This window comes from Lissotriton helveticus, chromosome 12 (genome assembly GCF_964261635.1).
Source record: "Lissotriton helveticus chromosome 12, aLisHel1.1, whole genome shotgun sequence".
NCBI lineage: Eukaryota > Metazoa > Chordata > Amphibia > Caudata > Salamandridae > Lissotriton > Lissotriton helveticus.
The window spans coordinates 914,366,223-914,425,004 of record NC_136073.1 but is presented as its reverse complement, the minus strand read 5'-3'; the positions used below and the strand labels follow the sequence as shown (position 1 = coordinate 914,425,004).

General features: G+C 44.8%; 1 protein-coding gene across 1 annotated transcript; it reads left to right on the top strand.

The window, feature by feature from the left end:
- Positions 1 to 3,383: 3,383 nt before the first annotated feature.
- Positions 3,384 to 29,614, top strand: LOC144798226 (olfactory receptor 10AG1-like). The gene is made up of 5 exons (XM_078668975.1): positions 3,384 to 3,926; positions 22,455 to 23,384; positions 23,950 to 23,965; positions 28,365 to 28,482; positions 29,548 to 29,614. The coding sequence occupies exons 1-5, from the start codon at positions 3,384 to 3,386 to the stop codon at positions 29,612 to 29,614; spliced, it is 1,674 nt and encodes a 557-aa protein (XP_078525101.1).
- The last annotated feature ends 29,168 nt before the right edge of the window (positions 29,615 to 58,782 follow it).

The window sequence follows — 58,782 nt, the reverse complement described above, 5'->3', positions numbered from 1 at the left end:
ACTTCCAAGTCCACTTATATCCAACCTTGTGCACGGGTACCCAGCCTTTACCATTCATCTTTTTCCATGCAGGATGTTACCAAGCATACATACTTTACCACTAAGTACTTTACCAAACAGGTGTTTTTTTCCTGAAATATCCTAATGTTTAATGTTATTTGATAAAAGGGGCTAAAGGTGAGGGTCGCGGTAAAGGGATGTAAGGGTAATTTTAGAGTTTCAGAATGGGTAGTGTTAACAGGAGGTAAGGGTAATTTTAGAGTTTCAGGATGGGTAGTGTTAACAGGAGGTAAGGGCAATTTTAGAGTGTCGTGGTAGGTAGAGATAAAGGGAGGTATAGGTAAATGTTGGGTTTAGGGATGGGTAGTGGTAGAGGGAGCTGTGCATAATTATATGGTTTAAGAGTGGTTAGAGGTAAAGGGTGTTATAGGTAATTGTAGGGTTTTGGGTGGTTGGAGGTAAAGGGAGGTATAGGTAATTAGGCTGAGGCTGTGGGTAGATGTAAATGGGGCTATGGGTATTTTTAGGGCTTACAGGAGGGTATGGATAATTTTAAGGAATGGGTGGGCTGAGGTACATGAAGGTAAGTGCAATTTTAGGGTTAAGTGGAGGGCAGAGGTAAAGGAAGATTGGCTACATTTATTAATAATGGGTGGGTAGAGGAAACATGTGATAAGTGTACATCTAGGGTTTAGAGGTGGGTAGAAGTAAAGGGGGTGTTAGTAAGTCTTGTGTTTAGTGGTGGGTAGAGGTAAACTGTGGTAAGGGTACATTTCGGGTTTGCAGAGTGGCAGAGAAAGGGGCATGGCCTGTAACCACTCCACAGCAATCCCACTGTGTGAGGCTTACTGGAGGTAATAGGTAGACTAGTTGGCCCCTAAGGACCCTCAACAGTGAAGGGGACTTCATCCCCCAACCAAGAGTAAGCCAAGAGGCATATTTGCAGAGTGGTGGAGAAAGGGGATATGGCTCACTAGTAGAACTCAGCAATCCTGCTGTATGTGACTTACTGCAGGTAATAGGAGGGGTAGTTGGCCCCCAAGGAGGTCCTTGGGGGACAACTACCTCTCCTGTTACCTTCAGAAGTTCCACACAGCAGGATTGCTGAGAAGTTGTCAGAGGCCATGCCCCCTTTCTCCACCACTTTGCACATGTGCCTCCGAGTGCACTACTAGCTGGGGGATACAATCCCCTTGGCTCCAGAGGGACCTTGGGGGCCAAGAAGCCCTCCTGGTACAGCCTGTATGTCCTACGTAGTAGAATTCCTAGAAGCTGGTTGGAGGCCGAGCCCCCTTTCTCCACCACTCTGCACATGTAACTGCTAGTTAAAAAACTCACACAAAAAAAAGGTTGCAGGGACATTGTAGTTGGCAAATAGAATTTAAAAAACCTTAGACATTCACAAAAAAAACAAAGGTTTCAGAGACGTTATAGTTAGTAAATATAATTTAAAAAACCTTAGAAATTCACTTAAAAAACATTGGTTTACAGGAATGTTATAGTTAGCAAATATGCAGCGCGCTGGTTTTTTGCATAATTTTAAAATCCCTTCACTTTCATTCCGAGTTTTAATTTGCGCCGCTCACTACCCCTGCGCCGTGTACCTTGTGCCTAAGACAGCGCTAGCTTCTTACCCGCATTTAAAGGTGTTTTCACCCTGCAGTTGCAGGAATTAGGGCAGCCAGGGACTCATACCGGGGACTCTCGCGGACACCATCTTGGAGAGGGCATCTGGGGCAGCCGATTGACGGGCGCCATCTCTGAGTGGGGAATAGTTTCCTCCCCTCACACTCCTCCCACGTCTGGAAAGGGCGTGTTGAAGTGCATTTAAACGCCAGGCTGATCGCGCTCAGGTAGATTGCTGCGTGCAGCGCGCTGGTTTTTTGCATAATTTTAAAATCCCTTCACTTTCATTCCGAGTTTTAATTTGCGCCGCTCACTACCCCTGCGCCGTGTACCTTGTGCCTAAGACAGCGCTAGCTTCTTACCCGCATTTAAAGGTGTTTTCACCCTGCAGTTGCAGGAATTAGGGCAGCCAGGGACTCATACCGGGGACTCTCGCGGACACCATCTTGGAGAGGGCATCTGGGGCAGCCGATTGACGGGCGCCATCTCTGAGTGGGGAATAGTTTCCTCCCCTCACACTCCTCCCACGTCTGGAAAGGGCGTGTTGAAGTGCATTTAAACGCCAGGCTGATCGCGCTCAGGTAGATTGCTGCGTGCAGCGCGCTGGTTTTTTGCATAATTTTAAAATCCCTTCACTTTCATTCCGAGTTTTAATTTGCGCCGCTCACTACCCCTGCGCCGTGTACCTTGTGCCTAAGACAGCGCTAGCCTCTTACCCGCATTTAAAGGTGTTTTCACCCTGCAGTTGCAGGAATTAGGGCAGCCAGGGACTCATACCGGGGACTCTCGCGGACACCATCTTGGAGAGGGCATCTGGGGCAGCCGATTGACGGGCGCCATCTCTGAGTGGGGAATAGTTTCCTCCCCTCACACTCCTCCCACGTATAGGGTTATATAAGATGGGTAGGCGGTCAGAGCGCAGCGATGACGCGCAGCGGGTGCGCGCCGGAGGTGCGCCAGAGGTAAGCCCGTTTGCGCCCGTTCGCGCCTCGGGCGCGTCTGGTGCAGCCTCTATGGACATACTAGGCGATTCGGATCCATTGTTACAGTCTTGGGACCCCGCTAGAGGCCGCTTCATGGCTCGCCCTTCCGCCACCCCCCTCATCTGTGGTCTACTTAATGTCCGCTCGCTTGTAAAACATCATGCAGAAATTGCATTGTTGATAGACTCCTTACATCTGGATGTCCTCTTTGTAACAGAGACCTGGACCAATACGAGCTGTGAAGTAGAGCTGGGATGGGCCTGCCCGTCAGGGTACCTCATTAAACATCTACCTAGAACAACTGGCAGAGGTGGTGGGGTAGGATATATCTTCAGAGATTCCATCGCGCTCACACAGTTGGAGGTGAAGGAGGTATCAGGGTTTGAGCTTATGGGCTTTTCCATCACGGCCCAAGGCGGTTCCTTGCTGGCGGGTCTTCTTTGTTATAGACCTCCCTCCCCAACCTCCACGGATGTTCAGCCTCTGATTGACCTGATCTATGACCTCTCAAACTCCCACTCTAGATTAGTGGTGTTAGGTGACTTTAACCTTTGGCCTTCTGGCCCTCAAGATATGGCGTATAGAGAGCTATGCCAAGCGTGTAACAATGTTCAACTTACACAGCTGGTTGAGGCTCCTACTCATACTAGAGGACACACTCTAGATTTGGTTTTTGCCAACAGTGACCTTGTCTCGGTGGGGGAAGTCATGGCTCAATGCTGGACCGACCATTCATTGGTTCTGCTATCTGTCCTTTTGCCTGGTACTCGGAGGATGGGTGGCACTGGTGCTGCTAGGACTGGCAGGCGGTGGTCACGTCTTTTGAAATCTGTAACTAGACCTACCTTGCTGTCCAAACCCTTCGTGGCAGAGGATGATGTGGGTAAAAGTTATCAGACTTTATGTCAGCAGATTGGAACATCTCTGGATAAATTGATCCCTCTAAGAAATGTAGGGGACAGGCCTAGAAGAACCAATGCTTGGTTTACGGAGGATCTGGGCCAGCAAAAGCTCCGCTGCAAGCAGGCGGAACGACTTTGGAGAGGAGATTATAGGGAAGTAGACAAGGTGGCATATAAAGCGACCTTGCAGGAATACAAGATCCAGCTGAGGAAAGCCAAGGCTCAGTTCTTGGCGGACACTCTGACTAGGGCCGCTAATAAAGCGCAGGCGTTGTTCAAATTGGTGAACAACTTAGCCCATCCGCCTTGTGCTGCCTCGAGCGTCCCCATCTCCCAGGACTTGTGTGATTCTGTGGCTGACGCATTTGAGGAAAAAATTAGGAAAATCCTAAGTGGACTTCAGAGCTCGGAGCAGGTAACAGCTTCCTTGCTCCCCCCGATAGAACCATCTGCTACGGGGGTTCAGCTGTCCTGTTTCCCGTGCCCCTCCTTGGAAGATTTCTGCCTTCTTGCTAATGGTGTGTCATCAGGATCACCACTTGATCCCATGCCCCAGAAGTTCTGGAAGGCGTTCCAAAATGAACTGTTCCCGCCGCTCCACACCATCTGCTGTCAATCTCTAAGCACAGCAGTGGTCCCGGAAGGCTGGAAAATGGCAATAATCACACCATTGCTGAAAAAGGCCTCCCTGGACCCCTCAAATCCGGCCAACTATAGACCTATCTCGCTCTTGCCTTTTATAGTAAAGGTCGTAGAGAAGTGGGTCACAAGAACTTTATCCAGCTTTCTGGAAAATAACTCTTGCCTGGATGTATCTCAGTTCGGCTTTAGGCCGGCTCACGGCACGGAAACTGCATTGGTCGCCGTGTTGGACGATCTAAGGGCGCGGGTCGACATGGGCAAATCAGCATTTTTAGTGCTGCTTGACATGTCGGCCGCGTTCGACACGGTGGACCATGCAGTATTGCTGAGCCGCCTACAGAGGGCAGGAGTCACTGGCCTGGCCTTGAGTTGGATTACATCTTATCTTAGTGACAGACAGCAAGCAGTGGCGTTTCCACCTTACCGATCTGCCACGCATCGCGTGGAACAAGGTGTCCCCCAGGGATCGGCGATCAGCCCTATCCTATTTAACTTGTACCTTCAACCTCTGGTCGCCTTGATAAAGTCATTCGGCATATCGGTCATCAACTATGCCGATGACACTCAGTTGATCTTTTCATTCGAGGGCACTAAGGCAGTATCAATGGACACATTTCATCGCTGTATGTCGGCTACGGCCGAGTGGTTGGGTGCGAACTCGCTACAATTTAATAGCCTAAAAACGGAAGTGGTCCACTGCTCCTTAGATCGTACACCGCGCCCGCTCCCGGACGACTTCTGGCCTGCATCTATTCCTGGCACGGTGGAGGCAGCAAAGTCGGTCCGGAATTTGGGAGTTCTATTTGAACCCAACCTGCAGCTTGATGCGTCGGTGAACAGAACAGTAGCGACTTGCATGGGCCTACTTCGGGCCTTACGCAAGATTTTACCTCTTCTCCCTGAAAATGCTAGAACAGAAGTAGTGCGCAGTTCTATCCTTAGCCGGTTAGATTACTGCAACGCACTGCTCCTGGGGGCCCCAAAACTTCTAATTTTAAAACTACAGAGGATACAAAATATGGCGGCTAAGCTGGCTCTAGCGCGTCCTCGATCTGCCTCTGCCACGGGAGCACTGGCTGATCTCCACTGGCTACCTGTCCAGCAGAGAATATTGTTCAAGTCAGCTTGTCTTGTTTTCAAGGCCCTGCATGGACAGGGGCCAACGCCGATCCAAAACCTGTTTTCCTGGTACTGCGCTACTAGATCATTAAGATCTTCCTCGGCGTTCTTAGTGACGGTCCCGAGGATAAATAGAGTGAGGATGGGCGGCCGGGCGTTTGGCTTTACGGCCGCTACACTTTGGAACTCACTCCCGTTGACATTGAGGAGTACACAGGATCTCCCCTCTTTTAAAAAGGACCTGAAAACGTTCTTGTTCCCTAGGAAAATGTAATGATAGACCTGTTGCAGCACGGACGCAGTCTCAGCGCCAGGGTACCCTTTGGGTGGCAGTTGCGCTTAATCAAGTAAATAAATACATACAAATAGAATTTGAAAAACCTTAGAAACTCACTAAAAAAAACAAAGTTTACTGGGACGTTATAGTTAGGGTCAGATTTTACTCATACAAAACCAGAGGAATTCAGCTATTAAAGTTAGCTGAGTTAATTATAACTCGTGCCTCCTCAATGCACTGCTTATGATATCACCTATTACATCACTAATTACATGGTTAGTGATATAACTGATGACATGTCAAATTACATCACTGATGACATCTGTGATGACTTCATCCACAGCCTCTCTGATGCACCCACTCACACCCCATAGAATATTTTATAAACCCACTGCCACTCCCATACAACCATTCACAAACCCATTCACAGAGCCATACCAGTATTTACACACCCAGTCACTGATTCATTTATCTACACACACTTACACTCGCTCACCCATGCTGCTACTCATAGGCCCACTCACTCATTAATACAGCCATTGACATATCCACTCATACACCCATGCAGCTACTGAGTCACTGAGTCAGTCATCCATAGAGCTACTCAAACACCTTCTCACTCACCCATATAGTCAATCACACAGCCATTTACTCACCGAAAGATTTACACACACTCACTCAAGTACTCATACTGATACTAACATACTAACATACTCACTCACCTATACAGTCACTGACACAGACACTCACCCATACATTCACCCTTGCATTCACTCACTCACCTATACAGTCACTCACATACCCAATCACTAACATATACTGGGTTAGACCTGGCACCATTGGTGTGGGTCTCCCTTCCATTTTTTACTGTTGCCTCCTGTGTTTTTGCTATGTTTTTGCTTATCTAGTTGCTTTGGGCACTTTGCCACTGCTGTTCAGTGCCAAAGTGCAAGTGTTCCCTGTTCTAAATTTATGTAATGAATTAGTGATTCCATGGTTGGCTGATTTGATTTACTTGTCAGACCCCACTATAGTGCATCATGTGTACCCAGGGCCTGTAGCTCAAATGCTGCTGGTGGGCTTGCAGCACTGATTGTGCCACCCACAGAAGTGGCTGTAAAATATGTCTCAGGCCTGCCTTTGCAGCGCCTGTGTGCAGTCTGGGACGGCCATGTCGACTTGGCGAGTGCACATACTTGCCAGTCCCTAAACCATCCCTTTTCTGCATGTTAGTTACCCCTAAGGTAGGCCCAATGTACCCCTGTGCGCAGGGTGCATTGTATGTGAAAGGAAGGACATGCCCTGATGTGTGTGGCATGCCCTGATAGTTAAATATTGCCAATTTAGTTTTTCCCTATTGCAAGGCTGTCTGTTCCCATAGGTCAGAATGGACAGTTAGATTATAACATCTTATAAACATAACTGGCCCTAGGAACAAGATAGAAAAATGAAGTTTAGCATGCCTGAACTCAGAACGTTAAAGTGCATCTTTTGGTGAGATTGATTTTGACATTCTGTGTTGGAAAATACCACTTTTAGAAAGTGGGTATTTTCTTGCCTAACCATCCAGGATGCCTCTGCTAGGTTTGTGTATGTCATGTGTGCCTTGTGATTGACAGAAGCCGGGAGAGGGCAGTATCTCCAGAAGCCTGATGGGTCAGGGCTGGGCTGAATGGGACCTAGGTTGAATTTAGAGTAGAGAGAGGAGATCTCCTTTCACCTGAATGGACCTGGTCTGCCTTCAACAATGCTATCTCCACCTCCTGCCAGGCAGCTGCACCAGTGAGGACAGAACTGGTTTTGGCTGGGTACAGACACTCTCTGCCTTTAGGTAACAAAGAATGTGTGTGTATAAAAAGAGGGACCCAGACACCAGACTTTTAGATCACTTCTGGGAAATCAAGAGGAACCTTTGCCAAGGAGAAGAGACGGATAAACTGAGGAAGAATACTGCTCCTGTGCTGTTTGCTGTCTGGGGTTGGCCTGCAGTGGCTGCTTGCTGCCAAGGAAAGGAATAGAAGGACTTAGCTGATTGCTTGGTCACCTGCTTGAAGAAAAGATCTCCAAGGGCTTGAAAACTGAGCTTCCCTCCTGACCTGAAGTCACAGGGACCCAAAGACGTCACCACCAGCTCTCCTGAATTACCTTGTTGGAAATTCTATCCTACAAAGAGGTGCCTGCTGCTGTTTAGGACCTAGAGAGAATGTTTGTAGCTGGGAGCTGTAAAATAGACGTAATTAGAAAAGCGTTTCGCATCCGCACCGATTCCCGGTGCATCACCAAGTCACAGAGAAGTGCCGCATCCGAACTTGGTTCCGCCGCCTCGTCCACACTGGGTCCCGATGCATCACCGAGAAGACCATGGCAGTACCTGCTGTGCGGCTGCAAATGTAAACGCATCAGACCAGATTGTCGCACCGCATCAAGTCGCCATTTTGTCGCTTTGTACCGGATCGTCGCATCACATCGAGGGGCCATCTTGTTGCATCGTAAACGGAACGCAGTAAGAAACAGACTTATCGCCTCCTTTCCAGTAAGGAATCGGCACATCACCACCCCTGCGCCCTGCGCTACAGTAAAGAATGGACGCATCACCTCCCCCGAAGCAAGGAACAAACGCATCACCTTCTCCGCAAACCTTTTTTTTTTTTTGCCTGACGCATCTGAATTACTATGTAGGAAAAGTGTTGCATTTACAACTTGCTTTGAACTGAACTAGTTCTACCATCTGAAAGTCTTATTTTTTATTCTGTGTTGTGGATTTTTGTTGTTTGGTCTTGTTTAGATGAAGATTACTTATTTTTATAAACTGGTGTGGTATCGATTTGTAGTGTTTTCACTGTGTTACTGTATGTCTTCACAAATGCTTTACACACTGCTTCTGAGATAAGCCTGTCTGCTCATGCCAAGCTACTAAGAGAATAAGCAGTGGTTATTTTAGGAGTGTATCCCCCTTACCCTGACTGGAAGCAAGGGTCCCTATTTGGACAAAGGTACCTACCTCTGCCAACTAAAGACCCCTATTTCTAACATTCTACCTTTCACAGACGTAGTTACCCATATACCTCTCACACATGCACTGACTCACCAACAAAGTCATACACACACTCAACCGTACAGCCCCTCACACATGCAAACACTAACCCATACAGCAATGACTCACTCATCCATATAGGCAGTCACGCACTCTTTCGTCCACCCACACACACACTCATACACGCACACAGGTACTCAGACAACCAACCCTTCACCCATACAGAAATTCACTTACCTGTTGTGCTTTTAATTTGGCACACTCGGACACTCCAAAACTTTTCACTCTCGAGAGAAGGCAAATGCACTGCTGCATCTTTAAATGGAAAGTATGTCTTTTGTCCAGCCGCACAAGAATTTATTTTCATAATAGTTTTCAATTAGTAGCGTTTAAGAAACAGTCAATGACAAGTGGGCACAGCCGTGACCCACAAAACACAAGACAAAACCACGAAAAGGATTGGCCAAAACGCAAGCCAAAATGGGTCTGTATACTTGTACTCAGTTTACACAGACATAGATTAACGTATCAACACCATTGCACACTCTAATACAGCTCAATCTTAGTGCATAAGGTGTATTGGTGTCGACGACGTTTCGATGCCACTATTAAATACAAGTCATCATCTTCAGGACAATAGAATTGTACATTGTAGTCTTGACAGTAATATGCTGCGCCTTTTTACATTTACTTTACATTTAAAATGACCAGGGACAAGGTAAGATACACACAGGAAAAAAGGGGGGAGAAAAAGGTCTAAATCATATTTAGAAAAATAAGCTAGGCATGCTTTCAGCATAGAAACGGTGACATTTGTGAATAAAACGGCGATTTGTATGGTTATTGCTGTGCGAATTTCGTGCTCGGGTGATATAGATATGAGAATCATGTCAGAATCACGTTAGGACTATATAGGTGGTTGTTCATAGTTTTCTCAAGCATAAAGCGCGTGACCCAGTCCTGTAGGTTAAAATTGGCGTGTTTAGCGGGTTGGTCCGAACTTGGCTCGTGAGGACGGGTTCCATCGTGGGTACATACTGATACAAAAATTTAAAAATGGCGCAGTACATAGTGGTGAAGGGTGATTGGAAAACGGGTAGTCATTTATGCCGCGTGTGGTTTAAAATCTGCGCAGTGCGTACTATTAAACAAAAGTGCATAGTAAACGGGGATTTACCTATGGCAGGAGTTATAATTGAGTCTCACGTAATTCTGTGAGGCGTGCGGGCCTTCACAATTTAATTATTAATGGTTGCTTGGCCAACAGCCAGGGTACCTGTGAGGGCGAAATTCCAAGATTACAAGGAGTCTATGTGGGAATACAATGGTGTGTGGAATAAAACCAAAACACATATTTACAAGTTCACTTAATAAGTCTCAGAGCGTCCCTGCGCAATAGCGTGTGTTTGGACGTCAGCCGGTGGAAAATGCACAATCGCATTTATCTGAGAACAGAATTGTAAGCAGGTATTAGGCGGGAACGCCAGGCTGTGATAGCGGGTGGCAGGGGAGGGCAGAGTTTGGGCGTGAGCACTTACTGTGGGAGTGGTGAGCCCAATTGCTTCATCTACTTCCGTGTTTTCTGAGAGACTCGTGATTGCCGGTTCAGGGCCCGGTATATAGATCAAAGCTGCACTATCACCAGAAAGTGATGTAGGACAAAGCAGCTCTATCACCAGAAAGCGATGAAGGACTAAGGAATCTCAGGTGAAGGGATTAAGATAGAAAGGCGGCAGCCATCTTAAGGTGGTGTGGGATTGCTAGTGTCGGTGCAGATGGAGTGAGATAATATTACAGGGGTGAAAGCATGCAAGGTGACACAGCATGAGACTTAAATACATGTTATAGTACAAAGCACAGAAGGCATTTTATAAGAGGGATGTCCAGTCCTCAAGGCGGTTGAGGCCACTGTGAATGCTGTTGGTCCTTAAAATCCAGTGTAGTTCCTCTTTGGTGAGTAATTGCGATATGTCAGCCCCTCGTGGAGGCGGTTTGATCAATGTTATTATTGTCCATTTGAGGTCATTCTCAGTGTGTCCTTTGTCTGTAAAGTGATCCACAAGGGGGGCATTAGCAGTTTTGCAGCGAATCCTGCAGCGATGCTGTCCGATCCTGAGTTTGATTTTCTGGCTTGTTTGACCTACGTAGATCATCATGCATGGGCACAAAATAACGTACACTACATTTGCTGAGTTACAATTTGAAAAGTACTTTCTCTCAAATTTGATGGTTCCATACTCAAAGGTTTTTCCTTCAACAGTGTAATGCCCCCCTTGTGGATCACTTTACAGACAAAGGACATACGGAGAATGACCTCAAATTGACAATTTGACCGAGCAACCTTTAACAATTAAATTGTGAAGGCCCGCGCGCCTCACAGAATTACGTGAGACTCAATTATAACTCCTGCCATAGGTAAATCCCCGTTCACTATGCACTTTTGTTTAATAGTACGCACTGCGCCGATTTTAAACCACACGCGGCTTAAATGACTACCCATTTTCCAATCACCCTTCACCATTATGTACTGCGCCGTTTTTACATTTGTGTATCAGTATGTACCCACGATGGAACCCGTCCTCACGAGCCAAGTTCTGACCAACCCGCTAAACATGCCAATTTTAACCTACAGGACTGGGTCACGCGCTTTATGCTTGAGAAAACTATGAACAACCACCTATATAGTCCTAACGTGGTTCTGACATGATTCTAATATCTATATCACCCGAGCACGAAATTCGCACAGCAATAACCATACAAATCGCCGTTTTATTCACAAATGTCACCGTTTCTATGCTGAAAACATGCCTAGCTTATTTTTCTAAATATGATGTACACCTTTTTCTCCCCCCTTTTTTCCTGTGTGTATCTTACCTTGTCCCTGGTCATTTTAAATGTAAAGTAAATGTAAAAAGGCGCAGCATATTACTGTCAAGACTACAATGTATAATTCTATTGTCCTGAAGATGATGCCTTGTATTTAATAGTGGCATTGAAACGTCGTCGACACCAATGCACCTTATGCACTAAGATTGAGCTGTATTAGAATGTGCAATGGTGTTTATAAGTTAATCTATGTCTGTGTAAACTGAGTACAAGTATACAGACCCATTTAGGCTTGCCTTTTGGCCAATCCTTTTCGTTGTTTTGTCTTGTGTTTTGTGGGTCACGGCTGTGCCCACTTGTTATTGACTGTTTCTTAAACGCTACTAATTGAAAACTATTATGAAAATAAATTCTCGTCCGGCTGGACAAAATACATACTTTCTATCTAGTGTATGATTATCTCCCCTTGTTTATTCTTCTAGAATAGGGACCACTGTTCTCTATAACATGATACTACCCAAGGTCCCTACCGAATTACCTTTGGGTTCCCTTGTCCTTGTATAATAGCACCTTTAAATAACACACGTAAAACAGCACTCCTAAAAGACGAGGCAATAAAATAAGACCCAGCACTCTCTTCAGGCCAAGCAAGAAAACAAATTCAGGTGCATTTAAAGTTACACACACATGTTTATTAATTTAATATTTTGGAAAGGATGGCAACAAATATTAGTTTATGCAGACTCCCAAATATCAAGTAACTTAAGAACAAATCCCGAATAACATATAGCATATACACATGTAGCAAAGAGCAAAAAAACTTTACAATTATATACACAACATAAGTAACACCTCACTCTTCGATTCTGCAACATCCTTGCCAATTCAAGCTGGAGGAGCCCTTTGACAGCCCAGGTAGGAGTTCGATCAGGACTCCAAAAAGTTCTGCTCTTTTGTGATGACACGTCTTCCCCACAAGTTCCCAGCTTTCCACGAAGACTCCCCATCTTCAATACCTTTACTCAATGTGAGAAAAAAGTTCTAGAAACTTCTCCCCCTTTTTTCTGTTATGAAAAACCGAGTTGGCCCTACTGGTCTGTGTCAAAGTCAAGACAGAAGCTGGCCAGACCCCTGTATTTTGACTCTGAGATAGATCTGTACATTCCACACAATTCCTGAAAGGTAACCAAGCATGCATCCCACACAACATGTTCTAGTTCACTCTGATCAGTGAGGAGCGAAAATAAGTGAAGAGCAAAAACATCCACTCCCCACTTTGCAGCTACGTGCGTGCACAGAAAATGTAGTATGTTACACAAGATGGAGTCAGTGCAGAAAATGAAGTCAATTATGCAAAATGAAGCCAATGGTCAATATATTATTCTTAATATTGTTACAGTACCGACTCACACACCCATACCGTCACTTAGACACCAACTGACAGACTGATACAGACATTCACACAACCTGGTCACTCACCCATACATTCACTTATACAACTAATCACTCACTTATAAGGTCAGTTACACACCCCCAGCATCAAACATACAGGCACTCATACACAAACTCATTCACTAATACACCTTGGTATATATTTAAGACTCATAAATGTTTTTAAAACACAAACAGTCACTGGATGTTGTCATCAGTGATGTCATTTGAGATGTCATCATTGATGTCATCAGTGATGTCACTGACCATGTCATCAGTGTTGAAAGGTGTGAGGTCAGAAACAGTGTATTGCGTGAGTATGAGTTATAGTTAGCTCAGCTATATAACTGCTGAATTTCTCTGGTTTCTCTGCCCCTAACTATAACGTATTTGTAACCTTTTTCAGTTAATAAATGCATATATTTATGTGTATATATGCTACTGGGCAGTTATAGTTAGGACCTAGTTATTGTAAGAAATGTATTCGGTTTGCTAATAACTTTTGTGCCATTTGATGAATTTTCACAAACCTTCAAAAAAAAAAATCATCCACTCTAGCTTCTTCCTTGAAAGTTTCAGGGTGATCTATCAAGTGGGGGCCCCAAAAAAGTGCAGGGTTCCAAAACGTAATACTCATGCAATTTCTGTAGGGATTTCTAAATAGTGCTGCAGTCAAAATGACTGAATGGAATTATGCCAACCTTGCCAGAGAGCTAGTTCTTTATATAGAAAGCACATGTTTTTGTGACTTGGTGTAAATCTGTTCAGTAGTTTTTGAGAAATTAAGGTTAAAAATATTTGTATATCTGGACAGTTGGGTTTGTGGGACAATCGTGAGAGTCCTTTGGACATGCGACTTCAAATAATAGAGCAATCCGATTGTCCAAGGGGGCTTATTTCCTATCGGCCGTCGTGCTCCCAACAGTTTAGCTGAAACTTATGCTTTGAATGGTTGGTCAGAACATGAGGAGAAATGTTGTGCCCACCATTTTTTGGACACAGAAACTCAAGAAGAACATGACCGGTGGAGTGGAAATAGGAATGTGGTGTGATTGTGTTCTTGGGTCTGTACATAGTACAAGGGTTTTAAAAAATTGTCCATCTAAAGGAGACAAATTAACATCCAAAGTTAATGTCCGATCCAGAAATCATATTTACAAATGAGCTGAAACTTATGCTATGATTGGTTGGTCGCAACATGAGGAGAAATGTTGCGCCCACCATTTTTGGGACACAGAAACTCAAGAAGAACCTGACCGGTGGAGTGGAAATAGGAATGTGGTGTGATTGTGTTCTTGGGTCTGTACATAGTACATGGGTAGACTAATGAACATCCAAAGTTAATTTCCGATCCAGAAATCATATTTAAAAATGGGAAACCCTAAACTAAATGTATTTTCCTAATAAAAGCAGATTTTAAGAAAAATAGAGTCACTCCTCGAGCCTGGACAATTTTCTTTCCTGGCTGTCCTGGGTTGAGGGAATTAGTTCCTGGCCAGACTTATCAAGGTCTGACTGTACGGTGACCAAAACTACATCCTGCCGCATAAACATGTGAGAGGACAGGGTGTCTGCCCTAGCAAGGTCTCCAGATATGTATGAATATAGCATGTGTACAATGCAAACCTTCCCAAAAGGCAGTGGATCAACATCAAAGATATAGTGTCATTGGCAGGAAGCTGTGTTTCGAGAGTTTAGTTCTACAGCACTTTATTCTGGTGTAGTGTTCTTTAAAGAGGCATGTCTTCTATTTTTTCTTAAATTGGCGAGGGTTGGGTGATCCTCTCGGATTCAAGAATGTTGCTCTACATGATTGAGTATTAGTCTAAGGTCTGGTGGTGTATTTCAGGCTCTTAATGACAGGAGGAGCAGAGGCTGTGGTGTGCCTGAGGCATGGCCATTTCACAGAATGCTATTTAAAAACGGTATTTTCGAGGTGGATGTCTCCAATAGGCATGTCTGAAGGGCATAATTCAAATATGATACCCTCACTCTGGCACAATCCATTTTATTTAGCAAACATAGTGAGTATGCTTCAGACAGCACAGTATATCTCCTAACATGGGTCTGCACGGCACACATTAATGCATTCGTTTGTGGACAAAATGAGGCCACAAAGAGCATCAGGGTTAGGATCTCATAGCCCATCCTTACTTTCATTAGGGCTGTACTTTCAGACACAGCACAAGGTGGTAATGGGCATTAATTATGTACCTATTGTGCCTTATGTCTCCTCTGATTAGCACTTGATTGCTGTCCTGTTGCTTCTATGGTGGAGTTGCCATTAGGAGATTCACGGCAAGTAAAAAACTAACCCTGGACAAAGCACTACGCTACGCTCGCGTAGTTTGCGAAGTTTGAGCTACTTTGCACAACGCCAACTGCACTTAGCACAGTGCCAACATGCGTAGTGTAGAGTAGCGTAGTGCAGCGGTCATTGTTTGCTTGCTCACAGTCCTCAACGTTAAGTTGGCGACCACGAGCAAGCAACATGATATCCCGGGGAGACTTTTTCCTCGTTCGCGATCAGCAACATCAAGTTGCTGATCGCGAGCGTGGAAAATAAACCTCCCGGCGAGATTCTCAGCGCGCGGAGGTCAGGTTTCTCATTGCGCGTGGTTGCGTATGCTCGCAACCGCTCGCGATGAGAAACTACCAGTCCGCGTTGAGAAAGCTGCCGCTCGAGAAAAAATCTACTTGAGCGGCAGAAAACGACACCTCGCATTGTGCAAGATGCCGTTTTCAATGATTGCACAGTGCCGGATGCTTGTCCGCAGTTTGCAATCATTGAAAATGGCATCTTGCACAGTGCAAACTGGGTACTACGCAGTTCGTGTAGTGCTATGCGTAGATTGCGTAGTGCGAAGTGCACTTTGAGTAGCTTCGCGTAGCGCTACTTCGCAAACTACACCAAGCCCTATAAAAAACAAATGTGTTGCTTCTTTGTTTATGTATGAGTAAGAGTGAGTGAAGAAGTCTTCTGTAAAAGGTAAGTCTTCAACTTCTTCCAAAATTAGAGCAGCATTGAGGCATTCCTGATGGATATAGAGATATTTTTCCAGATTGTGGTTGAATAAACGAAAATGGCCTGCTCTCACTCTTTTTTACACTACTTAGTCTGCTTGTGTCCTTGCTGTGGGTGTGCTGAGAACCACCAGAGACTGTGAGTTTGTCTGCAAGTTGAGTGAGGGTGTTGGTCAGGATAGGTTTGTAAATGATGCAGCTGGTTTTGAAGATGGTGCATGCCTGAAAAATAGAGTTCCATCAGGTTGGGGGGATGTCTTCATATTTCTTTAAGCCCTAGAAGAGACTAGTGTAGAATCTGGAAGACCATAGAGTATTCTGCACCATAGAAGCAACAGGACAGCAATCAAGTGCTAATCAGAGGAGCCATAAGTAAGGGTGGGCATAGTTCGCGAAGTAGCGCTACGCGAAGCTACGCGTAGTGCACTTCGCACTATGCGAACTTCACGTAGCCCTATGCGAGCTGCGTAGTGGTATGTTCGAAATGTGCAAGATGTGTTTTTCTATGATTGCACAGTGCGGACAAGCATCCGGCACTGTGCAATCATTGAAAACGGCATCTTGCACAGTGCGAGCTGTAGTTTTCTGCTGCTCGAGTAGATTTTTACTCGAGCTGCAGCTTTCTCAACGCGAACTGGTAGTTTCTCATCGCGAGCGGTCGCGAGCATGCGCAACCACTCGCAATGAGAAACCTGACCTCCCGGCGTTGAGCATCTCGCTGAGATGTCATTTTGCTTGCTCGCGAACATGACGTTGAGGACCACGAACAAGCAAAAAATGAAAGCTGCACTACGCTACGCTGCACTACCCGTGTTCGCACTGTGCTACAAAATGCGCAAACTTTGCAAACTACACGAACGTAGCGTAGTGCTTCACCCGGGGTTAGCCATAAGGCACAATCGGGACAGAATTAATGCACAGCACTATTGAAAGCAAGGATGGGCCATGAGATACTACCCCTGATGCTCTTTGTGGCCTCATTTTGTCCACAGAGGGATTCATTAATCTGTGCTGTGCAGACCCATGTTAGGAGATATGCTGTGCTGTCTGAAGCATACGCACTATGGGGCCCATTAGGATGGCGGGCGGATTGCCCCTGCCTATGGTCCCTCCCTGCATTTTAAAGTACAACACGGCCCACCGCAATGTTAAAAATGCGGGATGCACCTGCCACTGTGGCGGGTGCATCCTATTTCCACGCACGGGACCCCCGCCCTAATGGCGGACGGTCCCTTCCCGCGACAGGATGGCCATCCTAATGGGACCCTAGGTTTGCTAAATAAAAATGTTCTTTTTGCATTTGTCACCCCGAGTGGGACGGGTATGGCCAGACTAAATAAAATGGCCTAAATAAAAGAACAATTGATGGACAGAATGCAGTACAATGTCAAACATTCACCCCAGTACAGAAATCTATCCTGGCTGATAAATGCTGAAAGCCCCAAACCAGTCCTAGGATGCATGTTTCCAGTCCAGGGAGGACCTGGCCTTGCAGTTTGGGCTGGACTGTCCCCATTGGGGATGAATGGTAGGTGAGTGATGGTCCGGTAGATGACGAGATCATCAGGGTCTAGTGTAGGTTTGGTTTAATGATCAGAGTATCTGGTCTGTCTTGAGAGCTTCTGGGAGGATGCCTTGAGTGATGGAGGCAATGACAATGTTCACTAGGGGTAAGAGGGCATTTTCAGAAAGTGCTCTAATGAAGGATGATGGTAATACCTCTTCATAAAAAGTGACTTTGAGAGATTTGAGTATGTCAGTAGGATCTGGGACAGATAGGGCTTTAAAGGCTAAGCATTGCATCCTTTTTCTGTAAGGAATGAAGAGATTGATGGCATTGCACTTTTCCATGGAGTGAGGAATAGGTGTGTCCGGCAGGAGGCTGATGCAGTGCTTGATTGTCTTGTAAAGTGTTCTCTTTCTACTGGTGGGTTCATTGATTTTGTTGATAAAGAAGTTTGCAAGAGTAGGGCAGTTGGTTGCTGATGATACACCTATAAGCAAAAATAATGGGACCCCCTCTAGACTTCACCAAGCCAGGGAAGGAGGGGAATAAGACAATATAACAAAAAGAACAATTTCCCTTATCTAACAAATAATACTAATGTAACAACAAAGCAAAATGATTGAATCAATTGTCGGTGACAAAGGCTCATAGATAACCTACATTTATTTCAAAAAATAATTTATTTTATTTTTATAGATATAGATTCCATTAGTTTACATCCATACTTTTATTGTTAATTCCTAATGAAAGATACGAAAAAATCAATTTTTATAAAGACAGAGATATTTTTTTATACACATAATATGAATAATGAAAAACAGGTAAATCATGACTAAACATTATTTACAATTCCTACAAATCAGTACATTTATTAAGCCCGTGGAAAATTATTTTTAAACTTCAACCACACTCATACTCAGCAATCCAAGCATTCTCACTCTAGTTGCATACCCTGCCACACCAATTAAAATAAGGAAGTAAGCTCATGAATACAGGTCTCCAAGATCAATGTGAGATCCCGCACTTGGTCGACGCGCGTTTCGGCGGCAAAGGCCACCTTCTTCAGGACCACTTCTAATACAACAACCCAATTATCCAGGGGATCTACAATATACAAACAATATCAATGTCACCAAACAGAGAAAAAAAAAATATATATATATATACCAAATTAGCATTTACATTGTTGAGAGCAACAAAAGAACAAACTCCCAATTAAACGACCAAGAACAAGTTTAGAAAAAAAGGGGAGAACCAAGGTGATCCCCACAAAAGTCCATGACATTGCTTATTCACAAACTAAGACAGCAAAAAAGAGAGAATTGTGAGACAACTGTTAGCTACCTCAATCCTGTGGTGCAAGGTTCTGTTTTAACATTGTTATCGAGAACATGACTAAAACCTAAAGGTACAAACTACACTATACGAAAATATGATTTCAAAAATACTTACATGAAATAACTATCTAGTCTAGGATAGGGTATTCATGTAGTATACATCTTCCAATTAATGATCTAAAATTGGAAAGGATCAACTATGAATCTAAAACATTGTGATGTTTTTCAGTGAACAAGGAGGTGCAATGTAAAGAGAATGAACTCTTACCCCTTTGTAGATATATACCAAAATCTAATAAGATTATTGACGTTCCTTCAAGCGAAACGAATCTTGATCTTTCTTTTAAATAGCTACGGGCAGAAATAAGAAAACTAAGTGGAATAAGCAAAATAACTGTCTAACAGTATTAACAGTACGCTCCAATGATCCCATATTACCTACCTCCATTAAATAGTAGATTTGTCCACAGTGTGTAATAAATCCAGGTTGTAATTGCGATTACATAATTCTTTGAATGGGGGAATACGCCAACAAGAATTATTTTCCCAGAATCCTATTAGAATAAATAAGTTACAACTTAAATATAGTGGAGGGTACTAAATGTACAATGTCTGCAATTGTGTAGAACTGGAGCTCATTGGACATGATCTTATATTGCATGAAATCATAATGTGGACCTAAAAACGACACAAGAATGTAACCCACAGTAAGGCAAACATTCACTCGTTGCCAGTCGGGAAACAAATGCATACGTTCCCTCTCAGTATGATTCACATATATGGCGCATGCATGACACTACACTATTTTCACAGTGGGTGTTGGTAACTGGGATACTGTTTATCCAGTGCTGAACATGCACCTTTAATAACTAGTTGCTTAATCCAACATGGGATTCGAGCATGGCATGAGGTGATGAAAGACCGCTAATATCCCCACCCGTAATCTAACAAAACGCCGGGTTCTCCTCAGTTGCTATATATATGCATACGAAGCATCAAGCAGGACTACTTTAATGGTCACGAAAAACATAGTGCACAGCAGTTCTAGTACTTACTTAACTTCGTAAAGTTGTTAGGAGCGACGTGTCCCTCTCCCAGTTCGCTGCAAACAAAGGCGGAAAATGCCAAGCGTCCTAAGAATTTTTATAAGCAACCTCGCCCACGGTGATACGGACGAGGTATCGCGATACTTTGCAAGGACCCGGAAGATCGTGGATTGAAAGGAGTGAGATTAAAAATAGAAGATGCACTTTGCTGCCACCATATTGGAATAAGCTATGAGGGCGAGGAGCCATATCGTCTTTGACCATAGTAATTTTATGATATTCTTATCGCATAAATAAACCAAGTAAAGATTTTTCATAAAAAAGGAAACAACTAGCCCTATTTCTGAATGGTGAAAGGAAAGGAGGAGAATAGTGTAGAAATAATACCCCTATAATTTCAAAAAATGAATGAAACAAAATATATAGATGTGTATTATCAGAAAGATTCAGCTATCACACAAGATAATTAATATGTGATTATACAAGAGATTTTTATATAAGAAAAATTATTAATTACCCCTACTTCTAAATAATAAAGAGAGAAGGGAAAAATTGTATAAAGATAATTCCCCTAAAGTTTCAGAAAAAATGAATGGATGAATAAATCAGAGTATATACATGCGAATTATCAGAAAGATTCAGCTATCACATAAGATGATTAATATTTGACTCTACAGAAAGAAGTTTTCCTATGTCAATAAAGATTACGGAAGGGGGACAAAAAATTTAGTGACATACCAGTTTATTTCTTCGTTCAGACCAGGTTTAACGCAATACAGATGGAAGATCCAAAACGTTTCTCGTTTTTTGCGTGTGATTTCTACTGGTTGACCTATTTTTAATTGAACTTTTTCAAGAATAGACCATGTTAAATCTTGTTCACTGTGGTTCATGTCTATAGAATGCTGTACAAGCGGTGCTGACAACCTATTGGTTCTGATCGAAGACTTGTGCTTACTGAAATGTAAGCGGAACTCTCGACCAGTTTCTCCTATATAAGCTAGCCCACATTTACAAAACAGAATGTAGATAACATTGCTGCTCCGACAATTCGAAAGATGCCGTAATTTAATTTCCTTCCCATTGTGTGAGATGACATCAGATACGATGGCAGACTCACAGGCATGGCAGGAGCCACACCTGTGATTGCCCAAGATGATTGGTAGGCCCGTAATCGATCTTTGGTTCATATCTAATGGTTTCTTACTAGGACGTGTATGAACCAACATATCTTTTAAGTTCTTATTCCGTCTATATGCCAAAAGGGGTAGTGGTAACATTGGGGCATTCTCATCATAGTTTAAGATCTTCCAATTTTTGTTAATGACATTCCTTAACTTAAAGTTGAGCGTGGAATGATTAATTATACAAGTAATCCAATCTGATTTGGAACGTTTGGATCTCTGTAATAATGCTTGTCGGTCATAATATTTCGCTCTCTTGTAGGATTGTCTCACAAGCCTGTGAGGATAACCTCTTTTGAGTAGCCGTTCTTTCAGAGCGTCTCCATGTTTATGGAAAGAGGTCATATCTGTGCAATTCCTGTGATTCCGTAGGAATTTGCCGAAGGGAATAGATTCCCGTTGACAATTCGGATGGTAACTGTTAAATTCTAAGATAGTATTCTTAGCTGTGCTTTTCCTGAACAAGCTCACATTTAACTGTCCACTAGTGCCATCGATCTTAATATCTAAGAAATCCACATAGTCATGACTGTAATTTACCGTAAACTTCAGATTGGGGTCACTAGTGTTGAGTCAAAGGATAAACGCTTGTAACATCACAACTGGACCACTCCAAATAAAAAAAAATTCATCTATAAATCGTTTCCAGGTAGAGACATTTTCAAAAAATGGTGCCATCTCATTATAGATGTGTTGTATTTCCCACTCTCCCATGAATGTGTTGGCCACACATGGGGCACAAGATGCTCCCATTGAAGTACCCTTAATTTGTTTAAACAGCAATCCATTGTATTCGAAAAAATTATTCATCAGTACTGTCTCCAGACACTGAAGGATAAAACTATCTGGTCGGTTGTCTGGGAATCTTTGTAATAGGGCTGACACCGCAAGTAACGCTCGACACTGAGGAATGTTGGTGTACAATGCCTCAATGTCGAGCGTCACCAGGATGTCAGTCATATGGTTGAACGGGGTTCCCTCTATTTTGTTGATAATATCGCCAGTGTCGCGAATATACGAGGTGTATCTGTGAGTTAAAGGGCACAAAAAAGAATCCACATATTTGGATAAGGGTTCTGTACTAGAGCCAATAGTTGATATAATTGGTCTCATGGGGGGATCAGTTTCTGACTTGTGGGTCTCAGGAAGACCGTAAAGAGCAGAGGTAATTGGACAGGCTTTGTTGAGAAAAACATATTCGTCATTATTCATATTATGTGTATAAAAAAATGTCTCTGTCTTTATAAAAATTTATTTTTTCGTATCTTTCATTAGGAATTGACAAAAAAAGTATGGATGTAAACTAATGGAATCTATATCTATAAAAATAAAATAAATTATTTTTTTAAATAAATGTAAGTTATCTATGAGCCTTTGTCACCGACAATTGATTAAATCATTTTGCTATGTTGTTACATTAGTATTATTTGTTAGATAAGGGAAATTGTTATTTTTGTTATATTGCTGATAATACAACCTTAATAACATGTAATTGTATCTTCTATTTTCTCTGCAGAATGATCACAGTGCTCCAATGGATAGGTCAAACCTGACTCTTGGAAGTGGATTCCTTCTCTTGGGCTTCTCAGATGCATCACCCCAGCTGCAGGTTCTTCTCTCTGTCATGTTTATCCTTCTGTACCTGATGACTCTCCTCGGAAACCTTATAATCTATGTCATCCTTACCTTGGAACCAACCCTGCACTCACCCATGTACTTTTTCCTCAGACATCTGTCCCTGGTGGACATTTGCTACATCAGTACAACTGTTCCAAAAACACTGAGCGGGTTGCTGCTCAAGGACAGACATATTTCCTTCATTGGCTGTGTCACACAAATGTTCTGTTTTGTCATGTTTGCGACCACAGACAGTATTCTACTGACGGTCATGTCTTTTGATCGTTATGTAGCAATCTGCATCCCTCTCCGGTACACAACCATCATGAGAAGCTCAATGTGTGTTCAGCTGGCCTCGGGCTCCTGGATCATAGGGATAGCCTGTTCGATTAACTTGACCTCTGTGAGCTTTAGCTTACCCTTCTGCAGGTCTCATGAAATACCTCACTTGTTTTGTGATCTCCCATCACTCATGAAGCTGGCTTGTGGGGACACATTTATTGCAGAAGTTGTGAATGCTGCAATGAGTGTCTTGCTCATGATGGTGCCTTTAATGCTCATTGTAATCAGTTACACATTCATTATCTCAAAAATCTTAAAAATCAGGTCCACGGAAGGCCGAAAGACTGCTGCTTCCACGTGTGTCTCTCACATAGTCTCTGTTGTGCTGCTGTATGGCACAAGTATTCTTACATATTCTCAACCCAAGTCGAGCCAGTCTTTAGGTCGGGTATTTTCTGTCTTCTATGCTTGTTTAATCCCCATGTTGAACCCTCTGATCTATTGTTTGAGAAATAAGGAGGTGAAGGGAGCCCTAGAAAAGCACAAGGTGATGAATATATTTTTATTGATGATGTGAAGAACAAACTCATTATGCTTCGTGATGTGCTGCACTGTCATGGACTCTGTCATTCAGCAATAGCTAATTGATTCATTTCATGAATTGGCTGTGCATGTATTCTTTCATCTATTGATCTGTTTTCAGAATGCTAATACTGACTGTATTCACTTATAGCACAATTATTATATTTTGATGGTTAGTTTGATTCATGCATTTCATTACAGGTATTTGGGATAGAAGTTATCAAACGCATTTTAAGCCCATAATACTGCCATGCTGGGCATGATAGCTCAAGAATTATATTATTATAATGTGCTTTTTATCATCTTATAAATTCACATACTTGAAAACAGTACACCCTTACTTGCATATCATCGCATATGAACATGTAGGGCCATATTATCAAGACCTTCACACCAGAACCTGGGCTTCTATGGAAATTCACAAGGGCATATTATCAAGCCCCTTATCGCCGCTTTAGCAGCAGTTTCTTGCCGCAAAAGCGGCGATAATGTATCGCTGTTCTTGATAATATGGCCCTCATTTGTTGCAGCAGCTTGAGGTCTGCGGTATGCACTCTATATGAGCACCGTGGCATGCATCCGTGGACCTATGCACTCTTTTCTGTGAATCTGCTCTGCCGAATCAACTCTACCATCATTGCCGACTAAGGATTGGGGCCGCTGTCCGTGGACAGGCACATCTCCTTTAGTAGCTGTGCGTCACAAGTCTTCTTCTTCATCCTGTTTGAGATCGCATGTGGTAGACTAACGACAGTCATATCTCTCTGGGGGCATTTTTACCAGCCTCTATCACCCGAGGAATGTAACTTTTTGTGATGTTCCTGTGCCAAAAATCCCTTTACCTTATTTACAATAAATAAGGCCCCCCTTCACACTATACTCAGCATTAAAGGGGTAGGCAATGGGGGTTGCGGTGGGCGTTCTGCTGCACACACATTGATTTTGACACGGCCCCTTATTTACAGAGAAAACCTGGTCTTAACATGGTGAAACAAGGAGAAATGCTTTCTCGTTTTTGCTGTTCCTATGTGTGCTGCATTGTGCATGAATGATTGTGTATGTGACGGAAGGTGTCCCTTACTGCATATAAACAATCATTGAACAAATGGCGATTTTCAACTTCTATGTTTGCTGCACAATGCAGCACACATAGCTGTTTCAAATTGGCATTTGTATAATGATTGATAAACAATCCTTCCCCCAAAACAGACACTCTCGCACTATGGTGCAAAGGTTCCTGCATTGGTGCTAGGCAGCTGAATTTAGCAGGGCTGAGCTGTATTCCTGTGAATACAATGCATCCCTGCGTTTTCAGAATGGGGGAGCATGGGGTGATCATTGATTGCTTAACACCATGCTTCGCCATTCTGTTGTAAATATGCCCCTCAGTCTCTATGCAGTCACCTGTGGCCTTCTTTACTGTGCATGAGTAATTAGGGGTGGGTTGCATCTTTAATCTGTTTACTCTGCGACCCTTACTTAGATGGGTTTGAATATGGTTAAAACCAGGACTGGAGCTGAACAATGCAGTCAGGAATGATTGCATGCATATACCATTTTTAGCTTATATGAGATCAGCATTTAGGGATTTGGGTTGACCAGATTTATATGATTGCCCTGATAGGATTGTTCGGGGAGATCTCACCTCATATGGGTTAAAAAAAATTGCTGCAGTGCAAGCATCCAGGGAGAGCAGAGAGTTACCCACACAACTTGAGGAAACCCGGTAAAGATACTTGAACATGAACTTCCAAACCATGGCTGTTCATTTACATACGACGGTCCACCTCTACTGAATGCCTGATGATAATGTGCTAAACTGAAACACAATTATCTGATAAACGCTTCGACAGCCCTGAAGAAGCCACTGTTGTAGGGCGAAACATGTTGGCTGTGCCCACATGATAAAGAAGAATTTGGAATAAAGAATTTCCCATTAACATTGAAAAACATGGATTGAAATTATTGAAATTTAAACACTTTATTTATGATCATATTGCCTCTCATCTTGTTGTTAAATTTGTATTTGATTTATGGCCATGTGGCAGCTGGTCATTTGTGACTTAAGAGTGACTATACTGAGTGGTGCATAAGTTGTGCCCTGCTGTCATTCTTTGTTCTGAGTTATGCAAGCCCTCTGTGTGTGAACATGTTATCACAAAAACATGTGGGTATATAGAGCCTTATCTGACATTAGTCGCAAACCCTCATTCTTGTTTTCTGTTAACAAGATTAGGATGCTGCATTGGATTTTAGCTGGTGAGCTAGAACAAAGTTGAAAATCTGGTCCCCTGGAGTTGCAATTGTTTTTCTGAACAAGGCACAATGCACTTTGTTTTATTGTGAACATCATAGTATTGCTCATAACCAATTCATTTTTTCTTTATTTAGAGGTAAACAATTTATGCAAGCTAGACCTGCCCTCTTTTTCTTAAGACGCTGCATAATGAATATGTTTGTTTGAATGCAGTCAAATCTTTAATGGGCACAATTAGACACTTGGATTATAGGGCTAACCTGTTACCCCGCTTGACCCCTATGTCCTGCATCTAGCCCTTCTGCAAGTCTTGTGCAATACTTCACTTCTTTGGCATTGTCCCATCACTCATGATGTTAGCGTGTGAGAATACCTTATTCACACATGTTGTGACTACTGCAATATGTGTATTTGGCTTAATAGTGCCCTTAATGCTCATTATATTCACTTACAAGTTCATCATCTCAAAAATCATGGAGATCTGATCCACCGAGGGCAGGTGCACAGTGGCCTCCACCTGTGGATCTCTATTGTGTGCTCTGTGGCTCAACTATTCTTACAGAGGGGAGTGATGGGTGGGAGAGGGTCTCCACCTATGGCCTTCGCAGCTCACACACAAGGTGCTGGGGTCGCCTCACAGACTGCGCCCAGCTGGTCAGATTCTATTCGCAGGGACTCATGGAACGTTGAGCAAGGAAGTCATAGCCCAATCCCAGTCATGGCCACATCAAAGTCATGGGGCCACAGAACAGATTCCCAGAGACTACACGACCAGAGTCCACAGTGAAAAATCTATTAACTCCATTTGTGTTACCTACATCAGGTTGAACACAAAATTCCAATGTGACACTTGGCTCTCATTGGAAAAGACAGCAAACAAACACAATTCAAGCTATTTCCCTGCAGGGCCTTAAGGTGTTCTAGGAACGACCCTCTGACCACCTCCAGCATCACTTGTTATAATTAGCAATTTGCAAAGCACAGGTAAAATCCAACTGAAACCTGCACAAAGCAGCCTGAAAACAGCCCAAAATTGTAATCCCTTCAGAAGAAGGGTGTAACCCAGCAAATAAACCCAATTAGAGTAAACCTTGTTCTACGCCACGTGCAGAGACGCCCAAGGTGCACAAATGTGTCAATTGACACAATAGCCTAAAAATCAAATATCCACTTCTCCTTACAATTGCATGCAGTACATGCAGGTCAAAAGGACACCTCGACACTGATAAAAACATCACTCCTTTAATGGAGCAGCCAACAGAAGAAGAGTATTGCCCCCACCATAGCAAGGAGAGGGGGGACCAAAATACAAACAGGACTAAATCAGCTTAAAACTCACTATTCCCCAAAAGTCCTAGCACCTCCTTAATCAACTTAAAGCTCACCATTCCCCCCAAAAAAGAAAATCCTAGCACCTCCTTCCAGTACCCCACTAGGTAAAATTTGCCCACAGTAAAACCACTGAGCGCATTGGTAAAATGTAAACACAGGAATTTTCCAAACAACTGCCTGACTATGTTTTTTTCCAAGCTAACCTGCAACACACAGCTCGTATCCTACAGGTCTGTGATTGAGCTGCAAGTGCACCATCATTGTCACGGTCCGCCACCCCTTCAATCAAAGCTATCAAAAGGACTTTTGCAAGGCCAACCCCTCAAGAAACACTGACTACAAATTGACTTTACAACCATTTTTGTTAAAGAAATACATTTTTGTACTGCACCAAGACAAGACGCCTCTGGGTTCCTAATTGGCAGACATATCCCCTGAAGATGATCCTACAGCCTACAATTTTTTTCTAAGTAATGTATTTCTGTATTTTTGTCCATGCTTTATTTAGTCGAGGTGCTCTTGAGGCCCTCCAGAGTTAGACATACGCCTAACCTCATAAACTCTACTTCTCCATTCTTGTAACCCATGAGCAGGGACCTCTTTCGCCTCATGTACACCTATACTGAACCAAATGCTAGCATTCCTCATACACTACACAGCAAACTGCTACACAACACCTGGTACTAACGTATGACTGCCGTAGGCACTCAAACCATGAGCAGGTCATGATTCATATGCTCACTGATACCCCACACCATTGGCGCAGACAAGCTTTACTTATCCCAGGAGATAGTACCTGAAAAAGTTAAATGCTGCGTCCATCTGTACCTATGTAGGATCATGGCCAGGATTCAACCCAATAGATTAGAACTCAGTAGGGCATTAGTAAACGTCACCTGGTTTGACCAGAACACCACAGCACTGTATCTTTTTACAGAACATAGCAAAATCCAAACCAAGGTAGACTGGAATCACAGAAGGGGCACGAAGGGGTACTATAGGGGAGGACACTGTCCAGAACCGGGTCTTCGTAGAAAAGAGGTTCTTGGATGTAGCAAGACCACTGCACCAGTACACAAATACATCTGCTCCTGCCTCCGTCTGCAATCCCAGGGTGGCCCTTAACATCTTTGGGGACACCTTCCTTAAGTGGACCACGGGCTTAGAATTCCAGTGCAGTGTTTCTCAGCTCAATCACGATAGGGAAGAAGAGCCTCATGGGAGGGGGCACAGCGATGGCATAGATGCCCCAGGCCAGGAAATCTGAGATACTAAGATTAATAGATACACATGGTTGGAGGGGAAGAAGCAGCTCCTACTTGTATGGAAACTTCCACTGTTTTCTCTGTGCTTCAGATGCAACAGAACCATACTGCTTGGCAGCAACAAAAGCTTTGATCAATGATACTGAGCTTGACCTCAATGCTATCAAGGAAGAACTGAGAGCTATCCACCTAATGCTGATGCAACATCGGTATGTGTTGGACTTGATGACCGCGATGGAGGGTGGGGTGTGTGCCAAGACTGGTGCTACCTGTAGTACTTTTATCCCTGTAAACATCATGGACAATGGGACATTAGCTTTTGCCATCCACAAACTGCATAATCTATAGGCTGTCATGAAGAAGGAGGGAGGTGCCCCTGTGGAGGACTGGTAGAGTAGTATCTTTTCTTGGATCCTCCTATGTGTATCCAAACTATTCACATCACTAATCCCAGTTTTCACTATTGTACTTGTGTGTGTGGTTTCCTACAAGTGGGGATTTCCTACTGTAAAAATGCATTCCTCATATTAGGTAGTATGCATAACAACGTCAATATCGGTAAAGTCAATTTCCATGTACTCTATGACAAATATTGAGAATGTCAGTAAAAATTATTATATCAAGGACCGCCAGATTATTTCTAGAAGTTCTAATAGACGTGCATCATTGCTGTCGAATACATGCAAGGTGACCTCCCCATCAAACTTGAGTCAGAGATACGTGGTTCGACAGGCCCTTAGACCTCAACTCACCTCTATTGAGTGGCAGGTCACAGGTGGGGTCTCACTTAACCCAAAGACAAACCGACACCCAGGGAAAACCACAAATAGGTCAGAGGAAATTGGCCTCAATGAAACACGTTTGGACAGGGGTGCACATTCCCAAACAATTACAACAAAGCTAGATGCTACATGTAGATAGAAAATCTGAGCCAATCAGGACATTCCATGCACACCACACATTGTAATCACTTGCTACCTTCACTAGACATCTGGACACATTCGCGTTGACCCACACTAGCCCTCCACAAGATCAAGAACCATCTTTGACCCTTATCCAATGCAAACACTTGATATTTACCATTATGATGCTTTTTCAAGAAAGCAGAATTGCTTTATTGTACCCCAAAAGATGAATCTATTGTTGCCCCAAACTTTGTACAGCGAGAGACTTTCTTCGGATGCACTTTGTCAATAGTCTCCCGGCCGCTGAGTTTAATTAAACCAACTTGTTTCTTTTTTGCCAAATGCCTCTTGTCTTTTCATTTCTTTCAGATACATTCATATCCAAGCAACAGGTGATCAGATTTCTGAAAAGTTTTCTGAGTCTTGGGAAGAATAAAAGGCAGATGGGGCTGACCGGTCATCACAATTAAAATAATGGATCCTTCTCTGGAAGTTTCTGAGACTAATTATGGTTAAGGCCCTATAATGCTTTTGCTGTGTTTAATTATATATTTCTCTGGCTTTTAAACAGGGATCTTCCTTATCTAATGTAGCACAAGAACTGAGGTCAGACAGCAATTGTTTTACAGTATTGTTCTCATGGATTGGCAAAGGGGCCAGGAATTCTATTTTCATATAAGGATATTTTAGAGAATTTTGAACCTTTTCCTAAACAACACTGTCCAGCACAGGATACATGGTGATGTTCATAGCATGACAATTTGGACCTCATCTAGGAGAAGAAGAATGCAAGTCATGAATCACAGGAATCAGTAATGCCATATGAGGAACATAAACATTTTGTACTAGAATCAACATTATAATCAACATTACAATCGATTTTAAAATGGAAAAAGCTCAAGTAGCATTCCAGATGTATGACCACAGGCTAAGAAGATATCTATCATAAAGCTTGTAGCAAGTGAGAAGCAATCTTTATCGTTTATTGATTCAACAGGGGCTTATTATTTTTCTTCCTTCAAAACATGCATCAGAATTATTTCTTGCAGAGGAATCATCTCAATTGATGTTGGTTCTGTCAGTGGCTCATAATAAACCACAGTAGTAGTTTCAATAGTTGAAATCACAGCATCAGGTTCACTTGTGGACACTGGTATTTGGTGTAAAGCTGGAAACATAACAGGCTCTGTAGTCCATGGATTGCATCTCAGGACTTCAGTCTGGCTTTACTCTTCTTGCAGAGCAGGATGAAGATATTCTGATCTACTCAGGAGGTACCTTGGTGATAGTAGTGTTCTGCGGACAGACTCAGCCACAAAATGTTTCTTGATGTGATCGATTGACATTTTCCTGTTTTTCTTTCAACTAGACAACAATGCCAAAATACCTGTTAGAGTGCCTGCTACCCCAAGAACCGGACAAGGTGGTCTGCACGATGGCCCAAAGGCTTGTTTATCAGTGAATATTCCTGTACAAACTCATTCACTGTGAGCAGCCACCCATCAGCAGCTTTAGTACTCTTTTGTCAGAGGGAAGTCAAACATTTTCACATTTGATAATTTGCTTCTAGGTTCATTGGATGGTCCATAGCAGAGCACATCCTATCAAAGTTCCAGGTGTTTTTGCTTCTGCTTTCTTTCGAGGTACATCAAGATCATAACATAATGTGTATTTGTAAAGCACACATTCACCCCTGACAGGGGATCTTGGCACTCAATAACAGATGTTTATTGTTACTAACCTCAACGGTACTCATTTTATTGACCTCAAATTGATGAAAGGCTGAGTGGACTCACGGGGAATTGAACCTGTGACTATGAGGTCGAACACAGGCCCCTGCAGTGGATGCATTAGTCCACTGAAACACCACACCTGGCTACATTGATACTCCAATGAGTATTGGATGTAACTACCTAATACTTTTCCAGACAAGTTACTCAGTGCACCATAAAACCCATAGGGGCAAATATAGCAATTGTATTTCAAAAGCAGACAGAGCACCTATAAACACCTCAATGGTGCACACAGGACTGTTGTCTGATTGAGAAGTACAAACTGTTCCCATCGCTGCTAGTCAGCCAGTGGCAGTCTTTTGTGGCCAAACCCAAAGGAATGAGGAGTATGAATGGACAGTAAAAAAGATATATTTATACCAGTGAACACTCTGGATTGTCCTGAAGAGGGTAAGACAAATTACCCCGATGGATTTATCAGAAATCGTAAGGGGAGTCTTCCGTAGCTGTGCATCAGTTTAATATTTTACCCGTTGACAAATGGTGCACGACTGCACATACCTTTTGTAAGCTTTGGTCAATATAGCCAACAGTATTGTTGCTGTAGCATTGATCAGGGGTGGACTGTAAACTTAATTTGTCCGGTGGAGTTTTTGTCACTCTTCACTCCCCTTAGAGGATAGAGTTTGACAAAAACTCTGCTTACGCCGTGTAGCGGAGTTTACTGGCACCCAACACTAATTTGGAGCTCCCTAAAACCCAAATTAGAGATGATTGTACAATCTGTTTTGCTATTATAATGCGGTAGAATCAAGAGTATTTCTTTACCTCATACATTATTAGCTTCTATTGTAGTGTTATAGCTTTTTCAACAACTTGGCAAACATATATCATTACGCTAATGGTCAGGCCTTCTAACTCACGCTGTTAGTGAGGAGGAAAGTGGAGGATTGTGCCCTCACGATCTGTCAAAGGTGGTCCAAAAAGAAAATTCAAGCGTTCCCTAATGGTATTGCGTACGTGTTTTTCATTGATTATTGCATAAGCGAAAAAAGAAAAGAAGCACCAGCCGACACGTGCTCCAGGACCGCAGAAACAGAATATCGGATATTTAGAGAATCACGATCCTTACCTGACTACACACCTGAATTCTGCCTTGAAAAAGCCCACGGCAAATAGGTCATTAGGGTGAAACACGTGTCGGCTGTGCTTCTTTTCTTTTTTCGTATATGCAATAATCAATAAAAACCACGTACGCAATACCATTAAGGAACGCTTGAATTTTCTTTTTGGACCACCTTTGACCCACCTCCACAGTTAGTTCACACTGTTGACTCAGTAAACCTAGTACGCCAGGCCAGAACTGGGGGTTGCTCCTTTTTTCCTAATATTTTTTTTTGTTTTATTTAGGACGAACTAGACTCGAAGATATCAGTTTTCAGAGAGCTTTACATGAGCATCAGTTTGGTTACAGATGGACACATTCATTTTTGTTAGGCATGGGGAGATTTAGTGATTTGCCCTGAATCACAGGATGTTGAGCGTCATTGCTGAGACTTGAACCCGGTTCCCCAAATTTGTGGTCGACCGCTCTAGCAGTAAGACTACATCCCCTCCCCTTACCTGCTGGTGCTGCGGTGGGCAGGTGTGCAGGGGCTCGGCTGCATGCTGCTGCTGTCTGCAGAGGTGATGCGTGGGGAGGAAGGGCTCCCACTCCACAGCTGCCACTCTGCCCGCATCGCCTATCTGTGCCACCTGCCCACAAGAGGCAGTGTAGGGACAGGAGGCTGACGCACCTCATGGCACAGGAGGAGGCCCGTTAAAGACTCGCTGGCAGTAAAACAGTGGCTTGAGGTGCACTGTGGAACAGAACCTGGTCTGTCTCCCTCCCCCTCCAGTTCAACCATTTGGCTGCAGTGATAAAGCTGCAGTGACACCTCTGCCCTGATGCACCCCTGCTGAATTGGCTGCTCAAACCCACCTTTCAGCCAGCACTGAACGTAGAACTGTAGAAACAAGGCGTGGAGCTGAACAATGGGCCAGGCTGCTTAGTCGGCCTGACAGGGTGAAAAACCGGGCGGTGGGGATGGGGCCCATTCCAGATGACCCCAGACCGAAGTCCTGTCATGCTGTTGGGGGGGAAGCTGGATGCAGAAGGGGTCGGGTTGGAAGGATGGGGGGCAGTAGCTCCAGCTGTGATGGGATATGGCAGCTCGACCTGGATGCTGCATGTCAAGCCTCGATCACCATGGTGATACTTGTCTAGATCGAGGCTTGACACACACCATTCACTTCCTCTTGGAGCTGTCCATAAGTGGGCAGAGTCGACCACTCCAGCGTCGCGCACTGGCTATACTTACTCAAAACCAAAAAAGTCTAAACCGCACACCCTTACATTAATTCCTCAGTCCAACATTAGGATAAGTTGAAAAACGCAAAAAACATGTACTTATTTATTGGTACATATGAATCTGAAATGGTCAATACAATCAGTAGTCTTCATATCCAACAGAAAGTCCAAACCAAATCAATTTAGCAGATTCTCTTCTTTATTAGTTTAAAAAAGGATACCCAGCACACGATCTAGCCAACACTGAGAAAATATTGTAAATAAGTTACTTTGCCGACAGCCAGCATTTGTAAAGCGCACTACTCACCCGTGAGGGTCTCAAGGCGCTGGGGTGGGAAATGCTGCTTCTGCTCGAAAAGCCAGGTCTTGAGGAGTTTTCTGAAGGTTAGCAGATCTTGAGTCTGCCGTAGGTGGATGGGAAGGGTGTTCCAGGTCTTGGTGGTGAGGTGCAAGAACGATCTGCTGCCAGACATCGCTCTTCAGAAGTGGGGGACTGTCGCGAGGGCGAGATCGGCAGAGTGGAGCTGGTGGGTCAGGGTGTAGAAGCTGAGTCGTATGTTGAGGTACTTTGGTCCGGTGTTGTGGAGTGCCTTGTGTGCATGGGTGCATGGGTGTGAGCTTGAAGGATATCCTCTTGTTGAGAGGGAGCAAGTGCTAGTCTGTCAGGTAGGGTGTGATGTGGCTGCGGTGAGGGAAGTCGAGGATCAGGTGTGAAGAGGCGTTCTGGATGCGTTGGAGCCGTCTCAGGAGTTTGGCCGAGGCTCCTGCGTAGAGAGCATTTCCATAGTCCAACCTGCTGCTGACAAGGGCCTGGGTGAACGTTCTTCTCATTTCAGTGGGTATCCACTTGGCTGTTCCTCATCCATTCAGCGATGGCCTTCATTCCTTCATGAAGGTTGGTTTTGGCGGTGAGGGGGTCCTTGGTGAGGGAGAGGATCAGCTGGGTGTCATCGGCGTAGGAGATGTTGTTGAGGTCATGCCGACAGGCGACGTGGGCGAGCGGTGCCATGTAGATATTAAACAGAGTTGGGCTGAGGGATGAGCCCTGGGGTAAGCCACAGAAGATCTCGGTGGCTTCGGAGCGGAAGGAGGGAAGGTGGACAATCTGTGTTCTGCCGGAGAGGAAGGAGGTGGTCCAGTCCAGGGCCTTCTCTTGGATCCCGGCGTTGTGGAGGCGTGTTCGTAGTGTTTGGTGGCAGACCGTGTCGAAGGTGGCTGACAGGTCCAGGAGGATGAGGGCTGCTGTTTCTCCGTTGTCCAGCAGGGACTTGATGCCATCAGTGGCGGCGATGAGGGCAGTCTCGGTGCTGTGGTTGCTGCCGAACCCGGACTGGGAAGGGTCCAGGCTGTTGTTCTCCTTGAGGTAGCGGGTCAGTTATTCGTTGACGGTCTTCTCAATGACCTTTGCCGGGAACGGAAGCAGGGAGATGGGCCGGAAGTTCTTGAGGACCTTGGGGTCTGCCTTGGGTTTCTTGAGTAATGAGTTGATCTTGCCGTGCTTCCAGCTCTCTGGGAAGGTTGCTGTCTCGAAGGAGGTATTGATGACTTTCCGGAGATGGGGTGCGATGGATGTGCTGGCTTTGTTGAAGAGGTGGTGTGGGCTTGGGTCTGACGGCGATCAGGAGTGGATGGTGTTCATGATCTTCATGGTGTCATCATCTTTGATGTTGGTCCAGGAGAGCAGGCAGTTGGTGCAGATGGTGATCGTGGGGGCAGAAGTCTCAGTGGTTGTCAGGGCGGTTGTGGTGTTGAAGCTGTTGTGGATGTCTGCTATCTTGTGGTGGAAGAAGGTGGTCATTGAGTCGCACAGATCTTGCTAGGGTGGGATGTCGTTTGTGTTGGACCTGTGGTTGAAGATTTCCTTCACAATGTTGAAGAGCTCTTTGCTGTTGTGCGCGCTGTTGTCTATATGATCTTTGAAGGAGGCCCTTTTGGCGGGTCTGATGAGGTGATGGTGTGTGCGGGTGGCGTTTTTGTGGGCTTCGTGGCTGTCCAGTGTTCATGAACGGAGCCAGATCTTCTCCAGCTTTCGGCAGGTTTGCTTGGAGGCCCGGAGGTCTTCAGTGAACCAGCTGGCTTTCTTGTTGGTGTGACTGTTGGGGGGTTTCTTGATCGGGGTGAGGATGTTGGCGCAGTCGTTGATCCACTGTCTGAGGTTGCGGGTCGCAGTGTCGGGGTCAGTGGAGTCCTCGGGTGGGCTCTGGGCAAGGGTGGTGGTTAGCTGTCTTCGGTGACTTTGCTCCAGCAGCGGTAAGGCATCTGTTGGGTGCTGTGGTACATGGTGGGTTTCTTCAAGGTGAAGTGGATGCAGTTATGGTCAGTTCAGTGGTGTGGTTGAAGGAGACGTGGGGGCTTGCGGAGAAGATGGGGTCAAGCGTGTGACCGGCAGAGTGGGTGGGTATTGTGATGAGTTGTCTGAGCCTGAGGTTGGCTAGGTTGTAGATCAGGGTGGTGGAGTTGGTGTCGTTGTTGTTCTCGAGGTGGAAGTTCAGGTCACCGAGGAAGATGTATTCCGTGGAGGCGAGGGCGTGTGTGCTGATGAAGTTGGCGATGGAGTCGCTGAACTGTGGTCAGGGTCCGGGGGGTCTGTAGATGAGGGTTCTCTGAGGGTGGTGTTGGGGTCGGTGTGGATCTGGAAGTGCAGGTGTTCAGCAGTGCTTAGGGTGTTGTTGGTTTTGGTCGAGACTCTGAGACTGGGCCTGTGGACGATGGCGATTCCTCCTCCTGCTCCGTTGGTGCAGTCCCTCCAGGTGTTCTTGTAGCCTTCCGGGATGGCTATGGCTATGTCGGGTGCCGAGGCAGGGTTCAGCCAGGTCTCCGTCAGGAAGGCGGCATCTGGGGATGTTGAGTCGAGTAGGTCCCAGAGTTCAACGGCGTGTTTGTGGGTGGAGCGGGAGCTGAGAAGGATGCATCTGAGGTAGTTGGGTTCTTTCCTGGTCGGCAGCATGGTGGGGCAGATGCTTGTGAAGCTGCAGTTCCGGCAGGTGAAAGCTCAGTGGGTGCACTTCAAGGCGACAAGGAAGCAGGTGTGTGATCATCCACTGTTGAGTGTGGGGAGGGTTCTGGCATCGTAGAGGTATCAGGCGTCGTGGCGTTCGCGGGGTCCTCGCGCTAGGCGTGGTCCAGCCGCGGATGGGCGCCGACGGGCTTAACTTAGGCGCGCCAGCGGCCCGCCCGCTGCGGGGCCTCCATCTGAGGGGATATGGGAGGGAGGAGCAGCTGGGAGGCTGGAGCGGGCGGCAAATGGGATTGCAGGGGGGCAGGGACGCAGGGACGCAGCGGCGGGAAAAACGAGTGGGAGCCACGGAAGAACTGGGCACAGGAAGAAAAAACAAGTTTAGGCAAGAAAACAAGTACAGGTCCAGAGGAATAAAAATAAGTCTGGGCAAGAAAGCAAGTACAGGCACAGGGGAATAAAACAAGTCTGGGCAAGAAAGCAAGTACAGGCACAGGGGAATAAAAACAAGTCTGGGCAAGAAAGCAAGTACAGGCACAGGGGAAGAAAAACAAGCCTGGGCAAGAAAGCAAGTACAGGCACAGGGGAAAAAACAAACCTGGGCAAGAAAGCAAGTACAAGCACAGGGAAAAAAAAACAAGTCTGGGCAAGAAAGCAAGTACAGGCACAGGGGAATAAAACAAGTCTGGGCAAGAAAGCAAGTACAGGCACAGGGGAATAAAAACAAGTCTGGGCAAGAAAGCAAGTACAGGCACAGGGGAAGAAAAACAAGCCTTGGCAAGAAAGCAAGTACAGGCACAGGGGAAAAAACAAACCTGGGCAAGAAAGCAAGTACAAGCACAGGGAAAAAAAACAAGTCTGGGCAAGAAAGCAAGTACAGGCACAGGGGAATAAAACAAGTCTGGGCAAGAAAGCAAGTACAGGCACAGGGGAATAAAAACAAGTTTGGGCAAGAAAGCAAATACAGGCACAGGGGAAAAAAACAAGTCTGGGCAAGAAAGCAAGTTAGGCACAGGGGAAAAATACAAGATTAGGCAAAAACAATGCAGGCAGAGCCGTGCAGCAGCGTGGGGAGCAACCTGCCTGTGAGCAGGGTCAGAGACTGTTGAAGATTCTATCCCTTCCCTGTATGAAGAAAAGGCACTCAACTGGATAGAGTCGCTGTACATCTTCCAGTTCATGTCCTACATAGGGTTGGGTGCTGGCTTCATTGTAAGGTCAACTGGTGAAAGAGGGAGCACCTCCCCATTTCTAGATCTACCATTTGTGTATGTGTAGAGGGCTACCCCATGACAGGGGCGCTGGAGGTCCAGCGATACCCGGGGCCATTCTCAGGTGATGAGGACAATCTCCTTCCCCTCCTCCAACACTCAACGCTACATTTTTTGAAGCGGTTGCAACTTGACTTATCCCTTTGGGGGTATGGTCCAAATGTTGAAAATTGCTGTGGCGTGCACATACATGACACGGTCTAAGGCCACACCATTGAATAGACCTGTGACCGGCAGTACAAAGGAGAACACACAGACTGCCACCCTGCAGGATTTCAGGAAGGGCCACTGTGCTGCTTTTGCTCACACCCATTTCCAGCGTCTTGAGCTGGAATGCCACTGCTTTTAAAACTGCGATGTAAAAACAAATTTAATCTGGGGTTGCTGAGCAATCTGCCACAATCCTTTCAGGTCTCAGTACCTCTCACAGGCGCACATGTGCAACTCCACAAGCTCTTCAGTTCAATTACTTTAACTGTAACTCTAAACCTAGAACACAAACCCTAACCACAAACCTGCGGTAAGACCCAATCGAAACACTTGTGTTCATCCAAACCTTAAAACTACCCCGCAATTTAAGCATTAACATACATTTATCTCTAAACCTACTGTTAATCCAAGCAATGCTAATAATTTTAGTCCTCGTTCCACCCCTATCCCATTCATCTAACCATCACCCTCATCCTAGTTGTAACATAATTCTTTCTAACACTTATATTAGCTGTCACTCCAACTCAAACACTAATACCAGCTTTAAGGCAACCCCTATCTCGTGCCCTAACTTGAGAATAGCAGATCTTGTTTCAGTGCAAGATTTGTTCATGCTGTGGTGCCTTATGTTAAAAACAAGATCTGCAAACCTTAGTCAAGTCTTTCAATGTCACCAGGTAGGTATGTGAAACTGCCCTACTCACTGGCCTATCGAGCCTGGCTTCCCTAACATTATTATAAATCTCAGCAGCAAGGCTTACTGCAAACATGGAAAGGGAAGACCACAGTTCATCAGTTAGAGAATGTCTGAGCTCGCTCCCAGAGGAGAAACACTGCATACTCAGGACGGTGTGCATAACCTTCAAAGCCCTTCACCAACCTCCCTAGCATCAGCAATTACACGCCACTGGGCAAAACAGAAACCCAGAAACAAAGAAGCACTGATGCTGTAGCTCTGAAATTCAACATACACAATACGTATGGACTTATTTAGAGATTGGTGAATGGAATACTTTGCCACACAGTGGCACTTATCCTGTGCTCTGTATACAAAGGCTATAGGCTACAATGCACCTGTAATACATTTGAGTCTGAGTATCTCATCGTCCAAACTCCAAAGTAGGCCCTTGCTCCATCTCAATACCAGCACCCAGAATATGGATTTTTATGTATCCAATAAAACTCCATATTCATGCATCATAAACCCTAATACTAACACTTACGTTTGTGACATTTAATTGCAGCTCTCTACAGCACCTGCTCTGACACATATGCAGTGTCATTCTTAAATCAAATATTGTAGCATGAAGAACAAACTGATGACTTAATGTTCCCTATAAGACAACACATCTTTGCTAACATGGATTTATATGACTTGGAAGCATTTCTCAAAATATGTATCTACAAATTGCAAAATACTGTGACATCATCCTGAACATTTCTTTGTAAATATGTATGTTTATTATTTGGAATCATTTCTAACATTTGTTTGTAAAAAAATAAACTGTAGACTACTTTAATGTCGTTTGCGTGTGTTATAAAACTTCAAATAAAGAAATAAAAACGTAGAAATTACCTGCATTCGCAGGGTTCTATACTTTATGGAATGTTCTCCAACACCCCACTGTACAATTGGCGGCCATGTCTACGTTTCTGCAGTTGCAGGGCAATGACTACAATGTTTAGCTCATGGTTTGTGCACGTCGAGTCAAAAAAGAATTTACTGAGTCTCTGCTGAACTTGTTAAACTTAAACTAGAAGTTAACAAAAGAGAGAATGTACATACAGATTAAGCATGGACGGATTTCACGGATCCACGATCCGCGAATTTTGCGGATTTGCGTATTGTTGATCCGTAAAATCCACGGATTTGCGGATTTGCGGATTTGCGGATTGCGCTCGTGAAAGTGAAGGCTGCAAAGGCCTCTATCCAGCATCACAGCTGATTTTTGATGGTAGATTTGGGAAGAAAGCACACCTGCCCAGCCTCGACAATGCTCACGATTGTTTTTGGGCTGATTTATGCATCACTGAATTTGAGCTTCAACTGTCCATCATAGTGGGTAAATGGCGGGAAGACGGTTCACACCGCAAGTGTGTGGGCGGGGTCAAACGGGCGGGGCTTCCATGCGAGCACACATGCCTCTGGTGTGTATAAAAGGTCAGAGACCGATCAGAGCAGCAGATGAAGAGAAAGAAGCTCCTTGTCACAGGAACAGCCAGGGGATTGCGCTCGTGAAAGTCAAGGTTGCAAAGGCCTCTATCCAGCATCACAGCTGATTTTCGACGGTAGATTTGGGAAGAAAGCACACCTGCCCAGCCTCGACAATGCTCACGATTGTTTTTGGGCTGATTTATGCATCACTGAATTTGAGCTTCAACTGTCCATCATAGTGGGTAAATGGCAGGAAGATGGTGCACACCGCGAGTGTGTGAGCGGGACCAAACGTGCGGGGATTCCATGCGAGTCCATGCCTCTTGTGTGTATAAAAGGTCAGAGACCGATCAGGAAGCACTAATAGATAAAATAAAGCAGGTGCTCGAGCACCTGCTTTATTTTATCTATTAGTGCTTCCTGTTGAAGCTAACTTAGTTGACTTAGTAACTATTTTAGGATGGCGCTGGCAGCTTGCCGGCGCCATCCTAAAATAGTTCCAACTTCAAGCTTGAAGGCTTGAACTTTTGCCCCCTGAATCCGCCGCTCGCGTATTCGCGGATTTTCGGTAAATTCGCGGGAGTTCGCGGATTGCGGATTTACCGAAAATCTGCGGAATCCGCGAGCGGAGCGGATTTGACGCTCATACTTAATACAGATAAACATATGCATTGGACTCCATGCTGGTTTACGGTGTTAGCAAATTTACTATTCCAAACATGTTTGCAGTGCTCCCAACTTTCTAACGAACTTTGGGTCTTAGGTAAACATTTTATGGTTGCAAAGCCTGCCTGTAATTTGAAAAAGCCATGGGTGAATGTAAAACAGCGGCGGCAGACAGCAGCCCGCACCCATGGGCCTTTTGGGCAAAGCAGGCTCACAGGAACACACACTCAATGGTCACAGCACTCCGGCCTGCAGCCATGCCCTGGGGAACTTTATGACTGGCACTGGTTGCTGGTAGGTGATCGCGCGCTGACTTGCAATGCTGGCACAGTCTCACTTACTTGGAGGCAGCCCCCATCATAACTGCACCCAGAGGGAAGCCTGACGTGCTACACATGTGGGACCCTGCACCACAACAGCTGACACAAACACGACGATTAATAAAAGAAAATTGTTTCCTACCTTAGAACTCGAACCAACTGGAAACTTTGAGAAAAGGAGGCCCCTACACTTCGAGGAAAGCCAAGCCGATTGTGTGTGTGTGTCAACTCTGCTACACCATCCTCCTTCCGTGGCTGCCCTGAAGGTGTCAAGGTCAGGGAGGGAGGATAATCAAACTCCCACCGGCGGCACGGGCAGCTCCTGGGGGGCAGGCCCATTGGCATGAAATTGAAAAAAAACACATAACGGTAGTGCCTGCCTCACGCTGAGTCTGAATGGTGCAACATTGTTGGGACAGTCTGTTCACGTGACCTGATAGACTGGCGCCAGCAATCGGGTCCTACTCTAGCTGAGGGCGCCAATTTGATACTAAATGCCCAGGTGTGATCCTTGGCGCATAGTGTCTCAGGCGACAACCAATATGTGTTAGTGGCATAATAGGGAGTGGGTGGGGTGACAGACCCACTGAAGGCTCCGTCCATCACCACCCCCTTTTGTACCACTTTGGCCGCCATAGTGTGGCAGGGTATGCTCAGACGTGAGTCCCTTGCTCACTTTGCCACTGGATTCAAGCAAGCCTGGCTGAAGACGGCTGGAATGCCAGAAACCGGTCCCAGGATGCTTGTTTCCGGTCCAGGGAAGGCATGGCTTGGCAGTTCGGGCTGGACTGTTCCCATGAGGCACAGGGTCAGACTGATTTGCATATAGCCATGTCTGAACTGGGGTGGCAGTGTGGGCTAAAGAACGGTGATGGATCAAACCCAGATCTTTTGACTGGGTGTGAGTGTTTGATTGGTTCAGATGCTCCATCCATCACCACCCCCTTTTGTACAGACCCACTGAAGGCAGCACAACAGGAATACACAGCGTTTTGTTTAGAAATCTGATATTATACACACACGCACTATGAGCAACACACCCGGTTTTCCTCATGTGTCAGAGGGGCTGGAGCTGTAAGAGTTGTGTTTCTATTTCCCACCCTCCTCTCCGAACCCCTGCACGAGCACTGCAAATGAATTATGATGCGGCTGTTTTGGAAAGAGCCTTGTGGCAAGGGAATCTGTTCAACGGCGCAGGCCGTGCCCGGCAGGTGTCACTCACTGTCTCGATCTGGTGATGTGAGGCCTGGGCTGGGCTGTAGTCTGATTGACTGGTGGCCTGTTGAGGCGGCCTTAATAATTTGTTTGGGGACTGGAAACACTGACTGACACTACTTTAAAGTGACTGACAGTGAGTGTCCCCAAATAAATTATAAAGACCGCAGCAACAAGCCACCAGTGCCGCGCAGCCGCCGCATCCCAAATACTGCCACCTGGGCGGTACGCCCCCCTCACCACCCCATAGCTACGCCACTGGCTGCACCCCATTATCCTGCTGGGATGGTCCATGTGAGGGCACTGGCCATTAGTCTATCCCTCTTTGAGATAGCATGTGGCCCAGAGGACAATACTTCTTCATTGTAGTACTATGTCACAGACAGGGCCGGACTGGGAACCGAAACCGGCCCTGGCACACTGCTTGGCCAGCCCCCTGGGGGAGAGGAGGGGGTGCGGCCGAGCTGTTTGCAGGTTCCCCCAAACGTGTCCTCTACACAAAACTCTATTCTAGAAATGTTGGCAGAGAAATAGAACACAGGGTTGTGAATTGACCAATATGGTTAGTGTATGCTTTTACAAAAAAAAAATCATGTACCGAACCACCAGTCGTTTTACAAAAAAATATTTTATACAAAAGTATGCATGATGAATAACCCCATAACGAATGCACTGAAAAGCTGACACTGCACAAGTGCCTGCAGTGCACACCACTTTCGCTCATGCTGGCAGCTCCACACGTCTATTCCTTGCTGCCAGACAGTGACTCTGAAAGTCAAACACCCCTCACATTGGACCCTGTCACCTACTCCTCTCACTCGCTCATTTACTTATCCCACTACCTACCTATACCATATACTTGCTCACTCCCCTCAAACTCACTCATCCCACTCACACACCTAGCTATCACTCATCTATCCAGCCCACTCAGTAAGTCACTCACATTCTTCATTCACCCACTCACACAGAACACTTTGCAGCTCACTCCACATGCCTACAGACTCTAGCACGCTCCTTGACATCTGTGATCAAATTAAGTTCATGCCCGTTCCGCCTCTGTGCAGCATTTCACTTCCATCTCTGTCACAGAGCAAGGTCTACAGGGCTCTCCTTGCACACACTCTTAAAGGGGGTAGTGAGTGTGCTTACAGCAGTTCTTCGTATCATCAGGCTGAATCCTTGCTCATATAGATTGAGTCAAAAGTTCATTTTTTATATAGAAAAGAGATCTTTATTGGTTCAGATAAAAACATGAACAGCCAACACGTGTTTCGCCCCCTGTGGCGATTCGCGCCACGGCTTTTTCAAGGCTATTTTCATATAGGTCTATTCATTGTAGTTCTTCCTCATTATTATGCTGGTTGCCAACAATCATTCGATTTTTCAAAGTATAAATTTGTAAGGGAAAATCCCTAAGTTCCATAGTCGGTAGCCTGCAGGTCGTTCCTTCCGCCTTTTTGTAGAATACTCTCCTTGCACACACCCCTGTTCCGTGAATACACTGTGCAATCCATGCACACTCACTGCACAAAGGGTGAACAATTTTCACAGGCAAGTTATAGGCAACAATTTTGTTAAGACAACTGCTGGAACTATTATGTCACCCTCCTGTAAGTCTTATAAGTAAAATAGTCAGATGCAGCTGCTGCAGAAACCAGCTGGTATTTAATGAGTCAAAAGTTCAAATGCCTGTCGGTTGACTCCGCCTTTCATCTTCTCGGGGTGAATTAAAAGTGTGGCATGTGGTTGGCAAATTGTGTTTGCTATTTATAGCAGCACGAAATTAAAAGGTCTTGTAAGAAAACGCTGAATAAAAATATGTTCTTCTTACATACAACGCTTAAAAAAAGACCCCCACACCAGCATTACGATGCGTATTTACTGTTTCGGGGAGCACCTGGATGCCTTTGGGGTTTCTCTGGAAGACTGCTGCTGGCGCAGTGGAGAAACTCTCTCTCTCGGGGTGCTGGGGAAGCGTTTGTCATCTTGAATAAATCCACGGGCCGGGCCGGGGCCTAACCAAGCTTTCATTGCTTTTAATTCCGGCCCGGTCGTGACGCACCCCAGAGACAATGCCAGGCCAATTAATGAATTGATCCTCACCTCTCACCTGTGTGCGCCAGGTGGCAGCCAGCAGACATGGCCCGGGGCAGGCTACAAATAGTTAAATACATGACGGGGTAAGGGCCTCTCTCCAGGCTCAGCTCCAGCCTCTCCTCGTCTCACTCTCTGGCCTCCTCCGCCTCGCAGTCAAGCGCCCTTTTTTTTCGGGACCCCAATGCGATTGCGCATGAGCACCCCTAACCAGGCCCACTGACCCCAGACGCCCACCCTAAGGGTCAATGACGCGCCGCGCAGATGTAAGGCGGAGACTGAAGACTCCGTGCATGGTACTGTGCAGTCAGTGCCACCACCCAGTGGATTTTTTTAATAAATATACATTTTAGTGCTAGCAGTGTTGGACACGGACGGACGTGGCGTGCAGCACCACCAGGTAGCAGCTGCATTTTATGCAGAGAGGTGTGTGCGTGTTTTCTGCTCGGTGACGCCAGGGTCCAAATCGGCCCCCAGGAACAAAACCGGCCCCCAGCCACAAAACCGGCCCCCACCCCATCCAGCCGACCGGGGGATTGCCCGGTGCCCGGAGTTGCCAGTCCGGGCCTGGTCTCAGATCCTGGCTATAGGCCTGGATGCTAGGTACCCTGTGTTCACCCAGGCACTGCTACTTCTAAAACACACATGTGCCTATTCATAAAGATCACACAAAGAGATAGAACATGAGTGTCTCAAATCATTCTACACTCTGCAAATGACTCTTTGAAGATCTGTAACCTGGGGAGAAAACCCAGAGGAGACCTCATATTTTTGCTAATTATTTATTTGTAGTGCTTGAGGTGTTGAGCCTCTCTGAAAATCTTTCTTCTCCTCAAGTCAGCAGAGCCAGAAGCAACATTAAAATAAAATAGCATTTCCTGCCTTCTTTTACTCTGATGACTCAATGGTGAATAAGAATGTATCTCCTCCATCTCCTAATATTTTAGGAGTACCAAAAGGCTCTACGTAATTCCCTTTGCTATTCAACCTCTACATCGAACCCCTAACAGTTTGACTACAACAGTCGAACATCTCCTTCCATATCTACGCAGATGACACACAGTTGTACATCAAGATCACCTCCCTTGAAGAGATCAAGTCGATGAATCATGTTCTTGAAAAGACAGTCCACTGGCTAACCACCAACCACCTTAAGCTAAACTCGCATAAAACGGAATTCCTTTTAATCCCCCCCAAAAAATATATATGACATTGGACTAGACCAAGATGATCACTGCTCTAAACTTACCCCGATCCTATTAGACTCCACCAAATCACTTGAAATCACACTGGATAAGAACCTAAACATGCAAACACACATTAACATAATAGCTAAAGATGCCTGTTTTCACCTTAGCTATCTCGGTAAAATTAAACCATTCATCAAGACTTCGGACTTCAAAACTTCACTTAAAGCGTTAGTCATCTTGAGGCTGGAAGATGGATGTACATTTCTATCGGGGCTTACCAAGATCTCCACAGCCCCTTTAAAAGCTTGCCTCCACGCAGCCGCAAGATTCTTAACAGGTTCAAGAAAATTTGACCACATCTTGCCACACCTGAAAGCACACAACTGGTTGCCCTATGAAGCGAGAATACAGCTAAAGATGGCCTGGATTAGTCATAAAGTCTTACTCTACAAGACACCGCAATTCCTAGCCCAGAAACTTACACTATGTACAGGAGCTCCGATAATCTGCTCTTAAAACCTTCCTGCTTCAGCAAGAAAAAAACATTTGAAAGAGCATTATCCGGAGCTGCACCAATAATTTGGACCTATCTCCCTCCGAGCATCAGACGAATATCGTCTACCTCAACATTCAAAACAGAAACTAAGACCTTTCTAATGAGCAAATTTCTCCCTTAAATCCTTAGCACGCCCGCCTACCTTGACTCATTATACTTCAACTGATCTCCTTTCGACTTGCTCCTCTCTTGAATGACTCACCACACTCCTTTAATCACCTCCTACCCTGTCCGCTACTCTAAACTCATCTCCAAGATTCCTTGCTTAGACTGCCTGACAAATAAGAGTTGACTCTACTGAAATTTACAATAATGCCCGAAGCTGAAGTACTATGTCTTCTTAACATGTCTTTATCGTACTGTACCCAGCCATTATTCATATGTACATACATTCATTCTGTCTGGGACCCTACTATACTGTCTTGAAATTGTTTTACCCCTTACTGTGTAGCACTCTGTTACCTTATGTTATGTGAATTTCTAAAACCCATGTTCACCTGCAGGTCTTTTGGCACTGAGATTCAAGATAGAAGAAATAGGAGAGATCAAAACAGGTCCAATCTAGGTTTTTAACATTTTCCTGAAGGGCAGATAGTCTTCTTCAAGTCTCAGGGTTATGGGCAAAGAATTCCACAATTTCTGGCCCAATATAGAGAACCATGACCCATCTGTACGTTTGCGTCTGAATCTTGGGGCTACAAGTACATTCATATGCTTAGATCTTAAGGTGCGTAAGGGGTAAATTTGAGGATTCTCAAAGATATATATTTGGGTCCCATACCATGTATGGCTTTCAATAGGATACATCCTGCTTTAAACAGAGCGCTGGTCCACTGGGAGCCAGTGAAGCTCTTTAAGCAGCGGTCTAATATGACATTGTCTGTCTTCTTGGTGTATACTTCTGGCTGCTTGAGTCTGAGTCATCTGCAGACGATGTTTCTGTTTTTGGGGGAGGCCAAGGTACAACGCTTTTCCATAATCAATTTTGGAAAGAATCAAAGCAATAATGATTTAGATGCTGGCCTCTCTGCTGAAAAATCTTCTTATCTTTCGAAGTTTCCAAAGTTGGACGAAACATGCAAAAATAACTAAGCCGATCTGCGAGCTCATTGAGAGGTCTGAATCTATTTGTATGCCCAAGCTCCTAACCATAGGTGTAGGGAGAGGTGCCACCCCTAAATCCAAAGGCCAATGTGCAGGAGTCCAATGCAGGAGATTGTTTTTGGGAATAATGATTTAGTTTTTTTCCCGAATTCAGTTTTAAATGGTTGCTGTTCATCCAATTCTTGATGAACAGCATTGAGTTCCTAAGACATTCCTCTGATTTAGTAGACTCTTCAATGGTGAAAAGTAGTTGCTTATCGTCAGCATAATTGTAAATCTTAATCCCCCTCTGACAGAGTCTAGATATAAGTGGGCGTATATATATATATACACATTGAAGAGAATTGGGGAAAGAGAGGAGCCTTGCGGGACTCCACAACTCATATTTACAGTTTTGGACTTGAAGGGCGAAAGCCACACTAATTGCTTGCGGCCCGCTAAGACATATCTGAACCAACTCACGGCAGTGCCTCTAAGACCAGCTGCAGCAATATGATCCATCAGTATTTCATGGTTGACGGTATCGAAGGCTGCAGACAGGTACGGTCCAGGAGGATCAAGACCTGTGTGCAGTTCTCATCCGCCTTACCTTTGAGATCATAGTTTCAGTTAATCAATTATTGATGAAAAACAATTATTTAGTCAGCAAGTGTAGTTACTACCTGCAAAGAAAAAGAAGAAAACCCAATGCATTCACATATATCAAACCGTACCCATAGTAAAGTTTTAGCCAAAACTCTTTACGAAAAACTATTTCATGGTAGTTTTTATTTTCACAATAATATTTAAACACAGTTTCACAATTTGAACCCCTGGTTACAGCCAGGCAGTGAAATGAAGAGAGTGAAAAGAAGGTGCTCGTGAAAAGGAATAGTGGTATAAGAACTTTTTTTTAAAAAGGGATCAATTGTAATCATTCAATAGATCAAGTCTAGATATAGACTTGTTGTGAGCCTGCCCCTGGCGTTACTTAGAACCAAAACGTTATTCTTTTTTCAACAGAGTACAGTGAATTCATCATCTGTAGTTTTTTTTCAGGGGGTGGTGGGAGAACAGCAGCGGGGTGCAGGCCCACGTTGGGTGGTAAGCGTCGACGTTTCGACCCTGGTCCTATAGGGGTGATTCTACTCCTCAGCTACGGGTCTTCCTCAGGACGGGGGAAGGGGACCTATAGAGATTGTTTAATGATTTCCCAGCAGAGCGGTCGGCCACCGTTTAGTGGGTAACCCAGGACATTCATGGTCTCCATGAGTAAATCAATGCATTATTCAAAAGTAGTTCTGCTAAAGGTATTCAATCCCAAACAAGCCGCTTCTTTCAAAGCTAGCGGTCAGCGCTTTTCAGAAACAATGGGGCGCATGAGTCAACAAATCTTCTGTTCGTTCCGTTGACGGTGGCTGACTAAATAATTGTTTTTCATCATTAATTGATTAACTGAAACTATGATCTAGGACCACTTGTTTCCCATACCAATTATGACCTAGGTCCTTTAGATTTCTTGGGTGACCCCATTCTCGCTAGCATTTACCTTTGAGCTCATCCATGACAGAGAGTATGACAGATTCTGTGGAATGTGATGGGCGAAAACCTGCCTGATGGGTGTCTAAAAAGTTAATAAAGGAACTAAGAAAACTGGCTATGTACGTCTCCAATAATTTAGCAGGAAAAGGAAGGAGAGATATGGGTCTTTAGCTATACAACTTATGAGGGTCAATACCTTGCTTTTTTGCAATGGGATGACCACTGCTTCTTTGAAGACTGATGGCAAAATACCTTGGGTGAGGGAAAGGTTCAAGAGATCCAGAATGGTATCTGGAAAAGCCAGATAGATTGATTTTAATATATGGAGAGGGTGTACCTCCTTGGGAGAGCCTGATTTTACTTTGATTACAAGTTCAGAAAAAGGTTCTCTGCTTAGGCAAGAGGAGGTATTCAGAGAGGTAGGGTGGGATTGCTCAGAGGGTCATCAACACTATTATGGCTAGAGTTGATTGAGTCTTGGATTTTTTAATTTTTTTGCACAAAGATGGAATCATTACAAAGTTGCTGTTTGGCTCTGACTGGGGGGGGGCTCACACGGCCAGGATTAGATTACTCTTTCGCAATCTTGAAAATATCTTTGACCTATTATTTGAGTTGAGTATTTTGCTGGTAAAGAATAGGCACTTAGCATCCAAGATAGCTTTTTTATAAGCCACGAGGCTCACAATGTATTGCTCTCTAGCCTGTACAGGGTAGGTTTTATGCCATTTCCTTTCGGCTTGACGTAAATTAAGTTTCGTAATTTTTAAATCCGTAGTGAACCATTTAGATACTGCATGTAGTCTTATACAACAAGTTTTAATCTGTGTATGTGCGTGAGAATTGATAGCATTCAATTGCCACTTAGCAATCTCCATATCAAAACTGTCTATGTTATCCTGACTAGTGGGCAGCTCATAGTTTAGTGTGTTCCAAAAGGAATTCATATCAATACAGTTCGGGTTTCTGAAAGTGCCTTGAAGATGAGGCAAAGATTTTGCCAAAATCATATCTCCAAAGGTAAAACTAATAGTATAACGGCCTGACCATACCCAAGGGTGAATAGCTAAGTTCTGGAGGGTGAGATTGATAGACCACACTTGATTGAGTTTATGGCCTTTGATGTGCGTGGGAGAATGGATGTGTTGGATGAGATTTAGGCTGGCAAGGGACTCAGTTAATTCCCTGGCTGCCTTTCCCCCTTCCCCCTTGTTTGCCCAATAGTTCATATCACCTTAGATGAGGACTTCATCGTAGTCCACAGTCAGGGATGCAATCATCTTTACAAAAGCTTTGGGGAATTCTGGCATCGCTGTAGGTGGTCTGTACAGAAGGACACGTACCAGTGTACTATTCGGGGAATCCTGTTTGACTATAAGATTGTCAACTAGAGTTTTTTCTAGAGGGGAGATGGCAATAAGAGGAAGTCCTTTTTTGATAGCAGCTGCCACCCTACCCCCTCTTTTTCATGGAGGTCTATTAGTTTGTAAAAGGAAATAGTTTTCTGGGAGTGCTGATATAAATTTCAGGGGTGGATTCCTGTGAGGTCAAGAGATTTTAAAGTTCCAGTTGGTGCTTAACTACAGAGCAAGTATTAAGATCCATTTTATTGAGTTCCGTCCCTTCACATGAGGTTGTCTCTCCCCTTGGGTAGGCAGGATAGTACGGCTAACAGCTTGACAGCCCTCCTTTTGTTTATAAAAATTAAGTGCTTGACCTGGATGACAGAGGTCTAACTCTACCAGCTTAAGTTGAAGTTGAGGGTCATGCAATTGTCTCCCATGTGGAGTAAAGTTTTAGGTCTGCCAGGGAGTAGATTTTTTAGCCATAGTGTTATGTCCCTTTCCCCATCCAGGCGCGGAGGGGCGTAGACAGGCTTGCCTTAGGCGCGCCTTTGGCAGGCCAGCGGCGTGTCCGCGCTGTGGGCATGAATTTAAAGCCTGCAGCGGTGTAATAGACTCTGCACCCTTCCAGCTGATAGGCTAAGCTACTATTGCCCAATGACTGCGCGAGTGTTACTCGGCGATACCTCTCTTCCAAAAATCCTTTGCTCAGTTGTGTTACTAGCATTTGCATAATGTGGTCACCTCTTCCTGTTTAGTATGTGCTTAACTACTTCTGTTGGTGTACACATACACATATAGCACAGTTTCCTACTTTTCACCTATCTGCCACTCTTTCTTTTCACTTGGTCTTCATTTTGTTTCTGTTTTGCAATCACATTTTATTTGATTTTACCGTCGATTCCTAATTTACGGATCCCGCGTCTATTTATTCAATATTTTTTTGTTACTGTGTTTCCCCTGATAAAAGTGGCAAAACAACATCCAGTCTAAATTGAGTTCCAGAGTCCAATCAAGGTGTGTGCATCAGACAGAGAATCCGAGTTCTCCTGGGAGAAGAAAACAAAATTACCCTTGAGCATTGATTAAAATTCTACCTAGACATGCAGGCGCCTCTGGTCCAGAGGGGCAATAAAGGGTCTTTATAGTGCCCTCCGCTCACCATGTGTGAGCTGCGGCAGAGCAGAGGCTGGACTGGAGCTGAACTGGAGCCCTATCTCTGAGGTAAGTGAGGACTTTCTCAGAGAGTCTGTGCTGTACCTTGGCCCCATTTCTTCTTTCTCTTGTTTCTCTAATCTCTGTTTTTAACTAGTGGCACTTGAGTGGAGTGGTGTGGCTCACTGGTTAGAGGCGGCAGACCCGGAAGCAGAGAACGGCCCAGGACCAGGGTTCAATTCCCGACGCGGCAGGGTCGTGGACCAGGGTCAGCGGACTCGATAATTCTCGCCTCGGTGCCTACTCTAACCAGGGATAACACTCTGCAACTCTGGGCATTAGCTTGCCTCATCTCCACAACGGCCCCATCAACGCCGGGGATGCCTGGTTTCACCTTGGAGATACCCAGAAGGGATCATCTCACAGGGATAGCCAGGACGGGTTCCCCAGTGGTCTACAGCGCCATGACGCCTCAGGGCAGCAGTGCGCTTTACAAGACACATACATTTACATTTACATTTCATCTCTATTGTATATTGAGCCTTCAGATAGGTGTAGTATAAATACCTGAAAACCGGGGAGCCCTATTTCTCCAAACGCATCTGGGCATATATAAACTTGTACGTACAACAAATAATACGTTGGTATCAATACTATAATAACCACTAAATGGATAGGAAAATATTCATTAATGCTCCCACTGAACCAAATTCACAAAGTTATTTAATATAAATGAGCATCACCAACACCAACTGTAGTTCTCCAAAGTAAATATTTAATATATTTTCGGAAATATTTTTTTATCATCAAGGTTTTTTTACAATAACAAACACAATATAGACACAAACTATACGACAATTCGTATTTGCTTCCAATCTTAAGGGAGGCAGGCTTTAGACAGGTCAAACCAGCACTCTTATATTTACAATCAATGAGTACTGTTCGCATAATCTTTTGCATGGGAAGGTTTTTGGCCTCAGCAGCGCGTATTAAAGCTAAATATGTACCCATCGTGAGCATATAATGATTCCCTTTCACTGTAGACTAAATCGCTCATTTGCATTGTACCTGCTGCTGTGTATATTTTAAGCTTTTGTAAATATGTACATTGTTTTTTATAGGCTGCATTGTAAAGTCTGGCCATGCATTTTTTAATTTTTAACATGTTGTACTAAATGCATTCGTAAATGTAACCATGAATTCTCGTATGAAATGTCTTTTTATGATTTTTATCAAAATCGAATAAAAGTATTTTGACTGACTGACTGACTGACTATACGACAATTCGTATTCAAAATCACAAAAATGCTATATACATATATACACCTCACTTAGTATAAATATTCTGGCGGGCAAAAAAAATTTCTTTGAATCCCTTCTTACCCTATTTATTAATACAGATGCTAATCCTATGTATAGAGAGCATTCTGTATTTTAGAGATCGCCCTTTCTAATCTGGGGAAAGTACACCATGGGACACACATTCTTAAGTCCTGTTCTAATTAATAGTACTCTCACACTTATTTATACTGTTTCCATTTATATAGGGCTTTTCCAATTCAAAAGGTCGACGCGTTTCAGCCCGACATATCTTGGGTCTCAACAGGACTGGGGCAAAAGCAGGACACCTGAACACTGGAGCAGCAGGGTTCCTGATGTCTGTCTTTGCTACGAAGGCATTTTACATAAAAGCTTTTTTTATATTAACAATGACTCAGGGCCTTGTTTAAAGAATGGCAGACAGGCCATCACCTGACACGGTGGAAGAGGTCATTAGTCTGTCACCATGGCTGGACACCCACCCACTGCCAGTTCTATGGTGGTCGCACTCAGTGGCTTCACAGGAACTCCCACCACAGCAGCTCTTGTCAAGGCACTGAAAGTTTGGGGAGCGCTTGCCATGTTTCATGCTCTTCTTCACCATACGTATGTTTCCCAAAGAACAAGCTTTCAGAAAGGGAATTTGCCTGAGAAAAACAAAATTCGAATGACCCTGACACTGTGGGAGGATTTTACCCCTGGTGATAGGGAAGGTTCCGCCAGTATGGTCATCGGCATGGTGGCCCCAGACTCTGGGGGAAACATCCACCAGAACGCAACTTTTATGACGCACTACCATTACAACGCAGGATTTACAACGCAAGTCATTATAACGACTTGCGCTGGAGGGCGCTGTAGGATAGGGAATAGTTTAATTTACTTTCTAAAACCTTCCCTACTATCCACGGGGACTGGAGTTGGACTAGTAAATTCAACTATTCCCCTATCCAGCGCCTCCCAACCTAAGTCATTGTAACGACTTGCGTTGTAAAACCTGCGTTTTAAAGGCATGCGTAGTAAAAGCATTCGTTGTGATGACATACATCCGACTCTGGGATCTACCCCCACAGCATGCGAACAAGCGAAGAATCTTGGGGTATGTGTGGACAACAAGTTGTCTTTTGATTACCATACCAGGCGCCTGCTTCGGTATCCTACGGGGTTTATGGAAAACTCTTGACACCCTTCCCTTGGCATCTAGGAAGATCATGGTGCATGCTTTGGTGACTTCTCGCCTGCAGTGTATTCAGAACGCAACTGCGAGATTGGTTCCTATGCTAGCAAAGAGAGCCTCAGCCAAAAGTGCGCTGGCCTCCCTGCACGGGCTTCCCATCAGGGGGAGAGTGAAGTTTAAGGCCATGTGTGTGAGTCATCGGATTTTACAGAAGAAGGGGCCTTAGTATTTGCATGACCTTCTCACTCCCTATGTACCGACCAGACTGCTCAGATCTAGTGGGAAAGGAAAGGTGCACGTCCCCAAAATCATGGGATCCAGGACGGGCGGCCGCTCTTTTCAGCAAGGCGGCCCAGATGTGGAATACTCTTCCTCAGAGTCTCCGGCTGGATTGCTCTGAATTTATCTTTCGGAAAGGTTTGAAGACCTATTTGTTTCCTGCTGTATATTTTGATCTGGTACCCGGCCCCTGTGGATGCTGCTCTCTTCTTAGCTGTTACGGTAGCGCGGGGACACACTGGTTCAGTGTAACCAGGCGCTTTATAAATGCAATTATTATTAATATTATTTTATATTGAATGCATGGGCAGCAGCAACAAAGCACTTCCACTTCTGTTTGTCTTGGGCATATTTTTATACAGCACCCTGACTGTTGTTCAGCTTTTTAATTTCTGTTCCACATTTGCCTTCTAGGGTGAGGTGGAGAGCGGCTCTTCTGATGGAGCTTTGTTCTCATCTGATGCTGTGTCCAATCTATCTGGTAATACATAAGGTGACGATCCCTGGAATCTAACCCAGTCTAGGATTGGATGAGAGGTAAGAAGTATAGGGCGAGTCCTCCCTACTACATAAATCGCCTGCAGTGGATAATGGAGGATCTATGATACATAAGCAGGGAAGCTATACCCACGAGCAGGATGTCGTACTGTGTTATTATGTGTTCTATCCATCTCCATCTTTTTCTAATAATGATGGTGTCCATGCTCTCTTGCTTGCATCTGGTGAGCAGTTCCTCAGTGGAGATGGTTTGCTGCCAGAACAATTGCAAGATTCTTCTCAGGTGAATGGTGTGGACGGCAGACAGTTTGGAGGTGTCTCTTTTCATCATCCATCAGCATTATGATCCATACAAGAGTGTGGACAGAACACGGCTCTTGTAAAGTCTTAGCTTGGTGTTGGTGCTGGACTGAGATGCCCTTTGTTCACTACTCACAATCCTGAAGGCATTCTTGGTCCTGTTCAGTCACAGCAAACATGGTCATGTTCTGGCTGCTTTGCAGGATCCTTGTCTCCTGTCTACTGTTTAGTCTCTTGAGCAGGCAATCTATGAGGCATACTTTTTATATTATTAAATATTTTCTAACTTTTTAGAATGACTTAATCTTTTTTTCTATAGGAATTACATAATATAATTTCTTTTTTAGCTTATTGGTGTATAAGAAAGCCTGATTTTTTTCAGAATATTTTATGTGAAAATTACATATTTCACTGAAAAAAGAATCATCCACCTCCTCCTTCTACTCTCCCTTCTTTTTTTGCAGTTTTATATAGCACAAACTCCACCCAAAGGTATTGGAGCGCTTTACTTGAGCACCAGTTACATTACACAAGGACAGGTTCATTTATGGTAGGCACGGGGAGATTAAGTGATTTCTCCAGAAACACAGGATGTTGAGACGCCTTAAAGACTCAAACCTGTTTTCACATTTCCAAAGTCAGCAGCTCTGGTCACTATGCCACAAAAATGTACAATGGGACATGATAATACTTTTTACAGCCTCTTCTAGCAGTGTTAGATCCAGTGTGGAGCTGGACCTCATCCATGGTGTCACTCCTGAACGTGGATAGAAGCGCTCACGCATACCATATAAGGTCATGAAACACTTTTTACTGTGCTCTATGTAGAGTGAATGTGAAGATCCCACATTCACCTTCCAGGTAATATTATTCCAAATTTGATTTCAAGACTTTGCACTTGTTTTGGATACAAATTGAACCATCAACCATCCTTCTTCCTTCCCACCCTCCTCAGCTTAACCTTGTAGCCCATCTTCACCAGACCCAGCAGATTCCCAGATAATGCTTCCCTGAGGTTACAATTGAAGTTCAAACGCCCACGACTATCAATCAGGCCTTCCGAACCTGCAGCTACCCTGGGACAGATACAGTCCAAGTAGTCAATGAGCCCCTCCTCCTCTTCAACAGTGTTGACCATCTGGACCTGATAAACACCCTAAACCACAATGAAAACACATTGGGATAGTCAGGCAGTATCTTGAATGATTCACATCATACTTCACCGCAGCCGTGGCTCCTGCAGGTGAGAGCGGTGGGGCAGTGGAGACAGGTGGGGGGATTTCGACAGGCAACAACAAGGGGAAGTTATTTATTTATTTAATTTTTCTCTCCTGGTCATCTGTCAAACACCCCCAACTCACCCCCACCGCTCTAACCTGCACGGGCCGTGGCTGCTTCACAAACCAAAACCAGCCTGTGGTTCTATCTTATCACAGACAATCACCTTCTCATGTGGAGTAAGTTCCAGGGGGTCCGTATTTCTCCCATGATCTTTTACCTCTACTGGGAATCCCTCTGATCCATCCTTGAAGACAGTTGCATCAAGATTTATCAATGCACAGATAACGTCTATATATATGTAAAGTTATCTGAGCATAGTGACAAACACAGACCTAACACTTGCCTCAAACGCATCCAATCTTGGATGTCAACTGAGTTTCTGGAGCTAAACCCCCACAAAGGAATATTTCCTTTTACTTGCCAATAGCACCAAACAACCCCAGATTCAAGACTGGTCCCCCAATTTAAACCAACCAGGCATCACCTCCCCCAGTTCACAGACCAGGTAAAATTTCTAGGAAAAACCCTCAATGGAGATCTCTCATTCGCACTCTCTTTGACTCTCTCCAGCTGCACTCTCACCGCCAGGGCAGCTGACTCCAGAGCACGGGGTTCACAGTTCCGTCCCCGGCTCCAGCGGCAGATCAGCTCAGCACCATGTGACTCTGGGCAATTACTCACTTAATTTCCACAACGGCCCCCGGCGCCTTGAGACCTGTAAGGATGAGTAGTTAGCACTTTACAAATACGGATTTACATTTTACACGATGCCGGCATGCAGGGAACCACCCTCGACTGGCTCCGCTTCTTCCTCACTGGCAGAACGCAAAGATTCAGACACCCGCCCTTCCTCTCCGAACCCATTGAGGTCAACTGCGGAGTATCCCAAAGATCATCGCTCAGTCTCCTGCTCTTCAACATCTACAGGGCCCTCGTAGCTGCCTTCGTCAGACAGCATGAACGCAGCATAGCATCCTTCACCAATGACACCCAGCTCATCCTCTCCCTCACGAAGGAACCTGACACCAGAATCCAGGAAGGAATGAAAGACGTTGCATCCTGGATGAGCAGCAGCTGTCTGAAGCTCAACTCTGAGAAGACAGAAGTCCTCGTCCTCGGTTCCTCCCCCTCAGCATGGGACAACACTTGGTGGTCCACCGCCCTCGACAACCCCCTTGCCCCCATGGTCTGCGCCCAAAACCTCTGCATCATATTTAATGCCTCCCTCACTATGACCCAACAAATCAATGCTGTTACCTCCACCTGCTTCAACACCCACCACAAAAGACCTTCAAATGAATCCTCCACGAATCGAGACAGACCGTCAACCATGCACTCGTAACAAGAATACTAGATTACGGAAATGCCCTCTACACCAGAGTCAACCAATCCCCGCTCCAAAAACTTCAGATCATCCAGAACACTGCAGCCAGACTCGTCTTCGGTATCCCATGAAATTAACACATCACCCGACATCTGCAAGACCTCTACTGGCTCCCCGTCGAGAAGAGAGTAACCTTGAAACTACTCACCTGCACCTACAAATCCCTCCACAACACTGGACCCAAATAACACAACGAAAGAGTCTCCTTCCACGTACCCAAGAGAAAACTCTCTCTGCTCTGACAAACTCGCCCTCGCCGAAACCCCATGGATCTGCAGAACCAGAGTGGGGGGAGAGCCTTGTCCTACATCACGGCAAAGACCTAGAATGAGCTCCTGATCAACATCGGACTCTCCCCACTCTGCACATCTTCAGGAAGTGCCTCAAAACGTGGCTCTTCGGCTGCCTCGAAGCTGCACCCCCAAGCACCTTGAGACCCTCACAGGTGAGCAGTGCGCTTCACAATTCCGTTTGATTGATTGATGCAACAAATTGCAAGGAAGACCATGACAGCTTGGATCTATCCCTCCCTCTGGTTGGAGGCAATGCCCTCCTAAGAGATGTCCGCGATAGTACCATAGTGCTCCTGAGAGGTATCCTACATGCAGCATGACAGGTCATCAAGGGATTAAGAAATTTCACCCTGCTACCCCACCAGGAAGGACCTACACAGGCTGCTGTTCTATCTCCGATCATTTTCAAGACCCGTTGCATCACTTGCAAAGCTGTGAACATCAAGACCCTGGATTATCTGGCAAACAAACTATCCATGTCTGGGGGGCAGTGCCTGGCTCGAAGTCTGGATATTGGCAGACTAGAGAGAAAACAATCCAAGAGAATGAGTTTGCACCTTGCAGGACATTCTCAAGTATACTGAGCAGAGACAAGTTGAAGCAAAACGTTTCTTCCATTGTGACATGCTCTGTCTCCCACTGGTATCTCACAAGAGTGTTTTATGCCAGGTGCAGAGTCACTTACCACAAAAGTAAAGCAAAATGGTGTAACATGAAATGTTGAGAAGTTCTAAAATGTTGCCAATTTCAGTGTAAAATGAAATTTCAACCAGTCCTAGTCAACATGAACAAGTCACTGAATCAAGGTGTTCCTTAGTGGTCAGTCCTAAGCCTGATTCTTTAATAACTCTGTCTTCTGCTCGCACAAGTGGTGAAACATTTGGTCTCAACTGTATGAACTATGCAGATGGCACCCAAAGTATTCCTGCCTCGAGCCAGTTGGGTACTGCCCTCTTTGAACTTTGTCTCAGTGTATGTCTGTTGTAGCATCTCATTTACAACTTATCTCACTAAATTGGAACTTGTAAAAAACAGAAGTGCTCTGGATAAATCACCCAGGCAAACACAAGCCTACCCTGATTGGTCTGTGGCCGCCATCTTGGCCCACCCTCCAAGACCCAACCAAAGTGGAAAAGGCTCAAAATGCTGCGGCCCTTGGACTCCCGAGTTACCCTCCACCTCATTGCACTCAACTTTCCACACTGGCGCCCGGGGAACAGAATTGCCCTTGTTCTG

Coding starts and splice junctions, on each gene's coding strand:
- LOC144798226 (XM_078668975.1), top strand. CDS start 3,384: ATGGGTGGCACTGGTGCTGCTAGGACTGGCAGGCGGTGGTCACGTCTT. Junction 3,927..22,454: donor GACTTCAGAGCTCGGAGCAG/GTAACAGCTTCC, acceptor TTTTCTCTGCAG/AATGATCACAGTGCTCCAAT. Junction 28,483..29,547: donor CTAATGCTGATGCAACATCG/GTATGTGTTGGA, acceptor CATTTCTTTCAG/ATACATTCATATCCAAGCAA.